The sequence below is a fragment of the Taurulus bubalis genome (genome assembly GCF_910589615.1).
Source record: "Taurulus bubalis genome assembly, chromosome: 7".
Taxonomy (NCBI): domain Eukaryota; kingdom Metazoa; phylum Chordata; class Actinopteri; order Perciformes; family Cottidae; genus Taurulus; species Taurulus bubalis.
This window is the reverse complement of record NC_136595.1, coordinates 9,581,977-9,654,065: the sequence shown is the minus strand read 5'-3', so window position 1 is coordinate 9,654,065 and position 72,089 is coordinate 9,581,977. Positions and strand designations below refer to the sequence as shown.

Below are 72,089 nucleotides of genomic sequence, written 5' to 3'. Positions count from 1 at the left end.
CTGATCTTCATTTGATTTCCTGTACATGATCAGCTGTGGTTAGAAGAATGAAGAGGGAATCGTTAAAGCCACTGGAAACCCAAAACTAATATAGCCTTCCAACTCTGTAATTTATGTACATAGTAGTAAGAATTTAAAAAGTATTAAAAATGTATTTGAATCCATAGTCAAAATATTTTATATTTTAAGTTTTTGTACATTTTCCTGATATTGAGTTTTGATTGGACAAGGTCATGCTTGTATATTTTATTGTGAACATGGCGCAATTAATTCCAGGAACCAATTATCAAAAATGACACATCCGTTGTCCCCAACTCGTCTCTCCATAGCCCTTTGCCGTTAACTAGCTAACGATATATTGGCTATGTTTGATCCATCCGTCCGTCCGTCCGTCCGTCCGTCCGTCCGTCCGTCCGTCCGTCCGTCCGTCCATCCATCCATCCATCCATCCATCCATCCATCCATCCATCCATCCATCCATCCATCCATCCATCCATCCATCCATCCATCCATCCATCCATCCATCCATCCATCCATCCATCCATCCATCCATCCATCCATCCATCCATCTATCTATCTATCTATCTATCTATCTATCTAACTAACAGCCACTACGTGACAAAACAATGCCAATCAAGGCGGTAAAAGTGGAAGGGTGGACTTTCACCCAGGAGACCAAAGTAAAACCAAAGTTCACCATTGAGTTATTTGAAATTACGTAGGCAATAAAGTTTTTACCGTCTTTGAACCCAAACAATGATTTTTTCTTGACAAAAAATAAAGTATTTGTGTTGCCTTAAACCTAAATTGTTGCTGAATACATTATGCTCCGGCCGCCTCGTAATGCAGTGTTGTTTTCTGTGAGATCAGTTAGACCTGCCACGACCAACACAACATTTGTTATTTTTTACAAACGCTTTTCAAACCGTTATGAATGTTTGTTTTCATGATTTTTGTGGATGCCTCCTTAGATACTTAGATATGCATTTTCAAAATTGCAAGAAGACATTTCCAGTGGCTTTAAGTGTTAGTTGTTAAGCGCAAAATCACCTGTGGTACACATTTGGACTGACACCGCTGAAAGAGAAAAGCGACACATTTCCTTTGTTGCTATTAGCCAAAAGCTACATTCAGCATTCACATCGTTCTCAACAGTCTCATTGAAGAGTTATTTTTTGCCATGTTGACGTGTCTCCATATGGCTGTACAGGTGTGAGGAGAGAATATGTGAGGAATCTATCACTACTGTACCGCAGCGACGCTAGTTATTTTTGTTTGTCCCATCCTCTTTGGTGGAACATGAGGGGCTCAGGGAGCGCGCTGAGCGGAAAATGTGCGAGCAGAGGATCAATGGAAAAGAGGCATAAAATGTGCGTGTGCTTAAAAGAAGACAAACTGCAAACAACAAATAAAACCCGCACACACCTACACATCACAGGGCACGCGCGCGCATGCAAACATTATAAATACACTGCATAAGCCCAGGTGGATTTGGTGCAAGCTGTTTTCACTGGCAGCAACCTCCCCCCCCCACCCCCCCCCCTGCATCCCCATCCCAGCCCTGTTCAGCAAAGCTGTCACAGCGGCAGCACTCATAATGAAGGGTAAAATATTTTATTCAGATTTATTAATTTGAAAATGAAGCATGCCTGTCGACAGAGGGACAGTTCTTCTCAATCTGTCAACGCGGAGCCACTCGGCGCTGACACCAGGATTCATTTGTCTTGTCGGCTCTGACAGTCGGATTCTCCCAGTGCTCTACGGAGAGGGATCGCCCAGGGATTTTTTGAGCTGGATAAAACACATTCCGACAAGGAACAGCCTCTTTATTAATGCAAATTAGGCCAGAAAAATTCCAGCAACAGCTACTTGGCTCCAGAGCCCTGGCTCCATTCTCTGTTATTTGTGGAGGGGGGTGTTGGTGGGGGGTTGTGTTAATAAAAGCAGCCTCGGAGTGTTTGTGAGAATAGGGCCTTCAGGAGGACCTGTCACACCGCAGCTGTGACACTATCCACACACATGGGACCTAGACCACATTTTTTGGAGCCTTTCCTGCACTTTCAGGTCTCCTCTCCAAGTATAAAATCCCACGTCACAGAAATGAGTATTTTGTACGCTCAAACGCTTGCTTTTGAAAGAAAAAACCAGAGCCAAGCAAATTAAAATCCTCATATATGGGTTAGAGCATTATATTCTCTCACAGCATGCACTCAAGCATTAATTAGCTATTCAATAGCTTATGTGAACCGCGTCCATATTAGTCCCACTGCCCTCTTTTCGATTCTTCTCTGCATTTGGATTTATGGATTTTCTTTTTCCTTCCCCCCTCTGTGTGTCTACTTAGACCAGAGGCCAGGAGACTCACGAACTGTGGCTGACTTGTGTTTGCCTGGATGAGTGCAGGCGAGTTGTTGTTTTATTTCGCCGAGAGTCCTTTGACATTTATCTCTCTTCACCTGCTCCGTGATGGTGATCCCAAGTGACAGGGTCTCTTCTCTCTCCTCCTTCTCCGTCTTTCTGTCCGTCCTTCCTCCCCCTCGCTCCCCTTCTCTCCCTCTCTGGTGCCATCCCCCTCTATGCTCGTCTTTCTTTTTTTTCTCCTCGCTGAACCTTCGGATGTGTGCATCCCTAACCCCGGCCACTGTTGGCACTGCACATGGCAAATTGAAGCCGGTGAGCTGCTGCGGGAACCCTTAAATAGGAAATGCTGTCAGTCGGAGGCATTTGATGGGGAGACGGCAGGAGATGGGACGGCGAGGGCGAAGACATGCATAATGGGAGTGCTCCACTACGAGGTTTAAAATGGGACGACCTTTCCGATCCTTGAATTAATTAAATGGACAAGGTAGGGAAGGAGCGCGTGCGGCCCCTGTATCGCTACTGTAACCCTCAGCTCAGTTAATTGCTTATCCCCTGGAACAAGCTGGAGGTTGTATTTCACTCAAGCAGACAGGAGGCATCACTTATTCAGAGTCCTCCCACTGTCAATACACTGTACCAGAGAAGGGCTTCTCTCCGGCCTCCTGCAGAGTGGGTTTACTCTTGCTGGAAGACAGACGTAGCCCATAACCACCACAGACTGTAGCTATTTTTTGTGAGGCAACATTGCTGCTGCAAAAAGAATTGAAATAAAATGTCAGCGAGCTGGCCGCTCCAATTTGTTTTTATCCTGCGCGTTGGCCAGCTCTTAAAGTCACCTTAATTGCAATTGGCTTCAATACTTGAACTCACCATCAGTTCATTAACCCGGCAATAAAAGAAGCCCTCATTCTGCCAGAACTGCACCCGGTCTGCCCATTTCAAAACCATCTCACTTCCATGGCCCCGTTTTTCCCCCCAGAGTAAACGCCGGTAGAAGCCACCCACTTTATCAATTGCCTTCATAATTTTAAAAGCCTTTTTTATGTTGTTGTTTTTCTCTCATATAGTAAATGGAGCCATAATTTAATATTTTAATGCATGTTAATGTGTTGTTTAACCTTCTAGCAACAATCAGGCGTCTCTAAAAGGTTAACCTTGAACTTGAGCCAGTGCAGACAGCAGCACAATAACGCGTCAATCTTTGAAAAACATCTCTGTCTAATGGATTAGTGGTTGATTGCACAGCCCCATCTCGAGGTAGATGCCGTATATATTGGATAGGCATTAAAACAAGCATTTCTCAATTTTCTCGCTGCCGGCCCTCAGGGTCAATGGATCGCTGGGGCAACAAAACGCTGAGTCAACGCTTGCCTCTTAATTTATCTTGGGGTTTGATTATAGCTTCATTTAAGTCCCCAGCAGCCCACCAACACAAACATTAAACAGGTTGGATTTAAAAGACAGAGGACGGGTTTCTTCGAAATTCAGTTAAGAGATATTTTCCCTTTTATAATAGCTCACTGGTTAAGAGTATAAGGTGAAAACACGACAGCCCTGCACTGACAGGAGGGGTAAACAATATTGTTAGAAATATGACAGGTGGCAAAAAAAAAAGTGAATGAGAGAAAGGGCATGCAGCCACTGGTGTGTGAAGGGTAACTAGACCGTCAGTAACCTTTATGTGATGGGTTGACACTGTATCTATCACATTAAGGATTGGTCAGGTGGAAAAGCACTGATCAGGCAAATGCGTGAGTCAGTCCACTGTATTTCTAATTATGCCATTTGAGACAGTTGAAGGCCTTAGAGCGCTTCAAAGGAAGGGCTCGTCAGATCGTCTATCGGAGCGTGAAAGCCCATCTCCTCAACTTCCGTAACTCTGCCAATCCGATGATCCCGCTCACTAATTGCAGCGGCCGGTGTGCGGAGGTGCGGTTTGGACTTTTCTCCTCTTTGTTTTCATTCTTCGCACGGCTACTTCCTCAGGGTATCGCCTCAGCCTTTTCAAAACGAGCTCCGTCGTCTTGACACTGCACAGGTAATGTAGGTCTAAAAGCCTTGAGAAAAGGTCTCACGTCATGAGAAGGAGTTTGTTTGTAGCATACCGAGGCCTTCAGTCTTTCACTCGTGTAGATGCACCGGGTCAGAACTGTTGGCTCGACCATGAAGTAAAGCTAATTCACACAAACCATTCCCTGATTAAGCTTTTCTTTTCTTTTTAGCAAATTATGATTTGCACTAGAAAAAATTGAATCAATTACTCTTTACGATTACATTGTTAGTCGTGCCACTTTCCGTTAATCACCACAGCTGAATAACGGTGCTGGGAATAGTATGACATTTGGGGAAATGAATTTATTTGCTTCGTTGCTGAGAGCTATGAGATGATCCATACCCACCTTGTGTCTGTTAGCTTAGCTTAGCACAAAGACTGGTTACAACTGGTCACAAAATCTGATTACCAGCGCATCTAACACGTATCTAACATGTATCTAATTTGTGTAATGCATATATAAAGCGTAAAAATGAAACATTGTGGTTTAACAAGGGGGTTAAGTGCCGGATAGATTCTTAGGGTCTCCACGTCACAGGAATATTTCCCAAAACTTTGCAATGTTGAACCAATACTAAGACTAGTAACTGTATGTAATCACTGAATTTGGAATTGTAATCCCTTGTACATCAGGAAATACAAACTAATCACATGGCAGTGATATAAGAAAGCAACTGTGTAAGCCATTGTAGCTCTGTTTGTCACAGGGGTGCTTTATCTGTCTACCTGCCGGTTGTGTCCCAAGTTTCCTCAGTTTATCCACCCATCCTCACATCTGTCTCTATCCTTGTTCTCTGAGATGCATGTGATGCCTGGGATACACTGCTGTGACAGTGGTTGAGCAATGGGCCTGTCTTGTTCTGGGGCCCCTGCTGAAGCACAGTTCCTCTTTGTTCTGTGATGTATTGATCCATTCAGACCTCCTCCCGAATGTACTCCGCTGGTGCTCGCTCTGCCCAAACCAGCTTGCGCCATGGATCTTCGTGTAATGCTCGCTCACGCACAGCAGCAAGAAACAGAGGCTCCACAAAACCCGGACTCTATGTTCTACTCAGCTGTCATGACTTAATGAGTAATTATAGTCCTGTACATTTCATTTTTTTTAAGATGTCCGATACAAAACCCTCAAACGTTTTTGCTGTCCGTCCTTAAGGGATTATTTGCCGTGGTCAAAGTCATCAGGTCATCCTGTATACTTGGACATAAAGAAGAAGTCCCCTCCTATGTTTTTATAAGAGCAGGCTTCTGCTGTCACTGCTGCGCATATATCTTGTGTTGTATATGTTTGAAAACAGAGTGGACATGGAGCTCCCGTGCATTTGTTACTCGGTCCAAACGCATTAGAATCAAAGAGAGGTTTATGTGTGGGAATCCGTTCCATTAGCGCTGCCTCCACACAGGCCAGAAGCCGTGCAGGATGAAAGGGAGGATTTATCTGCCCGAGCTCATCACATGGTATGACCCGGGGCCTGGAGTAGAAAGGTCTCTCACTCAGGTGTCATGGAAACCAGCCCACTACTGGGTGCCTGTCCCGTCGTCCTCCAGTCGTCCTCTGTGCTTTTCCTGTATGGCTATCTGGCCATCGCTCTGAGAAGGATTCCCGGCCTTGTTGAGTGTCTGAGTTTGTCCTCGAAGAGATTATTCCAGAAATGTGGGAACTTGTGCTTCCATTGATGCGTTACAGGACTGAAATCTCAAGTAGGATGTTCCTTAAGACACTACGAGCGTATTGTGCCACTGTGCACAGCTACATGACGACATATTTATTGTGATGGCTCTCTCAGTCTCCTCTCTCTTTCTTCTCTCTGTCAGGGAATCCACTGAATGTTTGTTGCTTCTGTAAAACCATAATCCATGTATGGAGGACCGAACATGGCCCTGATTAAACAAATAAAGTTAGAATGAATTAGGAAATACATAATGGAAGAAAAGCAGGTGAGCTGAATTGGCAACACTAAATTACATGTGTGTGTGAAAATGTTTATCTTTGTGTAGTACCCAACTATAGACTGTATAATAAGTGGAACTAGTCCCAGACGTCAGCCATTGGATTGTGAACATCTTGTCTTTTTACAACCAGAAGTGACACAAGAGTGTGACGCTAAGTACAGCCAAACGCTGAATAAGAATATTTTCTCGGCGACCAAAAAGGTCACAATTTACTTTCATGAACTAAAAACAATCACTCTGTGAAAGAGTTAAAGAAAAATCAGACAACTCCCAGAGCCAGGCCAAAGCACACACCCTGCTTTATCATCTCTTTTACCCTAAATGGGACCATATTTAAATAATGAACATCATGCTGTATTTAAGAAGACTTGAAACGAGTGATTGAGACCATACACTCAAGTGTACAATGTATACTGAGGGAATAAATCAAGTGAGAAGTAGAGTCATTTTCTCATAGACTTCTATACAATTAGACTTATTTTCAACACCAAAGCTGGACATTATGAATAACGCAAGTTTGTGTGGCGCTTCTGCATTTGATTCACTTTTCAGACCCGGAAGTTGCTGCCAAATAGCACCCCACCTGATCCCTGATCAGTACGACTATTGTATGTATGAATGAATGTATGTATGTGAGGGAGCAGCGTGAGTCTGGGCCTGTGAAGACAAGCACACTGTTCTTTTCAGTGGAAGTCCATTCATGAGTTTCACCAAAGTAATTCTGTTAGTTGATGAGAAGTTATTAGCTACGTAGCTAAACTGTTACTGTAACAAAACTGCACGTTATTCTTCTTCTGATTTTTTATACTGTTTGCAGTCAGCTTCAGCTTCAGGTGCATTACCACCCCCTATGGACTGGAGTGGGACTGGATCTGATTTGCATGCAAGCCAAGAAAACCAAGTCAGATGTAATCAGATTCATGACGTGCGCTAGCAGAGACGCATTTATGTGGCTACGTGTAAACAAAAGGTTGTTAAATCGCATCTGGATTTTGGCCAGATATAAAAAAGTTTAATTGACAAGTGTGTATGACGTGTCCTATAGACTGGCAACAAGTCTGCGGAGTACCAGACCCCTTGCACAGTGCATGCTGGGATAGGCTTCGAGCCCAGGCAATGGATATGTTGTTCAGAAAATAGAATAAATATATACAAATACATACTTCTATTTATAAATATAAAAAAAAAATATGTACTGTATAAAAACATGAAAACAATGACTCCCTCATTACCACAGCCCAGACTTGACTTTCCTTCAGGAGGATTCATTTTTCTCACGTTAACACAGATCAGTTAAAATCCTTTAGGATCAAATCCTAAAATGGAGGCAATAAATAATGTCCGGTTAAAGAATACATTCATAGATTTTCTTTTGTCAGTTAGTTTCCTGGAAGGTTTTGTCCACTGCACAGTGCCCTGGAAGAACCACAGTCCGAAGCTGCTGATCTGTCCTACACCTGGGCGCTATATTTGCCACTGCTGTTCGAGTCTGCCTTTGTTACTTTTAATAACTGTGACTGCATCACAGAATCCTACTAATGTGGACGGTACCCTGGACAGGGAAATTAGTGCATTCCGCAGTGCACTCCATAATATATCGCTTACGTCTCCGCTGCAAATTAAGCGCTTTACAGGACCTCTAGAAGCATTTCCTGTTTTATCACTAGTGAGTGGCTGATCATACATCAGCCTGGCAATGAATGGATGAAGATCACTGCCAGCTCCGTGATTTGTTTGCCTTGCCGTGTAGGAGGAAAGTACCAGCATATATTTAGATTTCTAAATGCCCCGCTAACGTAACTTAGCAGATGTTGAGGAGTCATATGGATGTTGGTGTAACAGAGACCCCCTCAGGTATTCTCATTATTCTACAACTGAGCAGATGGCAGGCAAACTTACCACACTTACCATTATCCATCATACATATTCTGCTCCCAATTTACATAGCCGGCACTTCACAGGAGCTCCTACAGGGAAGGTATCTAGCTCCAGGATTGCACTACGGCTCCACCTGAGGCCTAGGAAGACAGTCTGAGATGTCACTGCCACTACACCTCAAACTCAAATATGCTAATAGTTGTACAGAGGAATTCCGATGGGGGCATCCAAGTTGTATATTTGAATTGTGAGGGAGAAAAATCTGCAGCTCGATGATTTTTAAATAGATTAATATCAATCAGGGCATGTTTTTACAAAGAAGAAGTTTCAGACTGGATACATTTACAGACCTTTCAAACTCAAATTAGGAAACATCTTTTTAGCATTTACAGACCCTGAAAATACATTTTCTCAACCAACTTCTTGTTTAGTTTACTTTGCTTCATTACCTTGTGATGTTTTGGAGCACTACGAAGCCGTGTTTTTACGACTGGGTCCATGTTTTATTTGTTGTGATGCATGAGCGGAAACGGCATAGGTGTCCCGACCATAGAGCGCAACGCGTCACACTGTGAAAACCATGCACAACGGAGGGGAAATCAGTCAGTGCCACAATGTGCAGCCGAGGGCTGAAACGCTAACAAAATGCCTGAAGCTAGTTAAAATCATGACAAATGGTTGTTAGCTCTCCATGTCTACTAGGGGGGCAGTTAGCTGTTAGCAAGCTAATGTTAGCTATGTGTGAGTGTGTTACTGTGGCGAGCTTATGCACTTGCAAACATAATACTGCACAGCTTTCTGTATTCTATTGTAACACAAGTATCATACTGCCAAAATATTTGGCGTGACTGACAGAAATATAGTTGACATCTTGGCCAAATGCTTGCTGGACACGTAACGTTGTGTCGGGGTCCCACAGTTTTCCTCTTCCTCCTGCTGATGGCTCACGTCCTATTGCCAGTATTTTCAAATGTTTTGGTTCAGCAATTTCTAAAAACTTAGTTCTGGGTTCTTTACCCTGTTGGTAGTGCCCCCCACCACACAGCAGCTTTTAGGCATTTTTCTGTTGTATGTTAGCTGACAAAAGAGACAAGGAGGCACCTTCACGCACTACAAAATCAATAGAGAGCATTGAATAGTTTCCCCCTCTGGTCTGGGCTGGTTTTAATTGTGCTCTGTCTCTAGAGAGCAGTAGTTCTCTTTTTTGAGTCGCAATCCCCCCAAGAATAATCAGGAAATCCCCGGTTAGAAACTCATGTTCAGGCACATTTTGACTCTCACAAACAATCAATAGAATCTATGTTTAGGCTAATTATATCACTGGTTTTGGCAATGCAATAAATAAAAACATTCCCCAGTCTAAAATATGTTATTTAATTTTTGTGATATGTTCTTTTATTTGCTTTCTCCTCAACCATCTGGTGACTCGCTGAAATGATCTTGCGATCCCTTTGGGAGTCCCGACCCCCAGATTGAGAATCACTGCTATAGACTGTAGACAAGATGTGGATCACGGTGAATCACCTAGTGTTTTGTGGACTGCTGTTCTGGCTGTCGCCATCTTGTTTTTTTTTGCAGCCAGAAGTGACACGGGACACAACCGAAGAACTACCAAAAGCAGAATAAGACATTTTTGCGCAACCAAAATGTTACAATTAAATTAAGTGAAAACACATTGTGAAAGGGTTGAAGTCGTTGTCTATTTTCCTCTAAATGGACCACAATTTACTAGAAGAACATCATGCTGTATTCATGACAGCATGATGCCGATTGAGACTGTAAACTTGTGTTTACAACGTTTACTGAGGTAAAAAATCAACTGAGAGTCATTTTTTTCACTAGCTTCTTTATTTTTTTAACCAGAGAAGTCGCCACCTAATGGCCATTAGAAAGAATGCAGTTTTCATTCCTGAAAGTTCCCCACCAACGTTTTTACATTCTGTCGCTGATCTACAGGTGGCGGTTACTTGCCAAGAAATGTAGCAGTGCAACCACAAATGCAGGGAAGAAGGAAACTGCTACAAAGTAAACACAGATGTAAACAATGAGTTTTTGAAACAAACTCTACAATTACAAAACACTTCACAATTCCCATAATGTTTTAAAGAAAAGCATAAGCAAACGCAAAAGCAAACATTTGAACATGTTCCAGGGGAAATGCGTTTGTCATTTCATTTCTGACCAAAGCGTTGACTTAGATGGGTGTCGTTTACGGAGTGAATTTAATTTAATTGATATAATCTTTACATTTTTTATATTAAAAGGAGGTTGCAGGTAGCAGTCATCAACCCATCTAACGCCGCCTTTCAGCTGCTCACACTGAGACACTGTGGCACTCTTATAAGCCTTTACATACCTTCCTCCCTATTTGAATCACACATGTATACACACACACAGGCTGGTGATTTGCACAGCACTGTTCATACTTTAGCTCCACACTGGAGCTTTTTTTTGTTGTGTTTTTGTAAAAAAAATGTTTTTTCTTGCCCCTCCTCCTCTCTTCCCTCTGAATGGCTCTCAGTGGCGGAGGGGAGCAGCGGCAGTGAGGCAGCACTGGGCCTGAAGGGCACTTTTCAGCCTGGCCAGACACACTCGGGCCTTGCTGCTTGGCTGCGCAACATGGGTCACCGCCTTACATTAGGAGGACCCTGCCAAAGTCAGCCAAGCAGAGCCCTGCAACATACCTGAAAACGAAGGAGCAGAGTCGAGGCTCCCGCTGCCCAGTGCTGCGACAAACACACGCGTGTTTGAGTGTAAGAATGAGCTGTGACATCTAAAAAAAAAAGAAAAATGAAATATGAATTTCTCAAACATAAGGTGTCTCATCGTCAGGATGGATTTTTTTCTTCTTTTTTTCTGCTCACAGACATAAATCTCCAATCACATTAACTCTCTTATAATTATCACAAATGAAAAGCGCTAGCCAATAGTTTTGATTGGTGTGCCTCGCATCTTGGCACAGCCCGGGAAGAAAACCGTCTCCCGTGGAGCCCTTGGGTGCTCCCGCTGAGGTCATGAGGGGAGACTAAAGCAGACCTTATGTGTCAGCCGCTGTTATTTATTTGGAGTTCAGGCTCTATTCATCACCCTGCTGCCACTCCGAACCGTCTCTCTCCTCTCTGGAGGGAAGGCAGCCCCCACAACCCTCCCACCCCAAGCTTCTCCCCTGCATCCCACCTCCACAGTCCAATGATCGACGTTTCACGAGAGGCACCTCAAGGTGGGGCTAAACGGTCTTATATTCCCAATCATGTCGCGTAGGCGGAGTCTGACTCCCATGCTCTCTGGCTGCCCAGCCTGTACTGTACAGGAAGAGGGGGATGTGAGTGAGTGAAATCAATCCACACTTATTTCTCACAGCCACGCTTTTGTGTGTGTGTGTGTGTGTGTGTGTGTGTGTGTGTGTGTGTGTGTGTGTGTGTGTGTGAGGGGGGTAATTTGGCAGGAAGAGTGTTGTGTATGAGTGAGGGGGGGGTCTGGTTTTGGATCAGTGCGCCACATTACAAGAAAACGTGCCCTAGTTCGTGTCAGTAGTAGAAATCAGCAGTCTCTCTCTCTCTCTCTCTCTCTCTCTCTCTCTCTCTCTCTTTCTCTCTCTCGCGCGCGCGCTCTCTCTCCCTCGCGCGCGCGTTCTCTCTCTCTCTCACTCTCTCTCTCTTTTCTTTACGCACGCCGTACACTCCAGTGAAGGCAACGGCAGTTCAGATCAGATTTCACATTCAGCTCCGACCAGCTGAGGGGAGAGACAGCCAGAGAGCGCAGAGGAGGACTCGTGTCTCCGCTTTCCTCTCCGATACCTCCGCCAGAAAAAGAAGAAGAAGAAGAGAAGAAAAAAAAAGAAGCCCCAGCGAGGAAACGACCGGGCGCGCGGCGCAAATATTAAAAACACCACCGGGATTTTGTATTTTTTTTCCTCCCTCTTTTTCTTCTTATATGTATTTTTGCAGGATTTCAGCAGCGCCACAGATAATTAGATAGAAGGAAGAAGAAGAAGGAGAAGGAGAAGGAGAGGAAGAAGAGATGGACGAGCAGACGAGGTTGATGCACTCTCACTCGGGGGTAGGCATGGCAGGGCACCCCGGCCTGCCGCAGCACATGCAGGAGGGCACCGGAGGGACGGACGGCGACGGGAGGAAGCAGGACATTGGAGACATTTTACAGCAAATCATGACCATCACGGACCAGAGTCTGGACGAAGCTCAAGCCAGGTAAAGAGTACTCCACTGCCGGGGGCGGCGGCGGAAACACTACGCGTTACAAAAATAAATTAAAAAAAGGACAATTTAAAGAAAAATGTGACTTTATTAAATGTACACATTGCGGTGAAGATGGGACTTTTACTTTTTTTTAATTAATTGTATTTTGTATTAAATGTGAGGGCTTTTTGCACAGCCGTGTGCATTGAAGAGCCCGATATAAAACAACGGGTGGCAAATTGACTTCGCGCTTTTAAAAAAATAAATCACTTGCCGAAGGAGAAAATAAAAAAGTGCATGAATGTGGTGTCATTACTGGGACACGCCAACGTGTCGCCCACGGAGAGTATTTGTGTTTTTTTATTCATTTTTTTGTATTATTTTTAAAAGCACTTTACGCCTTAAACAGAGTTCTGGTGCATTCACGAGAGCCAAAAATAGATTACGGCTGATTAATTAATATTTTGAAAATGTAATTACTGCGTAGCAGTGCGAAGTGGCTTACAGCTCGTTTACAGCGCGGCGAGAGAAAGCAACGCAACTTTCTCACAATGCACCCATCTTATGGCATCCACTTTAAATTAAGTAAGGATCAAAGTTGTGCATTTCAAATGTTTTCGTCTATTGATAAAGTTGATCATAAAAAAAAATATATATATATACATTGTATAATTGTAATAATTTCAGGACAACAGACAAAGCTAAATACAATGTTTATTTGTGTGCATATGCAGTTATAGTTGTTTTATTTGAGCCTGTATTTGTGCTGTAGTATTTATCTAAAAGGTTAAAAAATAATTAAATCAGAACTATCCAATAATGCCGAGGTTGAAGAGGTTTTTAGATGTAATGTATGTTTCTGTGGTTTAGAGTCTGAAGCCACTTCTCTGTTTCAGGAAACACGCTCTCAACTGCCACAGAATGAAGCCAGCTCTTTTCAATGTCTTGTGTGAAATCAAAGAGAAAACAGGTACGTTCATGTTCATTCTGCACCACAAGCAGGCGAGCTCCACACTGTGCACTGTTGTTGTCCACACACTGTCTGCAAGAAGTGCTCCCGGTCCCTTCGACCAGCGGTGAAAGAATACAGTATCTGTTCACTGATGGAGCGATGTAGTTAAAGCATGAGGAAGAAGAAGAAAAACACCCCAGAGAGGCACCAGCTCTTGTGAGGGCTATTTTATCATCACCGTGTAATGTGCTATTCAGACTCAGATTCACAAAAGGAGAACCCTGATGTTGGACATTCAGTCACAACACAATTCGGCATATAAATTTCACTGACACGCACAACATGCGTTTCCTCCTCTTTCACAATAGGATCTGTGGACAATTACCTTGGAGCAGTCCTTATCAATTATGGTGTCAAAATATGAATGAGGGTTTAAAAAAAAAAAAAGTACGCTATTGTGAAATAATAGAGAGTATTGAGCAAAAATTGTCACAAGCGCGTTGATGTCTCACCCTTGTGAGTTAACTGTCAAGTCTGGTGAAAACGTCTCTTTCTGTTCTGCGTTGTGTCGCTCTATTAAAGCAGTGGAGAGAGAAAGTGTCAGCGGAATAATTGCTAGGAGACAAATAACGCAACATAGGGAGGCGTAAGTCATGTTTCAAACCCCCCCCCACCCCCCACGTGACATTTTAGAAATTGTACACAGATGGAATTTGGTGCAGCTCAGACCTTGTATCCCCCCCGACGCTCTATAAGACCCCTCAAAAAGTTCCACCGCTGAGATGCTAAGTAGCCACAGTGTGCCGGTTTGCTGCGGGAGGCGGCGGTGCACGATTCTGTGTGTTTTCACACTCATTAGTGCATGACATCAAGTGGAATGGCTGGAGGATGAGGAGGGGGCTCCTTTCCATTGTCTCCAAAGTTGCACTTGCTCACACTTGACCTTTTGCGCGGCGGTGGCTGCCGCTTGTTTACATGCCGTTTTATCGCGTGTGATCACACTCTAGCCTGGCGCTTTCACGGATGTTTTCATTGAGGGTTTCTTCTTTTTTTTCCATTGAAGCTCACCTCGCTGCCTAACCCGCAAGCCCCGGCAGTTTATCTTGAGTCGACCACTGCCTCGGGAGAGAGCAGGGGGGGGGAAGGCCTTTTGAAGCCTGCTAGCTCGCTCCTCTGCTTTTTTTGTTGTTGTCTTGGTAGGTTTCTTTTTGGAGAGGGGGGGAGTGACACAGTTATGCATAGTGTTTTACTCCCTGGCGCTTCTCGGGAGTTCATCCAAAGTTCGGCTCTGCAGAGAGTACAAAGTAGCCTGGACCTCTCTTCCTGCCTGCTCAATCCATTCTCTTCCCTTTCAGCTGGCAACCTATAAATATGAGGTGCAGCTTGCTGGGAGCTCTGGTGCTCGTCTCGTTTGTGTCGTCTTCCTTTTCATCCGGTCGGCTTTGTTCTAAGTGTTAGAGCTTTGCGGTTAATGCGGTTCAAACCGTTTCTCTAATTCTGGTGTAATTTCAAGATTGTTTTAAACATTTATTTTTTATATCACTTCAAATGTTCTGGTATTTCTTAATAAGCCCTCTGCTAATCCTGCTGGAGGTCGATCTGCTGTTATGGTGCCAGGGTATTAAAAAAAAAGAAGTAATTGTGCTCCAAACACGACTTAACCTTCGTCACTGTCGGTTTTGGTGTAAATAAAAGATCCGTTTCCACGCACACGGCAGTCTTGTCGAAAACCATCATTTCCCTCGCACACTGGGGAGGAAGAAAGACAGAATAAGAAACAAAGCCTTGATAGGAATGTTGTGTTTTACACTCGCTTCATTAGGTCCACTCATCAAATATAGAGCGTGGGCTTGATAATGAATTCCATTCTAATTTATTCATATCGCACCGAATCATTACAGAAGTCATCTCAGGGCGATTTTTCAATTTAATATATGAATAATTGACTCTCCTGGTTGAGTGTTGGTCCAAACGGTCCAGATCTGGACGTTTGTGGTGTTACTTTGCTGTCTTGGTAAAACAGACTCTTCTAAAATGTTTAGAGGAGGTCGCAGCTTGTTGCTCCCCCTAGTGGCTTGTCTTCTTCAGTAATTACATTTAAACATTTGTTAAAGTCGCCGACGGGGGTTAAACTAATGTTTGTGACCTATTTCTCTTCTTATCGGCACTTCAGTTTAAGTTTATTTGTAATTTAGTAGAAATGAAACCTTAGCTGTGATGGCCGGATGCTGTTTTACCGTTCCAATGTCGGGAACTTAGTAGTATCATTGCATTTGTAGTTTTTTAAGCTGGCACTAGCGAAGGAAGTCCTTTGGCTTTCTTTCTCTCGCGCTGATCGACGGGAGGCTGGAAATGAAAGAATAAAGGATGCCACTTCATTCGTGTTTTTGTGCGTCACCGTCATTATTTACGTGTCTTAGTGAGGAACCTGATGGGAACTTTCCTGCCTCCTCCTCCTTTATGCTTTCCCCATTCCCACTTTTAACTTCTTCAGAGTGCGCATGAGAGAGAGAGCTTCAGCTTCTCCTCGAGGCTACCAGTAGGAACTTCTTGGTCCCGGGTACCACGTGAGCATGAGCGCATGAGCCGGTGTGTATGCACAGAGCCGCTGTTTGATTGTGAGAGAGAGTGTGTGTGTGTGTGTGTGTGTGTGTATATATTTTTCCCCGGAGCGAGCGGCTGACAGCACCTGCAGGACACAATGCCAGTGTTGATCTAGGGCCTGAACCTCTGACCTGCTCTGTGTATTTTTACCGGGCTGAAGTGAGGGATGGCCAACAGAATTACTGTGCAGTGTAAACAAGCACAATGGTGCAGCAACAGCAGAGAGGAAGGGACAAGGAAAACTCACACTTTATTTAATCCAGCGCCTGTTTTTTCTTCTTCTTCTTCTTCTTCTTCTTTTTTTGGACAGACATCGGCTTCGTCTTTACCCGGTTTCATTCCAGGCATATTTGGGTTGTCTTTTTTACTTCAAAGTTTTCAGACACAGTGCGTGATTGTGTGTGTGTGTGTGTGTGAGAGTGTGTGTGTGTGTGTTGCGTAGTACATTCCTAAGAAGAGTCGAAGCATAAAATACACAAAGCATATTCATTATTGTGTAAGCGTGTCCAAGATGTGGAGCAAAGGTAAAAAAAAAAAAAACGGACATGTCTCGTCTATGAGGTTCTTTCAGAGATTTTCCAAAAATATATCCAAACAATTTGACTCCGCTGCTATCGGCCCATGAAACCTTATCCTTCCACTAACCGGAAGCAAGTTCAGTAAAGAGGGGCACCAAAAATCAAATATGACACGACTCAATCCAAGTTTTTCTCTCTCTCTTTCTCTCTATGTAATCTATCCATCGGTCTGCACAGATGTTTTGAAGGTGGACCGTTCTCTCTTGGTCTTCACCATCAGTTTTTTCCCCTTAATATGATTGATGAAAAGGCCTCTTTAGATAAGCAAACGCTTGACAAACTGATTTCGAAAATGAGCCGCCTTGACCCCCCCCCCCCCCTGTAAACACTTCACCAACATCATAAATCTGAAGCGGTGTCAAACAAAATCGCTCCTCGACTGAGCTGCTCGGTGAATGCGCGGCTCTGACTCGCCGTTTAACTCCCAACCTCAACAAAAGGCCGGCTTTCTCGCGGCGCCCCGTGTTTGTGTAGTGTAAGGTTTCCAGCCTAAGGGGATCCTCCATTTATAAAAATGACTCGCAGAGTGATGTAATGTTATTTTTTGAAGGGTGAAAATGGGGTGTTTTACAGAGGTCGGCCGAGTAGTGCTTGACAGGGTGAAATGAGCCAGGAGGTCTGATTATGGAAGGTGCATGGGAGCCCTCACTGCTTTGACCCATTCAGACGCTTGGCATCTGCCTGTTTGTATTACGGAGGCTGAACGTCCCCGTGTAAACACTTCAAAAGGTGATCAGGTGGCTTTTCTGGTGGCGTCGTGCCGAAACTAGTGAAAATAGTCCTTTTAGGTGATTGGTCTGTGAATGCAAAATTAATCGGCAACGATTTTGGCAAGTAATTTAACCGTTTTGAGTTGTGATTTAAATAAAAGGTTCTGGTTTTTAGCAGCTTTTTCTCTGCTTTAGATCATTTTGGACTGTTACTCGGACCAAAAACTGGGGCAGCAAAAAAAAAAAAGGACTTTTGCTCACGATTAATCTGCCCATTATTTTCTCGAATAATCGATTCAACAAGCACATTATCCGAGATTCCAAGGTAGGTAGATTTTGGCAGGTTTTGCTTTTTAAAAGGACGTAAACGGTTAGTCAAAAAAAAAAAAAATGCAGATTTATCTTCTGCTCATCGACTAATCAATGAAGGTACCAATCGTTGCCGCTCTAGATGAGACAAGACGTTGGAAGACTCTGGAAGTTTGTGATTGACGTTCACATTTTACACAACAAGCAACTCATCAACTAATTGAACCCCCCCTCCCCCATCAACAACAACTTCATTCAAATTGAAAATAAGCGTAAAAAAAAGGACAGCAACTAACAATTATTTTCATTGCCCATCAATCCGTCTATTATTCTGCGATGTGACGACACCTCATTTCGAAGCAAACATCAATCTTAAGCATTATCTGCACTGGGAGCGCAAACCAGCAGACAGCAAAAGTGAACGTTAGCTTGTCTGCATGTCGACGTCTGCTCTGATGGCGAGCGTTGTGTCGCGGGGGCCCCGTCTCCTCCATGCTGACACAGCAGCATTCAGGGAGGGGGGCGGGGGGATGCTAAGCTCGCCGCCACAGCTGTTTCCACAATCTCTCTGCTTAATCATCCACTGAGAGAGAGAGGAAGATCTGAAGTCTAATTCTGCTCCGAGGATGGAGATACAGGGAAAAATGAGTATTGATCCACCGGCACATGCAGACCTTTGCCTGTATTTCGACGCAGAGCCCTAATCACAGAATCATCAGTGAGTGACAGCGTCGTAAATGGTGCGTTAATACCATTACAGTATAGAACAATGTGCTTACATTATACATTATGCTAATTGTCAGTCGCCTAATTGATACGTGTTAATCATATTAAGGAGCTTAATTAAAGGAATCTTACTGCGCTGCCATTTGTTAATTAACGCTGACATCACACGTACACGGGGAGAGGGATGTGATTTCTTGCCAGGAGAAGTTCCTCCACTCTGATAAGCCTCCTCTCTCACGCTTTTAACTGATATATTTGTGTTGATATACATTCTTATATTTTTTTATGCTACCCTCTGAGTTTAGAGAAAGAAAAGTTACGTTGAGACCATTTGGCTATTCTGCTTGTTCTTCTCCACACTCTCAGTCCCGGCAGGTTTTTATTTGTATTTTTTTTAAATACAGGCCATCTTAAAACGTTACGAATTTAATCAAGTCTGCAAATTCGCTCCGCGCGTTAAATTGAACATGCAATGGCACATTTAGATGTGGTTGCCATACCAACTCCCCCCCCAAGGAGTTCATTTTCCGTAATGTAGTGTTCGGAATCTCATTTCCTCCACTTTTCTCTGCCTCCCCCCTCCCAAGCTGCTTGCAGACGCCTCCTCCAGGCGTCCACTGTACGTTCGCCACGAAAAGCTGCCACGGCTTTTTAGACGCTGAGAGGGAGAGAAAGAGAGAGAAAAAAGAGAGAGAGAGGCCTCTCTCCACGTAGTGGAAATGACACAAATTAATATACACTACTTAAACCAGACCAAGATTAATGGTTCCCTTTCGCTGCAGCTTAGTCCCACTGTCAGTTGCCGGGTGCTCGTTGGACAAAATCAACACTAATCAACATTTATTCCACTTTTGCCCTGGGCTCTCAGGAGTCTGGCAGGAGTGCGTGCCCCGCCCCCCCACCCCCCTCTTTCCCTCCCAGTAATCCACCCCTCCCTTTCGTCCGTCTCGCTACGCTTTTCACCTCTCATCCAGCTCCTCCATACATCACCCTCCTCACACCGCTCGGCTCCTCAGAGGAGAGTGCGCCCCCTCCTATCAGGCCGCATTAGAGTCATGATAGATTTTCTCTTTTCATTTGCATCTGATATTTAACACGGCAAAGCAGTTGCTCTGTCACTTTACAGTACGCGCCTGTGCGTGCGTGTGTGTGTGTGTGTGTGTGTGTGTGTGTGTGTGTGTGTGAGAGAGGCTTTCTTCTTTGTTTGGGTCGTGTGTGTTTGAAACATTTCAGTATTTATGCAGCACTTAAAATACGGGGAAATTGCAACTACGGTTAAGACGAAGTTATCGCGTTTTTGCGATATGTTTCTATCCTGAAAGAAGACAGTGTTCCATCCCCAGTCCAAATCAGCGAGGTTGAAAAAAAACTAAAAGCGTTGTGTGAGTGGCAGCAGAGGCTTCCACAGATCTGCTGACTCGTCTCCGAGTCCCCCCCCCCCCCCCCCCCCCACCCCTCTCGCCCCTCGCCCCCCCCCCCCCACAGAGCGTCCCGCCGAGAGTCACGATTGGCCGAAATGTAACAGTGTGTTGAGTAAATATCAGAGCTTTTATTCTTCTTCTTAGTAGGATTGTGATGGCTGCGATGGCAGATCTCCTAATTCACATTTTTGTGCTGACACACAAAAACTTTCATTTAATCAGAATGCACATTTCCATACGCTTCATCACGCTGAGCGCAGTAGCTCATCACAATATCCAGATTCCCGGGTAAATACCACTGATATTAATTCATCTGATCATGTCACTTTGATGTGAAATTTGAACGAAAATGATATTCAATCTGTAATCATTTGTTAAAAAATCCACAGCGTGTGAATGCAACAGGTGGTGCCTTGTACTCCAGCGGGAGTTGTTCGTCAAATGCTGACAGAAAAAAAAAGAAAATGAGGAGAAAATTTGCAGAAACTACCTCACACAAGCATTTTAGATTTAACATCAAAGCGACCAAATTGCGGCGGAACGTGAGACCGCTGACTTTGTGGAACCGCCAGCTTGGGGACGAGGTGGCAGCGGCGGATGCACCGTGAATCAAGTCCATTCTCCACCATTCAAATGGAGTTTGAGTTTGTTTTGATATTCACTCCTTCTCCTCCGATAGTAGGAAAACCCGTTCCTCCAGCTATTGTCTCACCTCTGCTAGATGTGCTGGATCTATTCCCAGCATGCTTTGGGCCAAGGCCAGATAAGCACCCAGGTGTGGTGACCGGTCCGCCACGGCAGTTCACATTTTATTAACGTCCGGTTAATCGGAGGTGGGGTTCCCTCCCGCAGCACCCTCAGATTTAGAGATTGCGCCGTTGCCTCATTCCACTCCGAGGATGAAATTGTGCAAACAGCTGATGCCGCCTCGCCTGCTTTGCCAAGACGTTCGGCGCAGTGTTGTCCATCTTGCAGCACCGCGCGGCCAGAGGCGGCGTCATGGCACCGACTGGCCTCATTGAAGTGACACAGAGTGCTTTGTCAGCTCTGTGTCTCAGGTGCCAAACCTGCGCTTCCCAAAATAAACTGTCATGCAAAATGGCAGGATAGAAAAATGTCGGAGCACGTCGGAAGAGGGGGTGGGGCTTTGTGCCCCCCTCATCCTGAAAGGAAACAAATGTTCCGTCGCAGAAAGGCATTGTGGTTCTTGGACGCCTTCCCGGTGCCGACGCCAGCGACATGGCGGGGAAACTTAAAAATCGTCTGCGACGTCAGCGGTGGGTCGGAGCGGGATCGCAGACGCTGAACTTGGGAGTTTTCTCCTGCACTCGGCAGAAGCCTTTTTATTTGTCTTTTATGTGCTTTTACTTCACCGCTGGACCCGTTGGCTCTTGACATGTCTTTACTATTTGCAGACATCCTCCTCCAGAAATAGCTCCTGCTTACTGTAGTTAGCTCCTCTTCCTGTTTTATAAATGGTCTGTCACTTTCTCTCCACGGTGCCACGTTACAGCGGGGGAGCTAACGCTGGATGTGCACTTGGCTGAAGTCACATTCGGGCGGCTGATGTCGGGGGGGGGGGGGGGGGGGGGTTAGAGAGGGCATGCATGTGGAAAGTCACACGCGGAGACGCCTTGGCGACCTCCGAACTGTAACCACCGGCCGCATCTGCCCCGCCGGATTCCCCCCAACCGTGCGTGTGATTCCTGTTGGATTTCTCAGCCTGGGGGCCTCTGTGGCTGCCGTGACATTTTTATGACTCGTGGACTGAAGCAAAGGTGGGAGTCACGAAGGCTTGAAATGGAAGTTCAGTCCTCACCTCCATTAATGAGGAACCAGCAGCTAATCATGCAGACAGGGAAGAATTCTGTAGCCGTGCAGCGAGAGACGGATAATGATGTTCCACTGAACACGGGCGTCGGGATGGGAACGCTGTTTGAGGCAGGATTGTCTAGGAGGTGGTTGAAATGGGGCCATTACTGTTTTTTCTGGGGGGGGGGGGCTGAGTGTTACAAACTCTGAAATGATACGAGAATATACGACTAGTTTCGTTTTTGAGTACACTAAACCAATAAGAAGAGCAAACGGACATTATGGTTTTGAGAGGGACTTATTTTTCTCCCAGATTAGGTCACAGTTTTAAACGCGTGACTAACGTTGTGAATTGAAAGCAAAAAACAAAACCACAATATAATTACTTTGTTATGTTTTGGCAGAAAAACTACTTCGGTTGAGTAAAACATTCTGGTTTGGGCTTGTAAGAAGTATGTTTTTTTCCAAGCTCTCTAACATTGCAATGCAATGCAGGCCGAATGGGTAACGGACATTACTGTGTTTTGGTCTGGCTAATGTGAGTCCACGTCCTTTTATTTAAAAGACAATTACGGCTTGCATTTTCGAGACGTAGCTCGCGACAGTATCTCCCCCTCGGTGAAAATAAACAACTACAGCTTGCCAACAAACTGTTAGCAGGATGACGGCAAATGCAGCATCACTGGCAGGCCCATTAAAATGGAATCCACACGTATACAACAGATTTGGCAATTTTAAAGGATCAAAATTCCCGACATAGCAAAAGAGGCTGACGTTGATATTGTGTGACTACAAGGTTAGCAGTGTAAACACTCAAGTCAGAGTAACGTTTTTTGTTTCTTCTTCTGTTCTTCCCATTATGCCGTCGGCCTAACCCACAAACTCTTCAGATTATCTAAAAATATGAAGTCTGCCAACAGCATTGATCCTGCCCTTGAACAAATATTAAATTGGGAACAAATACTGCTTACAGTTCTTCACATTTCTCTTGTATGATTGTTATTCTATTTGTAAAATGTTTAATTATACACATTAGTGTTTTTTGGTCGGACCAGACGAGCAATTCAAAAGCGTCACCAATGTGATGGGCACCTCTGACTATTTCTTGTCATTCCAAACGCTAAACGATTATGAGTCAATCAGAAAATAATAATTGGGAGATTAATTGATAGTCAAAGTAGTCATTAGTTGCCATTCTAAAAGCCAGCTGGCCGCCCTGTCACCGCCGCCGCCGCTGATGAATGCACATTGCTCCCGCCTCGGCTGTAAAAGGATCGTGTTGATAAGTTAATATTCCGACAACAGGGATGAGATGAAGAGGTTTTAGGAGTTTGGAGGATAGCGTAACCTTGATAAAACGCTCATCTCAGTGACATTGATTCTCACCATCCATCTTCGTCTGATGTGAAGTATGCAAATGGTGGCATCGGCTGGGAGTGGAGTACAGTGCTGTTAAATGGGCCATTTCAAATGTTCTTTGTACTATGCTGACTTCCCCAAAAAAAAAAATCCCTGTCAGCCAGCGCGGCTCGTGCGGATGTCTTTCCAGAGACACTTTTTCCACCTTCATCCTATATCTTCTTCCATTTATTCCACGTCTCTTACCCCCATTGCCCCCCACCTTTTTCTTTTCTTTTTTTACTTACCGACCCCTCCACATCTTTTACCTCCCCCTCTCTTTGCCTGCTATACAAATTAGGTATACTGACAGTGTCAGAATGGCTACTCATGAAATATTAACAGCTTGTAGAGAATTTTACTTCGCTACATTTCTCTTCATTTTCAACTATGTCAGCACGCTGCTGTGGAACGTTTATTTGTGTGAGTTCAGGCAGGCTATTACCCGACCAACTCCTTTTTTTATTCATGTTTCACACGATATCCATCAACCTCTCTTTCCACATGCATGTATTCTATCTCACCTCAAATGGAAGCGAGACAATATTCCAGTGCGTTTATTTCTACCTCCCACATCCTGGGGTAACATGAGCAGGATACAATATCCTGAATGTAACGAGGTGTTTATCGCCTAATGGAAGTGGTAATTATCCCCTTATGAGTGAGATAAGACCCACATATGGGTAGTTGTTAAAAAAGTTAACAAGAGGTCCAACAAGAGGTTGTTTAGGATCAGTATTCCTTAAGATGAATCTGCGTCTGAGAGGCTTCATTTTCTTTCTGTATTTGTCTCTTCAAGATGGTTTATTATGCTTCCTATAACCGCTGGTCCCCAAATGCATTCAACTGAGTGGGCGGGGATGGCCTCTCTCTCTCTCTCTCTCTGCCTTTTTGTTGGATGGCCCCTTTAAAAGATGGAGCTGTCAATCATCTGCTGGCTTCACGAGTCCTGAGAGGCAGCGTCGGTTCTCGGTGAGGGACCGGAACAATGACTTTTGTTGTGACACGTGCATTTCTGTTGAGCATTCTGTGGACAGCGGGTTGCCCTGTAATTAAGTTCATCCCTTCGTTCTGAATGGAGCTAAGAAAGGAGGCGCACAGATGGTTGTCCAAATAACGGAAATTATGGAATACAGATCAAATGATCCTATCTTTTTTAAAGGATCATTTGAGTTTATTGCATCTTAGGTCTTGTTTTCATGGGTTCGCTGGTAATGTTATACTAACGATTGTAGTTTTTTTTTTTCATAGGATGTAATTTATTGATTTAATTATGCACTAGCCTCAAAAAAGCAAAATAACAACAACAACAAGGTTACTCAAAAATACACATATTAATCAGAGCACTCTCATTAGAACCTAGCACTTGTGGAGCACTTTTGAACATATGAATGATTCTTAAGAAAACAATCAGCCGTAATACTTATTAGCAAGTAGGCTAAGAAACTGAACTAAGCGCCGTGTTCTGTCTGTCGGGCTATCGATCTCCTCCGCTCCGTTTCAGCACTACGGACAGCGCCGTACGACGACACCCAATCCCCCGGCCTCCAAACACGACAAACAGGGCTGTGGCCCCGAAAAACAACAGCTAAGCGATAGCCACGTGTATCTTGGCTAAGTTTTGAGGAAAAACACAGGGGACAACTGCAGAGTCAAAAAGCTATGTCTGCAATGGAAGAAACGGTAAAAAGCTAAATACCTGACAACTGACAAAATGTCTCCCAGTATATATTGTAATATCACCCAACCCTATCCTCAGACAGTCCCAAAAGAACAGGCAAAACAATATATTTCTTCTGCAACTGCTTTGTTGCTGTAAAAAAAGAAAATGGAAGGAAATGAGTTGATGAGGTGTATCCTCCTCTCTTATCATATGTAGCTGGGACTTGCTCTCCCCTTGACTAATGATGATGTGTGGCACAGGTAGCTGTCAGCGAGCCATGATTAATTAAAAGGGAAACTAGGCCAATTAGTCATATTGTTCTAACCGTGGTCAGTGAGCAAGGATTCCTCCGCTGTACCTCGACAGCCACGACGCGCTGGCTTCTGCGGCTACCGGGGAGGAGTCTTATCGGGTCCGGGGTGTTTAATCTGCGGCGCCCTGCCGCTCAGACTGCCTCAAACACGGACCTGATAACAATTATAGAATAGGGCTCATGAAATATAAGCGTGCCGAGCTTGAGGTCCACATAACGGAGGGATCCGGGGCGCGCTGGCGTCTGCCGGGTTTGAGGTCTCGTAGGAGTCCTCTTGCCCGCCGCGAACACGCAGACAAAGCTTCATTCCCTTTTTTTGTGAGTTTTGGCGGTCCAACTGTGCAACAGTGATTAGCATTACTGAGGAGCCGCCTTGCTCTCACTGCACAGGGCCCGAGGCTTCGCAGCTGCCTGCTGCGGGTCTCGGTGCAGGCCCAGTGAACAGCGCGGAAGTCTCGCCTGCCGCTTTGACGGCCGCGCCGCTCCCAGCGTGCCGCCTGGCCCCTGTCAGCGGCCCCTGTCATATCTGTCTCGGGCCTGTCCCGACAGCAGAACCCGGACACCCCCTGCGTCACAAAGGCGGGCTCGTCCTGGGAGAGACAGGTGTCAGCAACCCCGGCCCCTCCCCCCGGGGCAGACGGAGTCTCACACTTGAAGCCGAGCAACCCACGAAAAAAGGGACGGTCATCTCTCTCCGCCGCGCCATTCGCGGCCGCCATATTGCCGGAGACCCCGAGCCCCATCAGAGCCCCATAAGAGCCCCATCAGAGCGCCAAAGAGCGTTCACGTGTCAGATGCGGAGCATCCGCAAGAGAAGACCGTCCCAGTCCAACAGCATTACAGACGGGGGCTGCCTCCTGACTGACTGACACGCTGACTGACAGCTTTATTGTGTCCTTTGAGGAACGGGGGATGAAAGGCTCTCTCGCGAAAGAGGCCTTCCAAACAGACCATACTCAGCCGTGCTCGGGAGGAATTACTCGTCCCTTTGTATGCATTGTTGTTCTTTTGTGTTGAGTCCACGTCTTTTAGCTGACAACACTCTTTTTTTCTAATTGTACAAAAGCGACCATGGAGGAATCTGACATGTTGCGCTCTAACGACACAAAGCTGCAGCACGAAGGGAATCAGGGATTTCATGAGGAACTCTTATTAGCTTAACTTGTTCAAGATAAAAGAAGTTTAATGATAGTAGGGTTGATTATTATTTTCTTTCCCATATGGGTGGGGGACACTAGCACTAAGCCAAGCTACCATCACAGAAACAAAAAAAAGCACCAAAATACGTGCCTATCTTGTACAGCTATTCTATTGAGCAATCGCACTGCTAACAAAGTACAGCTACATTTAAAAATACATTGCATTTCCTAAAGCGTGGAAAGCTTTAAAACACGCCTTTGATACTTTTTGTTGAACAGCGTGTGTGTCGCTTACAATGATCAACCGCAGGATCAATTTAAATGTAGAAAAAAAAACAGACAGAGATTCAATTACAAGCATTTAAAATGATGCTTTCCCTCGTGCTGCTGGCACGTGCGTTAAACCAATCTAACAACGTATTGACAGTCACACCAAAAATATTTCGCTATACTAATATATATATTTATATTTCAGAAGCCATTTTTTGCTGCTGCTCTACCAGCCGAAGCACAACATTTTTTTATTTAAATAAATTACAGCTAATGACTAATAACATTCTCTCTCTCTCTCTCTCTCTCTCTCTCTCTCTCTCTCTCTCTCTCTCTCTCTCTCTCTCTCTCTTTGTTTGTGTCTCCATACTCTGTGGCTAGCATCTCTCTTATTTTTCTCTCAGCGTGTTATTTTTGTATTCATCCAAATTGATCCACGGTGAAGCCAGACAAAGTTTGCTGTATATTTAATGTCTTTTAGCAGCCACATTAAGAGTGCAGTTTGAGTTGAGGCGGTGGTGGTGTGTGTGTGTGTGTGTGGTGGGGGGGGGGGCTGTGACATTAATATTTAATTGCAGCCGTGTATCTAAATGCTGCAGGAGCGCCAAGTGATGGATATTTTTAATGATATGAAGAGTGAAGCCCAGAAAGATCAATGCACACACACACACACACACACACACACACACACACACACACACACACATACATGCATACACACACACACACACACACACACACAGACACACACACACACACACACACACACACACAAAGCCAGACGCACACACACACAGTGTCTGTCAAAGTGAATATATGGGCCTAGCGAGGATGATTGTGCTCCCACACTAATATTGTTTTGGTCCACAAGCCGTCTGGTCTGATCTTATGGGCTGAAGGTCTCCGGCCCAAACAACTCTGTCCCCTTTGCTGGTGCTGTCAGAACTGACAGTCCTCATGTTTATTTCATTTTGCGTCTGGGCTGTCTCGTTTCCCTACCCTCCAATGTCATTAACGCTCGGAGCCAGGACCCTGCAGTGGCGCGCCTAATGAATTCCTCTGCGGCTCCTCGCTCCCCACCTAGTTACCCCAGCTCAAGGTGTCAAATTAAAACAGCCTGGGAAAAGACGGCGAGGAGCCGGCGCTCGTTTGTGTGCGTGCGCACCTTTCATTGCGCGTATGTCCCTCTGTTGCATTATTTAGTTTGTTTGGGGGCAGCGATTTGTTTTAAGTGGCTCGGATTGAGAGAGTTGTTGTTGTGTCTCCCCCCCCCATGACCAGCGGGAAACAAACAAGCAAAAAATAAACTTCTTAATCGTCCAATTAGAAAAAAAAAACCAGTTGACGGCGAACGACAGACAAAAAGCGGTGGAAATGAGCCCGATCCTCAGATGTCAGCGTGCCGCTCTAACCTCCCTTTTGAAGGTTTGGGACGGCTCAGTGAGGGATTGCCCGCTTTCAACATTTGGGATCTCTGCGATAATTTGGGGGAACGGAATCGACAGCAGCGCGGACGCCTGGGTGACTGCTAATTGTGCGTATTTAGTTGTCATTGTGATAAGCGTAACGAGGCCAGACGTGTTATTGAGCTGTGAGGCTGCAGCCGGAGTGGGTTGGTAGGGTGGAGGGGTGGGGGAGCAGGTCTCTTGCATTCACCCCCACATTGACGGAGCCTCTGAACCTGAGCGTTTTCACAGTAAAGCAAAGTGTATGCATGCTTCTGGTGAGGCGGCAGGCTACTTTGTGCTTATACAGGGAGAGTATTTGTGATGCGTTCAGTCCATATGTCAGCGGAGACCCTTCAGAAGTGACCACGGAGCTGCTGCTATGGAGCAGGCCTCGCTGTGTGGCTTCTCTCTCTCTCTCTTGCTTTCTCTGAGAGCACCGGAAGATGGAAAATGCTGTCAATCAATTCATCACATCAACACGGGTGGCTGTGCAGCGAGGAGAGCTGGGGGGAGGCGGGGTGGTGATGGCAGCATGCAGGAGGAGCGCGGCGGCACACCATTACAGCTCCCTGCCGCAACCGCTTCCCCTCATCCTCATGTCGCTGACGCTGCAGTGCCTTTAATGGACTGACTTGACTGTACAACGCGTCGGTCGCGCGGCAAACAGAGGACTCCTGCGGAGCAGCCGCGGTGATCTGTTGTTCTGAAGGGCCTCCTCCTCATCCTCCTCATTCTCCTGCTCCTCCTCCTCCAGCTCCTCTGTATGCTCCAGAGTCCCTGCCGCGTTTTGCGACAACTCGCCCCGGCTTGTTAAGACCAAAAGAATGCCGCTGCGTTAATTAAAGATGTGTAAATGTGCTCAGGGTGGGCCGCATCCTCACATTAGGAGAGATTTGCGGAATCGCCCGCGTAATCTATTTTAATTAAGGATTAATTAAAAAAATAATGGGGATTTTATTTTGCCTGGCAGACTGGATTTGGACACGATTCTGGCGTCTGCCAGCGAGCTCATCAGAGGAATATTGAGCACCTCAGCCCGGCTCCTTCAGGAGCACGCGGGGAGGCTCTCAAGGTCTCCTGGAGACAAAAGCTCGGCCCTCTCCTCTTTGGTAGAGAAAGAAAACAGGCATTTGCGTGGGAGGGAGTGGCCAACGCTTTGGCTTAATTTTTTTTTCTCCCTCCTCCCTCTCCCCCTTCCTCTCATCTTCATCCTCACCCATCCTCTCCTCTCTTTTTCGGCTGGCAGAGCAGCAGAGTGGCTCTGAGACACGGAACACTAGTTGTGCTGGCAATTATGTTAATGGGATGCTATTAGGCCATGATTCCGTATGAGCGATCGGGGAGAAGAAGAGCCCCGGCGGCAGAAAATGATAACGGAGCGTGCGCCTCGTTGATACCGCTCCAGCAGGATAATTTGCATAATGAACCCTCCCCACTAACGAGGGGTGTGGCCTCGACACTGAGCTACTTAGAAGGCTCAGGAGTCGCAGCGTGAGGCGAGCCGACACCGAGAGCACAATGTGACAAAAGAGATTCATGGACTTCGCAAGTCGTTTCCGAAAAAAGAAAGAAGAAGAAAAAAAGAAAGAAGCCACTTTGGCGAGAGTGTGACCGCGGCATGCAAATGTCCTCGGCTGGCGTCTCCCGGGCCTCGGCTCGCCGTTTCCTCCCTGAGACGATACATGACGATGCAGTTCCTTCCGTCGCGCGCTCCTATCTTGAAAAGTGAACGGGGGTCTAATTTAGTCCAATCAAAAGTAGTTTCCCTCACTCCCGTGACGTGTGTGTGTCTCGTGCAGCGCGTCGTCACACATTGTGAAACGCCTCCAATATTCACCACTATGTAAATTCTTTCATTTTCGACTTTTAAACCTTTCTGCTCAGAGTCGACACTTTGCATTACACACACACACACACGCACGCACGCACACACTGACATAGTGTGGCGCTGCGTGAATCACTAAGCTATAAGAAGGAAACTACCTTGGGGGCACCAATGCCCCGTGGATTCCCTCAGCAGCTGAAATAAAAAACAAGCTGAGCAGGGATCGCTCCATTTGCTCGACATGCTGCATTCCACCGTAGCCTTTTTTATTGCAGTGACGCTATTGATCCCGATACGAACAATTTGTTATTAATTGGGTTTGCGGGCGTGTTGTGTATGCGTCTCGATGCATTATTTGTGTCCTCCTCAGACACGGCCACAGGATTTGATCAGGATGATCTGGAAGGCCCAAGGGAGGACATTAAACACCCAGAATGCCCCTCAGGCTGCTCTCCCCTCCTCTCTCTCTCTCTCTCTCTCTCTCTCTCTCTCTCTCTCTCTCTCTCTCTCTCTCCTTCTCTCTTTCCCAACCTTTCATTCCCCCTTAATGAGAACTCCTCCTAATTATTCCAGTGGCTGGAGCGTGGGGACACAGCCGGAGTTAGATCCCTTGCGCTCAGACGTGACTGCGATGCTGATGAAGGCGGGGGATCAATAATTTAGGCTCTAGCCTTAATGGTGGAGTGAGGAGAAAGCGATACATCCGAGTCAGAGATTACATTTATAAAAAAAAGAAGAAGAAAAAAAGAAAAGAGAACAGGCACAGCTCCGAGCTGCAGCCGGAGTTAACTAGAAACCCCCCCCGAATGTGTTCGCTGTAAACAGCTGACACATTTATGTTTTACTGGAATCCTTATCGCTCTTCCTTTTAAAGCTAAGTCTGCGTCTAAGTGCTTGTTTACCTAGCTTTGTGTATTCAATTATTGCAGTCTGCAGAGTCACTCTGGAAATGTCTCGCTCGCCAAATGATTTGCATTTGAAGTACATGGGGATATAATTGATTTAGAGGCATGAATATTGATGGTATCTTATCAGCTCGGTGCCCATCCCTCAAACCGCCCGGCGGAGGAATAATGGTCCTCTGAGCATTTTTCTGGTCATCTTGCCTTAGCGGATGCACGCATAATCTTTAAGTGTACAGAGCCTCGGCTCCATGAAGCCCTTCCATCTCCCTCTGGGGAGGCATCCATGCATCTTTTAAGGACTCTTCACATCAAGGAGGCCTGGGCCAGAGTACCCTGCAGTCTTTCGCTCAATTATTAAAGCCGGGATTTTGACGCTCAGTTTTTTAACTTAGCCTTGGAAGGGAGGAGGATGAGGAGGGAAAGGGGGCCACATGCAAGAGGACAGTAGCCCGAGCCTCACATCCTTCCCCTGAAAGGAAGAGAGAGAGAGAGATGGTGACAATTTTCTCAGGCAATTTAGTAGAATATTTTTGTGTTTTTCTCTGTCGACTCGGAGGAGGGTTTGAAACATTCATATGGATTTCATACTGGAGACGTTGCCTCTTCAAACAGAATGATTCACTGCGGGTTGCATTAGAGTTTTTCCAGCACTGCGTGATAGAAAGAAGAAGACAAAAAAAAGGGGCTGCATCCAATTATAACAAGGGTGGTTGGTGGGGGACAGATTTGCTCACCATGTTCCCTCTGATTGATGTGCGAGGGCTGCGGTCGCAGCGCTAACCAAGTCCAAACGGCTTGGATTGAAACGTCACTTATTGACTCGGCTCCGGCAAAACAATAACAACCACAGCGGACGCTGGCGTGCCGGTTGCCAAGTGGGGAGAAGTGAGTGATGAGTGAATCTCACGTTATGCTCGTCATCGCTCGCAGTGTGAGAGGATTTAGTTGTTGCGCACAGACTAAAGGATCCCACTCGGCCTCGATAGGATGTCATTGTTTATTATTTCATTTGACGTGCCGAGGAAGTCACAAGCGGTTTGGCTGGTGGCAACGGGACGCTCCGTCTGAACCCGATCCATTGTCGCTGTGAATGTCAGCCGCCTTTAACTCTGATTAAATATTGATGCCCGTGTAAACACTCGTGCCGTATTGAGTACTTTATTCCGAGTCACAGTCTCCCTCCGCGCGGTGCAGAGAGCGACTTGCTCGCTTGAGAAATAGGTCCGTTGTTTCTACGCCGCACGCTGTTGATTTATGGTGACAAAGTAAAGTGTTCTGACACCGAGCTGAAATTAAGGCCCCCACTAGTTTCCAACCAAGGTGTCGTGAATTTGAATGAATCCCTCAGCAAGCAAACGCATTTTTTTCGTGACATGAAGCGGCTGTGAACGGCGACGGCTGTCGCAGTAATTTAATATTGTCTTCCACGGGCATAAATATTCCTGGTTGGGAAAAGGCTGAGGATTAGTACAGCCTAATTGATAATTGACAAGATTTATTCGGCGTCCGCAATCAATCAACTCACCGGAGCGGTTTTGCTACGTGAAAGCCATTCGTATCTTTGGTTGTTTTGATTTGCTCCAGCGCGGGCCAAAGGGTGCTGCGCGTGCTCGTGAGCGGAGACATGGGAGGATGTGTACGTTCGTTTGTGTTTCAGAAAACTAACAGTCGGATCAACGGCAAACATGGATATGTTTACAAATACCATCAATTCAAACTGTGAATTGTTTACAATTATTATCAAGCAGACAGAACCAACAGGCTTGTGTTGTATGGCAAGATTATCTCGCATGTTGAATTTACATGATCCTGAATCAACTGTTTTTATATATATATTTTGTGTTTATAAGTCCACACACACTTGTGTATATATATACACTCACACATACAGTTTATTCAGGATAACGTACATTCCACACACAACATAATAATGCCATGCGGGTCACCACTCAGTTACCCTGTTTGACCTTTTAGTTTTCATTCACTTATTTAATATAATTTTCGTTTTTTTTAGGTTTTTTTCAGTCTGTGTTTAATATATCGTCAGTGAAACCTGACTCAGATGTTTCAAATTAAAGGCCTTTCAGTGGCTCAGGGACATAGGTGCAGATTTATGTTTCCTGCTGGTTGGTGCTCAAAACAGTTGAACGCACCACTAATATAGGAAAAGTCGTCAAACACTCTCTCAGTCTCAGCACTATGTAGCGACACCCGAGACACACACACACACACACGATATGCACGATGAAACACATGGAAAAGTAATACTCATTGCCACCGCAATTACATAAAACAAAGTGCACAGTCCAACTGTACAATCAGACACCACCCTAGCTGTGGTTGCCTCCACCCATAAGGAAAGCAACATAACAGCCAATAGGCTACAAGGACCTGCCTATTAGTAAGCCAAAGAACTTAAAATAGGCTATCTAACATTACACACGGACATAAAGCATACACGCATTGGCTTTACTTCTGTATTATTTACGAGGAATGTGTCGCTTGTTTTTACAACGTGAGCTTTGGAGTTTGCGTTAAAATCTATGAAAATGTGGCTCCAACTGTACTTTCCCAGCATGCATTAAAAACAGGACATGCTGACTTTCATTGATTGTAGTTAGTGATAAAAAGACGGCAATGTTCAAGCTAAATAATCTCTTATTGCTGTTCAGCTACCATCAACCTAACACTTTCTGCTCAGAGGCTTCACATTTAAAGACTGAGCTTTTGTGTTCGTAAAAGAAAATACGGTTGCTTCTACATTGCTGTTTTTTTGTGGCTTCGTTCGCTGACAGTTAAGCTAATATAATAAAACTACACTTCACATTAAAAGACGTCCAGCAGCATGATCCTTCCCTTTTGCGGGTATCGTTTCATGTGAAACATTTGCAAGAAGTACACGCAAAGTGTGTCTCCAATTCATCCCCCAAAATCCCAATGTTACTTTGTTTTAGTTTTTTTTAGCCATTCCTGTATGAGCAACTTTTATTTGTTGGTGTAATTATGTCAGACGTGGGTCTATATTTGAATCCCTTACATTTATTTGGGAACTTACTGCACTCAACCATCAGGCAAATTGAGAGACAATCTGGGGACGCGATCCTCCTGGATTGCTTCCGCAGATTAGCTTGAGGCACAGCGGAGCTCTCTACCACCTGCGTCTTTCATCCCACGCTGCAATAGTTGCCACATACTGAGATAATACTACTGCGAGGGGAGACATTTTCTTCCCTTCTCCCTCTCTGTTTTTCTCTCTGTCTTTTCTGTGAATAATAGATCTCTTGCCAGCAGAGTTTCTTTTCTCTCTCTCCTGATATCTCAGAGGCAACTCAATGGCTATGTGAAATAGAAACATTACAGACTCTTACTGTGAGACCGTATGAGTGCGAATGTGCATACAGTACACCGCGAGCCGTGTCTGAAATGCCATGCTCCCTCCCGGGAGGGGGGAAGCTATCCACATATAAGAAATGAATGGGGTAATGTGCTGGGAGGTAATGGGTTTATGCAACATACTGGAACAGGGAAGCTCGTTAGGAGACTGGAGCCTTAACCCCAGTGCTGCTTGCCTTTACTCCCTTTGTCATAGCAAGACTGGTGGAAGCCGGGGAATTTACTGCTGGAGGAGGGGAGGAATTCAATACGAGGAGTCTTTGCACTGAGGCACAGGTGACTTACTTTATGCGTGGAGCGGCCCGTCTCCAAGCAGCAGACCAGCTATGTTGCTTCCCCTGGCAAGGAAGTGCAATCAATAGGAAAGCACTCAGTATTAATACTATGTAAGTGACCTATATGTCATGTTGCATGTGGAGAAAAGTCGAAGGCCGTAGTGATACTAAAGTAATTCCAAAAAACAAGGGGCTTGGTATTGAACCTTGATACTTTTGTGTGGTACCGTTGAGGTGCAAGAGCTCTTCCTCAGGGAGTCCTGGTCGGGTTTTACTATTATATACTACTTCATTTGAGGCAAAGGTATCATACAAAAATGCTTGTATTCAGAAGTTCTTTCAAATGTAGAAGCAGAGTATTGCACAGTGGATTTGTTGCGCAATATTATCGAACTGTTAAGGCAGTTGAGGGTATAATAAACTATTGGCTTATGGCTGCTGATGGCGGTACATATTTTTTTTTTACATTAAATGTCTATCTTAGTTGAACTGTCCACAAGTTGGTGTTTGTATGGATTTTATAACCCATGGCTCAAGCGGGAATGGAAGTGGGTAATAAGAGGATGTGGGGGCGGATATTGGAATAGTTTCAGTGTCAGTTCAGGCAAAGCTGATTCCTACTATTATTCTGTGGTATGTGCCATATGTTTTAGTTTTTTCAAAACCATGATTTCCCTGTCATTCGATTTCTAAGATGTCACGTGTATAAGTACATTCCAGCAGTAGTATTGCAAAATGCCAATATAAAGTATAACGGTCCCTTATGATTCGCCGCGGCCGTAAACCTCACAACCCATTCACCCGCGTGCAGGAATAACATCCCGTTTGATGAGGATTGTGTTTCACAGCGAGTGTCGCATTCTGTTGGGTAGCTGCGCACAACACGGACAGGAAATCCAACGGATGGGCTTCGTGCCATCTCCCGTGCTATCATCACACATCACTGGACAGCACACCAGCCGACTGAAGGGTGCTGCGGTCTCTGCACACACACCGCTCAACGACGGCGTCAGCATTATAGCGCGGTGAATAACATGCTTCGATCACGTTTGGTTTGTGTGATTGAGACGTGGTCAGGGGTGGGGTGTGTGTGCGTGTGTGTGTGTGTGTGTGTGTGTGTGTGTGTGTCTCCGTGGCGGTATGGGATTTGTTTGGCAGGCAGGCAAGCGTCACCAGGTTTCTGGCCTGCATGGAGTTTTCCGGTCTATTTCCAGCGCTGCTCTGCTCATTCTAGGTGACTGTGTGTGTGTGTGTGTGTGGGGGGGGGGACTGTGTGTCATTAAAGGCCCGTCCTCTGCCTCTACCCAAGTGTGAAATGCTGCGCCTTGAGGACGCTGGTCTGCTTTTGTTTGTTCGACCGGTTTGACGCAACTCGGGAATCCCGGGCAGCGGGTCAAGAGCTGCTCTTAGAGGTCAGGGACACGCTGCTCCGGTGGATTTTTTTCTTCCTGGTGTTTTTCCTTCTTTTACACAGCGAGTGAGTATTCTTATCCTGTCTCATGCATATGTCACATATGCCCACTTAAAAACATCCAGTGTGTCGGATGTAGGGTGCTCTAGTAGCAGAAATGGAATACAGTTCCCTGAGCTCACCATGTTGCACAGCCATGTTTCTCCAGTGGATAAGCCGAGCACTGTTCGCGTCTTTCTGTTACGTGAAGTTCTCAGACGCGCTTGTGAACTGTGGTAACGTAGATGATGATGATGGTCCTGACAGAAATCACGGCATTGCGCTCGGTGGCCGGCGGCACCGCAGTCTTGGGGTGTTCAGTTGGTTGCAATCTGCAACGTCACCACTAGATGTCACTAAAGCCTACACACTGCTCCTTTAAGTCCCGAACTAAATATATATGAATAGGATTCCTTCCGACTGTACAGGCTCATTGGAAGACTACATTGTATAGTGTACAGTTTTCTCATTTACTGTCAGGAAAGAGAAACGAGCCTTTTGGGACACATCACCATAACAATAAAGTTGGTCAATTATCCCCTTGTTGACAGTTTCCCAAACGTTTTATAGTTGATTCAAAGATATAAAACTTTATCGGATACCAAAAACAAAAAAAAGATAAGGGACAGAGCACTGTGTTGTTTTCTTGGCCCTGGTTTATACTATCTATGTTATAGGTCCTTCATGACATTTAAAACTTTATTGGACAGGACTTAGAAATCTGGGAGCAGTATATAAAATTAGGAATTTATTAGACTTTGTGGCCTTTTGTGTCGGTTGCGTTTGAAATGTTATAGCATGGAGAGACGGATGAGCTCGGCCTGCGTGGTTTTAATGCTGCAGTCGGTCGGGTAATGATGGGCCGTAAAGAGCAGGTAGCAGATGCTGAAGTAAAAAGAACATGATATATCAATATTTAGCATAACAGATGTGACTTGGCATTTTATAATGCCATAATTCCCAGCTGACCCTGTAAGTCAGTAACGGCTGAGAGATTAGTAAATACAACAACACAATGGTTGAAAACAGGCTCTTTGACGTTTATTATTTCAGCTTTAGCAGATACAAAGGGTTTTTATTTTCCTTCCAGGGTCATCTTCTGATCGCTGCGATGAGGGGTGCATTTCCTGCACAGAGTGATATGTTCTGGATGCGGTTCAGGGAAGGCTATAAAAGCCGGAGACTCTTTTTTTTTCTTTCTTCCCGAGGCAGGTGCGCTTCCTCAGCCACGAGAGCAGAATTTAAAAGGAGCGAGGAGGTAGGCTCTGCGGGGAAACCAAAGTAGGAAGTCAATAAGGCCTGAATCTTTTATGAAGGCAGAGGTATTCAGATCACAGCTCTGTCGACAGAAAGAGCAGCCTGCTGCTTATATGAGGAGACAGAGAGTAGTAGAGGGTCTAAATCTCTCCCTGATTTACCTCAATCCTCATTAATGCAGGAGCTGCTGCTCGTTACGCCTCGTTCCTCACAGAGGAAGAGGCGAATGTTGTGTGAATGTACAGTCTCGCACTGTGATGGAATATGAGAGACAGTGTCATTATAATAAGCGTTAAGCGTTTCTCCTTTTTCGGTTGGTTGAGAACAAACACGATTTAAAGGGGACATATTGTTCTCATTTTCAGGTTCATACTTGTATTTTGGGTTTGCACAAGAACAATGTTTACGTGCTTTAGTTTTCAGAAAAACACATAATTCTTATCTTACTGACCGTCTGAGTACACCTGTATTCACCCTCTGTCTGGAAACGCTTCATTTTAGCACCTGTCTCTTTCAGCCCGCCTCCCACTGAAGCCCAGTCTGCTCCGATTGGTCACGTTTCCGTCTTCTGCACCTGCGCTGTCGCCCACTTCACGGCATCAGCTACGTGGAGATTAGCTGCAGTTCTACCGGCGACTGTATAGTCGTGACATCACAACTTCACACAAATCCTGACAGCCCGTTTAAAGGCACAGTTTTTTAATACGAGTTGTGTGCTTCTCTGCATGGATTACACTTCCACAGTATTTATATGGCGCCTACCCCTGCTTTATATTCAAGAAAGACATGGAAATCTGACTTCCTTACAATATGGGAACTTTAAAGGAGTATTCTGGTTTATTGCAACTTGGCTACTATTTTTTTTAGTTTTGCATCATTTATATTGGTTATGATAATACTTACTCTGTAATGTCTGTAACTAACAGTTACTTTCTTGGTTAAATAAATGTTCAAATTGCTTGTTTGTCTAAAAATAAAAAGATATTCAGTTTACTATCAAGACTAAAGAAAAAGAAAAGCAGTGGGTCCTCAAAATTAAGAAGCTTGATAAAATGAAAAATGACAAACGATTAATTCATGACACAAATTGTGACATATCTGTCTCATGCAGAGCCTTTAAGCCTCTTTCAGCTCGTTGTTTTGGTGTTACGACAACTTTACTGTTTTGGTTCAGACTCACCGCTCTCATCATCAACCCTGTTTAGGTAAACGTAGTGATGGATTTAGCCGCTAAAGCATCAGGACCTGGAGCAGACCAAAAGTAGAGCTAAAAGGAAAGTAAATATTGGACACAATACTCTAAATGAATGCTTATGTTGCTCTTTATCAGACGGATGTGGAACGAGGCAACCGCATGCAACTTGTAGCACTGCCCCAAAAAAGTTAAACGACGATTAAAACTATTTAGAACAAAAAGACGAGGCATTCTTGGCCTAAGCTGTAACCCTGAAATATGAATATATTTCTTAATATTAATGCCAGCCTTTTTCAACACAGGCACAGGCCCAGTTCACCCTCCATCATCTCCGTCTGCTGTCCTCACTTCACTCAGACTTTCACTGAGTGTGTGAGCGTCTGAGAGGCTCTTGTTTACTCGGAGGAACGTCTGGGGAAGTTTGAGTTTGTTATTGATCAAGGAGACAGAGTGTGTCTGAGAACGGATGTTTTGCGGGGCGTCCGCTGAAGAATAGCCGCGTTGTGTTGTTGAGAACTGAAAATAGCCCCATCAGCGCCTAATTAAATTAATGCATACTTACTGCCGCTAAGATCTAATTAAGCATGCTGGCGGAATGCACAAAGACACCAAATGACATCGGATGAATAGGGAAAATATTAATTTGAATGCGAAACAAATATCCAGCGGCGCTCTAATAGGTTCCTAGGAAATGTAACACTGACGCTGCCCTGCTCCTCCGCGCTATCGCCCGAGCGCACATGAAGGAGCAGGTGCAGCACTGCAGAAAGGTCGAGGTTGCTCTTTGTGAATGTTGGCCAGCTCACACCGGGGCTGGGACATGTCCACAATAACAGTCCTTTTTTTATGTCCTTTTTTCCTCTCCCAGAGATGCTCCGCTGGATCTCATTGCAATTAAAACCAAGTGTCCATCAGAGGCTATCTCGGCTCTGTGTGGCCCATATGTTTGGGTGCTGATAGAGCGTGGATTACTCTGTTTGGGACACAGATAACAGGCTGTTTATAACCTTGGCAGAGTCTGGGGCCTAATCTGGCAGGAGCATATTTCCCCTTGCTCCCCGATAAAGGCCTGTTAGCAGCTTTATCACACAGGCAGATAGAAGTCGAGCCAGAGCGAGACGAGCGCAGCACTGAGCCCAATCTGGCACCACGCACACGGTTCTGCTGCTTTATTTTTAGAAGCCTTGTCACCCCATCGCGCACACACACACACACACATTCACAGAAACACCATCCCCTATACTCCTTGTCAGAAAGAGCAATTAATTTCTACATCTGCCTTCTCGGGCAACAAAAGGACCCAACAAACACTTTTTTTTTTTTAAAGGACAATGTTGTCATTCATCACTGTAGCATTTTGGAGTTGCGTTGCGCCTGTGCGTGAGAAAAAAAGAAACAACAGCAGGGAGATGGAGGCCATTCTCTCATGTCATTATGTTTGCTTGTATAGTGTGTTGCATATAATGTAGAAACCTCAGGACAATTAGCCTGAGCCTTTTTGGGAACACAATGTAACCCGAGCAGCTCCTGTGTTTGTGTGTGGAGCCGGTCTGTTTTTTTCATAATCTACAGAATGAAAAGGGCATTTCGATTTATTTGACTAAATAAAAAAAGTAGTTTTTTTTTATAGCCGTTTCCCTGCTCGTACCGCGGAGTTGCTCTGGGATACACGCGAGGGCTCTACTCTGCTATTTTCTGTATCCCCATCTTGATGGCTCTGCGTATAGGCACAATTAGAGAGAGAGAGTGCTCCTTTCACAGCCAGAGAAAATTGTCGTCCTCTGCAAATTGCTTTTGCCGCAGCTTAAAGAAGATCTCTTGTTACCCTCTCATTCCATCTCTCTCTCTCGCCCGCCCCCTGCCCCCCTCTCTCTCAGGGAAAATTGCTTTCTCGCAATCAACAGATTGCTTGCTGCACTTAGGGGTAAATACAGGTAGACTAGAGACATTAGCATAACATTATTCAGACAAGTGTCAACCTCGAGGCAGTTAGCGCTGCATCTGAGCTCAGTGTGAGGGGGAATGAAGTGCTGCGGAGTTGTTGGAGTCGCCGCCGCTGAGATTTTCCGAGCGGAGCAGGAATTGGCCAAAAGTGCAAGAGTAAGACAAGATGATGTACTTCTACATTTCTGCCGCTTAAAAAAAAGAAAGAAACATAAGTCATCTTCAAGGAAGCATGGGGAGGAAAAGAAGTGACGGCTCCAAGGTGACTTCGCGTGTACAGTTCACTCCCCCTTTCAGGTGGGTGGAGGAGTCAGATCCCGGCCTCTCTGGAGGGCCTGCAGCATGTAGGTCAGACCGACCTCATCATCCCGCTGCACTAGCAGGCAGGACGGGCTGGATGGGAGCCGGCTTCACCGGCGCCGCTGGTGATGTATGGGTCTGGTGGCACCAGACTGAAACCGGGTTGTTGCGTCCGTCGTTTTTATTTTTTTTAAAGATTTCTCACTCGCGCCAGTTAGCTCAAATTAACCTCACTAGCATGAGTCTAATTAAGTTTCCTCATTGAAGCTCAGCCCCACTCCCCCCGTCCTCCTCCCCTCCACATATCATTTTGATACCCCTCTGTCCTGAGGGATGGGCTGTGGAGAGCAGCAGCAGGCGCACGCTCTCTCTCTCTCACACCGGGGGAGAGACTCACTCTCTCCTCCACTGCTCCGCCCTTTTCTCTCTCGTCTTTCTTGATTGACAACAGGGGTTCCTTCTGACCTACATCTGCATCTGCTCCCTGACCCAAATAGGACCCACGTAATGAGCCGCTCGGGCCATTTTTCTCTCGAGCAGGAACTTGTCTGTGCCTCTCATCCTGGCCACTAAGGAGGGGGGGTTAACCGTCCCCGGGGGGCTTTGTGTCTGGAGCTGCAGGGGGCTGCACAAAGACACCCTTCCCATCCTCACGCCTGCCCTTCTAGGTCACCTGATTACTCCTCGCGGTGATTACATATCGGTACGTTAATGTGCCGTATCGCCGGGGCAGGGAGGCTGAAATCTTCAGCCAGATTTCAGGCTTGTTCGTCTGGCGGCTCTCCTGAAGTGTCTCCTTTTAAATATGGCAATAAAGGCAAAAATCCATTCAGAGTCCCATCGCCGCGCGGAGCATCGGGGGTCGTAATGCAATCTGACTGTGCGACGAGTCCGTTATTGTTTCCTCACAAACACCGGGAAGAGTCGGCACCGCTGGCAGCAGCTTGTACACAAATATATATATATATAGAGAGAGAGAGAGAGAGAGAGAGAGAGAGAGAGAGAGAGAGAGATCCCCTGGGATCCCACTGTGGATTCCACAAGCGAGCGTGAAAGCCGTTCGGCTCGTGTTAGTGCGGCAGCCATCACAGCGAAACCTGTCTGATGAACACAATCATCACACCGGAAATATGAGCAGCTTCTTGATAAAGATGCTTTGTCAAAAAAACAACTAAAAAACAGAGAAGAGTTCTGTTTCTTCGACACATTAAAGTGCATTTAGAGAACAAATGGCCTTTGTCTGTTCTTTTACAACCTTGTAAGATCTTATATGTGAGCTTTGACAATGCTTCTTCGCTGTGTTGGACACGATCCCGACATTGTAGCACTTCTGCGCGCACACACACACACACACACAAACACACACACACACATATGTAGACGCGGTGAGGTGATTGAATTTTCCTCCAGCAGAAATATATAAATTTAGACTCGCAGGAACAACTCTGGAACTTGTTTCCTGGTTTCATTTCCTGTCTCTTCGCTGTGCGATTTTCTCTTATCAGCAAGTGTGATATTATGTGAATAATCTCATTTTCCTGCAGCTTTCATAATTTCACAATTCCCCCATATTCGTGATTTTGATGAGCCGCCAAAAGTGTGAACAGTTGTGTGATATGAAAAAAAAAACAACAGCAAAAAAACAACAACCTCCCTTTTGGAGGGGGAAAGGGAATGAGACACATTTGCCCAGAAATGGCCTCTCTTTTCATTCGTTTCACTTCCGCTTTAGTCCACCTCATTTCAGATAATATTGCTCCCATCTGTGCTGAACAATCAGAGAGGGAAGCTTTTCCAACGGCTGCATTAGATGGCCTTTCATTTTCCTCGGGCCTGCAATCATAACGACATAATGTGGTGCACGAGCCTCTGCAGCCTTCTTCTCTCCATTTCCTGCTGTGGATTCAAACTCAAGCAGCTTCCCCAATATTTATATATATATATATATATGGTTTCTATGGTATTTAGACACACACATGACACCAAATCCCATCGTTTCTCCGGCTAAATCACACCGGTCCCAGAGGCGTTGTGTGATGTTTTAATGAGAGCCCCCGGTTCCCGACGCTCAACGCCGCCTTCTCCTCTGCATTTTCCTTAAACTGCCAAGTAAGAGCGCCATTAATAATTCAGCTCATTAAAGTGTGTAATTAATCTGGAGCTGTGTAACAGGGAGAGACTGGGGCGCGGGGAGGAAGCTCTCCGGGGGGGACACAAGAGAAACATTGGGCTAAGAGGAACAGCACACCCGCTGTGATGGAACCCGTTCCCCGGCGCACAACCAGTCTCCTGCATCATTTATCTGGCAGGAAAAAAGAAAAGAAAAAAGCTACAGAGAGGCTACACACGAGACATCTTCAGGCAACTCAGCCCAATCAACAATGCAGCGCGGGTACACACAGGGCACTGGGGCCGTGTGTGTGTGTTTGTGTGTGTCCTTGTGAGTGTGGGGAATCTGATCTGGTGTCTGTTTACTGGAGATATTGAAGGTCAGTTTCTTGGTTTCTTGGAAGGCTGTTTTAGTCGCCACAGATTTCCTTAAAATGCATCCAAATATGTGTTCACGAATCACTCTATTTATGAACCTAATCTTATCATTGTACACACACACACACACACACACACACACACACACACACATACACACACATACACACACACACATGTATAAACAAGTTATATGAATTATATACATATGTCTGTATGATTTATCTTATTTATATTCCACCGATTTATGAATTCAAGATGAAGGTATTTACGCAACAGCAAGGAAAAGCTGAGGATGTCTCGTACAAAAGACGTTCAGATTAGTTTTATGTTCGGTAATCCACGGCAGGCTTTTAAGGGTTATAATTTGTTTAAAATAAAACACAGCTCAGGTTAAACAAGGTCACGCTGACGTTTTGTTGGCTGCAGCAGGAAACATAACAGGACACAAACCACCATATCATCGTGTAAAGGTGGAACCCTTTCTAAGCAATTATTTGTAGATTTGTAGAACTCGTATTTTCAGTTAGATAAATGCCAAATTTGCTCATATTTTAATGTCTAATAACACTTATGCCAGATTTAGAGCCGCCTGATGAATCGGCGAGGACGATATATGCAGCTCATTGTAGATGTATCGGTATCATAGTCCAATAACTAAATCTTTAAATGTTGCTGTCCTGAAATGCTGAAGATATATTTGAGGTAATTTAGAAACTGTGTCTTCGTTACATACAAGAGAGACATTATTTTTGACTAAGGACATGTCAAACGAGATTAAAAGATTTAAAGGATCCTATCAATGTTCGCTAATGTTATGTGTTCATGCAAAATATAATGAATATGTATTGGTATCAGCCATTCTAAAAGTTATCAGCCGGTGTAATGGCCGTTATCAGTGGTTATCACTACCGCTCCCATTAGTGGTGTAACGGACCACTGTTGATCCGTGATCCGTATGGATCCCCCTCGCGGTTCAGCACAGACCGCGGATTAATTACACAGTTTAACGTTAACCATCACATTGTGATATAAAGTTTTACTGACGATGGCTGTCCACCAATATTCTGTAAAATATGCGATCAGGACATCAGCATTTCTGCTTCTCTAGTCGCCGGTCTCTGATAATGTTACATTGTTAACAACTACTCGTGTTTAAATTGACAGGAGAGCTGGTAACGACGGCAGCTTCGCTAACGGCTAACCGAAGGTCCTGTTCGGTTACATTATGATGCGTTCAGGCTCTGTTCAGTAAAAATGAGTATTGGGAGAAGGTAAATTATTACGTTAGCATGATGTGTTCACATGTAATCTCCTAAACTGTAGTATTGAATAATTCCAGTTGTTGGAAGGAGATGATTTCACAACAATATAGATGGATACTTATGGCCTGTTATCAATACTACTCGCTTATACGGTAATGCATCATTACAAATACTAATGACAAGAATTGTTTTCATCCATAAAAATACCATTTGATGGTTTACAATGCTTCAGAGCGGTTGAATTATTTTTGGGATGGTGGCTAAAAAAGAAGAAGAAAAAAGTCTGCAAAACAACTTTAGGTTAAGCTAACAAAACGACATGGTTAGGTTTAGGAAAAGATACTGATTGGGGTTAAAATAAGTATGCTTGCTACGTAACCTATATTTACGCAAGTTATGTAAGAAAAGTACAGTAAAATAAGCCTACGTTGACTTTTGGTTTCATTTAGGACATGAACAGCTGTCCTCTGGGTGAAAGTCCTGTGTTTGATTGTGGGTATCGTTTCCGGTCTGCTGGAAAGCGGCACGAAAGGGATACGTTTACGGCAGGATATCGGTGTGATTTGAACAGCAGTCTATGCAGATTACGCTTCACTAAATGCAACAAAAATAGACTTGAAGGGTATAAAGCGCAGGGGGTCTCTTCAGACGCACGACTCAGGAGCCAGGGTGGATTGATAGATTTATTAAAATGGAAGCGTACCTGTTCCGTGAGACGCGCGAATGACGGATGACAAAAACCCTTGTGCAAACGCTTTCAGCGGGGATTGGCCATAACTTGCCGACGGACTCTGTGTTTCTGTGCTTTGAGCTGAGCTAGACCTGAGTTATATTCACTCCAAACAGACGGGTGACGCTGTACTGCCCTCATTGTTCCCCCGTTTGGTTTGCTGAAGGCGATGTAATCCGGCCTCGGTGGGTTTTATGTGAAGGGAGGACTGCACCAGACTCCGACTTTGCTCGTCAGCAACCAGCTGACAAAAGTACCTGTTAAACATTTCAAGAAACTTTGAAAGTGTTACATTTGAGTGGTGGGGAGGGTGAAATGATACACAGTTTACATGTAGTAGAGGATCACTTGTAGAAACATAGTTGGTCTACTCATTGGGTTACGAGGTTTTCATCCACACAACGTATTTATGCAGTATTGATTTCAAGGCGTCGGAATCTGCTTTAAAAGTTTTCAAACGAGACCTCGTCCTAACAACACATTTTCAGTCTTTGGACGTTCGTTACGCGACCATCTACAGAGAGCTCCTATCTGAACACTCTGAACCTCACAAAGTCCAAGCAGCGGCGGCCAGATGAGCCCTGTGTTGTTCGCCCTCCCGACGTTTCAGGTAGACCGACCTCAGTCAACAGTGGCATTCACGCTCAGCATGCCGGCTGCCACTCTCAGAGCCCTCAGCTGCTCCAGATGTGGCTTAATTTACTGCGACTTGGCTAATCACCGTGATTAAGGATTAATTACTGTTAATCACTTTTACATAAACTGGTTGGCAGTAGGGGAGCTGTGCTGAGTGAAAAATGCCACACAAGTGTGTGTCGTCGGATAGACGGAAAAGGGACAGAACTGGAGGCCGCCAGGCTTCCCGATCGGGGGCGTTTCCTCTGGGTTTACGCTGTAGCTTTTTTACTCATGAGCACACCAGTCCAATGACGTTAACCTCTAATAACTCTCTGCATCGGCTGACGCTGGTCAAATAGCACAGGGGCCAATTTGTACTGGAGGTACGCGCGGGTTGGTTTCAGCCCCGTCATTCCTAAATAGGAGTCGCCCTGAACATATTTCTTTGCTGACAGAAGAGACGTTGTCAATATTCAGCGCAGCAGTTGTCTCCCGGTCAGCCGAGGCTAAGCAGACACCGCTGGGCTGTGCGACTGTCCTGCGACGGGAGATAAGAATGTGAAGGAGCATAACCACTGCGAGTTCCATTAACACGGACTGACAAGGGAATCACAGGGACATCAGGGGGTCCGGGATGAGGCTGACAACAAAGACTGCACTGTGCTCGTACCCACCCCTCCTCCTTGCCCCCTTGCACAAGCTGAGGGTGGCAGTGTGGTCACCTTCGCTTCCTTGGCCTGGTTTCGCACTGTGACATGCTCGTCTGCTCTCCTGAAGGAATGGCTTTAATAAGGTGGAGCGGATCAAGGCGACTGATAATGACATGGCAGGCCCAGTCAACAATGCGCCCGAGGCCACGGATGGCCCCGGCCTGGTGCATGCTGCCGGACGCTCGCCATCTCATTGTGAGACACACGGGGCACACGGTCTGGATGCTCTTTCACTGCTACCCGTCCTTTATGTGGTGTGAGAAGTTGCACAGTGGAGTGAGCACCGAGCTCCTGTTGGCTGCATCGTTTTGCGTTTAATCACGCGCGGGGCAACAGAAATCTCTCACTTGATTGTCGATAAACTTTGACAATCAGTTTACTTGGGGCGTTGTCGAAATGGCAAATTCGGTCAACGACACCTCCAAGGTGACAAATGCGACAACAATTTAGAATCAAGTACCGGAGTACTTTTAAAAAGCCAATCAGACGGCAAAAGTCTATTTCTGTCTTTTAATAAACTGCACCAAATATATTTACACCGACACAAATAGAGTGTTATTTGTGTTGAACGAACCCCTAGCCATACGGCAGACTATATATAATATATATAATACTATATGTAAAATACTGTAAAACAAAAAACAAAGCGGTAAGACTAGTCAGCCCGAGCCCTGAGCTAACCCTAACCACCTTGACCCCTAACCTTTAAGTACATAACAAACACTAATTAAACACTAAGCCAAACCTAACCAAAAAGTGTTGTTTGGTCTTGTTTCAATTCCCAACGTCAACCATGAGTTTACAACTGCGAGAGAATACAGTTTAGTTGTATGGGAACGTAATTGGAGACAGGATTGCAGTGGATGGAAGCTGGGGATGTGTGGTCGAAAGCCTTGGAAAAAGCTAGTAAGTAGACCTTGAGTTTAGATAATTTTATCAAAGTACTGTTACAGAGATCAACAATGAACTCCCATGCTCAAGAAAAGAATATTTCTGCAACACAAAAGTAAGTTTTCTTTTGCGGTCTTAGTTTTTCTTGGGAGAGAATTTCCCTCTAGAAATTGGAGAAAGGAATTGGTCAAATTTCTCGCAGCTCATAGACGTATGCAACCTGTGTGGAGAGTATAGCAAGAAGGCAACGTATTGATTTTAAAGGGTCACTTGCCAAAAATGGCTTTGAAGACGTTGACGGAACAAGGCATGAAGGCTGAGCCTGAGGCCAATGGTGTCACTTCATCCTTCACGCAGTGAGATTACATAAAGCCGACCATTCTTCTATAGAAAAAAAGTTGCTTTGAAACAAGTGTCAGACGGAAGTGAGTGATTTGAAATAAAAAGGCATTTTTCATGTAAATTTCAATTGGAAGTGTGTGTCCACTGTAGCGGAGGCTGTGCGTGCATTAAGACTGGCCCTAAGGCCTTGGTGGACCTAATTCTAATTACCTTCATTAGTGGTATCTGCAGATGACAGCGTGTGCGCGTGTGTGTGTGTGTGTGTGGGTCGTATTTCTTAACAAAAGACTATGCTGCGTCTTTCTCCTCTGAACTGGTGGTTACAAAGCGGAGGGGCCACATAGCGGATGAGATGGCAGCGCGGAGCTTTAATGTGAAGGCTGTCAGCTCCACTCCCCTTGGTTTTCACCCTCTGAAGAGCACAAGGCCTTATCGCTTTAATTGACTCTTTATCTTTTTGTTAATTTCCCCTTTAGTGCAATAGCTCCCGTTGTACCGTTTTGATATGTCATTTTACATTGGCTTTTGCATGACTTACAGGAAGTGGCTGTATAGATTATCATATTTCATAAAAATGTTTTAAAAAATGGCAGATTTCTTTTTAACAACACTGTTAAGGAGCTCAGTTGCTTCTTAATTGTCTTCATTGTCCATTAACCTCTTTGATATTGTCGGTGAACTTTTTCCCCTTCAATGAATTACATGACTTTGTGTCTCCACTTTAAAAGAAAATGTGGTAAAATAATTGTGTTCTTTGCACATCCCAAAGCTATTTTTGTGCATGTCTAATAAGTTGTGTATAATTTGATAGTGCTGGCAGGAGTTTAAAGACTTGCGCCATTACAAAGGCAAACAGAGGGGACTTAAGGAGAGCAGGATTTAACAGTTTGATGCCTGTCGTCTTCCTCCTGGTATATGTTGGTTCTCTTTCCATTCCAGTACACTTGCGACTGTATAATGAATTATGCCGATGTCGAATTAGCATGTAGCTGTCGCTTCGGCGCTGGTGCCTGCCTTGTGACAGGACCACCGTAGCACAGGCTGGCGTCGAGAGAGGGGGCTTCTACTGTGATTTATTAACTGCCGAAGCCACAATGAAGTGTGCCCACTGAAGCACCAATGCAAACAAATAGGGCCGGGGCTGTCACAGTAAATTCAAGCAGACAGGACGACCGAAGCCTGACCAGGAAGGGTTAATTATGCAAAAGCATTTGGCTTTCATCAGACCCGCTGGACTGTCTTGGAGGATGGGCTGAATATTCGAGGCAAGATTACATCATGACTCTGTTTGGAAGAGGTACGACCACGTGCCGAAGGTCGCTGTTGACACTCGCGATCAGACCCGTTTATTTTAATAGTGTGCTGATTTTATTTGATAACTCCACAAATGTATCACTCCGCAGGGATTTTAAAAACTCTTCTGCAATTGTGTTTAATACATGGGAAGCGATAAAAACATTCATTATTCAAATCTGGTGTTGACACAGATAGGTTGTGCACTTGACTTTTTAAGTGTCAGCACTGCATATGCCACCGTTTTATTTGTGCAAATTCCCAAACTTATGTAAAGCTAGCTACATGTTTGTACAATTGAAGAAGAACAAAATACTTGTACCACAACTGATGCTAATGCTAATATTACCTAAATATCAAATAATATTTGATAATAATATGGCGCAAACTCTTTCAATGAGTCCATAATCCTTCCTCACATTACTTTGGCGGTGTCATGATTATCTGGTCGGCACGGCTCGCTAATGTTCACCATAGTGCGTGAGCAAAAACGATAGCCTAGCTAGCCTGTAGGCTACATGACGTTTGATGTCAAACAGAGCATGAATGAATAGCCCTGCTGGGTACTAGCCTTTTGTTTTTAGCCATGATGGTGGTTGCTGCTAATGCTAACAACCTGCTTCCTCCCACCAAAAAAACTAAACCCTTTTCGCTGCTGCAAACACAGGAAGCATCACTTCCTGTGCACCAGAGGCTTTTTATTTCACAGGAAAGAGCAGCCTGACACAGCAACATTTTTAATAAGCCACAATTGGCTGATTGCTCAGCAACATAACAGCAAAACTGATATGAAACCATCAAAGGGTTGTCACTTTAAAGTCTCGTGCCCTTTGCCTTTTCTACTCAAAGGGCTCTTAGAAAATGTCACGGCAGGCGTTGTTGATCTGCCTGGACACGCTGTCACCTGACTGGCATCGCGTGTCACTGTTGGCCGACGCTCCCCGTCCTGCTGCCGGTGATGTAACACTGCAGATCACATTTCAGCGTGTGGGTGCAGAACGGAGGGCCTCACAAAAGGTGTCTGCCAGTTCGAACTGAGGTGCCCAATCTCTGTCAGAGGGCTTTACGTTTGGCCGTCCATCTCGCTAACTGTGACAGAACAGCCCAACATCATTAATTAAACATCAGGCTCTGCCCCCCAATCATCCGATCGCCACGACAGGCTGCCATGCCAACAGTCCCTGTCGACATGCCTTCGAAATCTAGAAGGGGATTACATATGGTAATGGTTTTTGACAGCCTGCCATTTGCCTCCGTTAATCTGATAGGATAAGATATCTGGACTGCAGAGCATGGTGTGCCGTAACTCTTTTGAGTCGGATATTGTTATGCCACGGGAAGAAAAAAAAAGAGGAAAAAAACTGAATAATTTTGAAGATGCAAGCAGTGTCCTGGAAGAAATCTTAATCCCCTGACAAGCTTTTGATATCCTCCCAAATATTGTTACTGACTCAAAAATGTATTTTTAGACCTGGATCTTGCTTGTACTTGCTGTCAATTTTATTATTTCTCACACTAACTTCTGTCACGAGATGATGTGACTATCTGCAACGGACCGGAGTCCTTCCCCCAGTGACGACGTTTTACCACGGAGGCTAGTTATGACGCCGGCCCAGGGCTGGCAACCCACTTTTTATTTTGCCACGCTTCATCCCCCTAAGAGAGTTTGTTCTACGGTCTTTGTTCAATTAAGACTCGCTCCGATGCATCCCTGTTGCAAGTAGTTCAATTAATATTTTAATACCCACGCCCATCTTCATATGAGGCCGTGGGCCAATCTTCTCGGATGACTAATATATGGGGAGAGTGTTACACATGTGCTTGCTAAAAACAAGCAACGGGGAGGGAAGAGGGGGGTGGGGGGGTTTAGGCAAGCGTCCCCCTCCTCCTCCTCCAAATGGGGACGTAAATCATCCCAGAGCATGATATTCCGAGCTCATCCTCAAAGACCAAAAGCTTTCCCCCCTCAGTGAGGAAATTAAATAAATATATTCCCAGATAAACAACCAGACATCCATCTCTCCAAAAGCCAATTGCCCCAGGCTTTATCAAATTTAAATACATTATATTTATCGATTTGTAAAAAAACGGATGTTGTGGGGTTAAGTAAATATCGCTTTACTTTTCCTGTCTTGTTCAGTCGGTGATATTTCACCCGGCGACCAGCGCACCGCCAGATCTTGACCCAATCCCATTTCCGTCAACACTTATGCCGCAATCCTGCGTTCTGTGCGTTATTTTAGCGAATCCATCAGCAACCGCAACCAAAATGTGAGAATCCCACTTTTTTTTTATTAACAGAGAATAAAGTGAAGCAATAAAAGCCCGGTGCTCGCCTGCTTGCGAGAATTGCTTGTCAACAACAGGAGGGAGGAATATGGCATCGTCTGACAACAAGCCTTCTTTGAAACGCCTCCAAGAGGGAAATGGCATCCATTAGAGACGTACAGAAAATGTGTGTTCACTCAGGGGGGAGGGGGAGGGCACGCATACACACAGACAATTGTTTATCCCCAGGAGAACCTTCAATGTTTGTCTGCGGGTGGCTAAGTAAGTTCACCAGTACTATTGGACAGGGAGTGCCCAGCAGACCCAAGGCTCAGAAAAAACATTAGGATGAATCAATTAGGCCGCCATTAGCCAATAAAGTGGCCCTCACTGAGTCGTGTAATTATGACCCACAGCAAAGCCAATTTTATGGAGGCACATTATCCCTTTCTTTTCTTTCGTAATTTTATTTGTTTGAGATAATCCCTCCATGGTTTTAATTATGTGCTCTCGGTTCAGGGATGGAATAAATAGATCTTTGTTTGCTTCCGTCAGCAGGTCTGCAGGTTTTCCTCGACGTTGGGGAAAAAACACGTCCCATCGCAAGGCAAGAGATTGTTGCCATTATGTCTGTCGCCGTTGCAAGGATCAAACTGATTAGTCGCTTAAATTAAAAAACAAACGCGGTCGCATCCTCCCCCCGCGGGATCCACATTAACCCCACTCGGAGCGGGTGCCCATCAGATCGTATGATAAGAGGCGGCTAGGGCTGATATTATAGGCAGCAGCTACTTAGCTTGTTCAGCAGCTCAGAGGACACTGTGTAAGTGTGACAATGTGCTGTCAATGAGGGATGACAGTACACAGCCAACATGGCGTAATGCATTGTTCCTTCCTGGGTCCCTCCTGACAGATGCTCTCCAAGACAGCTGGATCAGCAGCAAGAATGGAGCTGGGATCTGGGCTGCGAGCGAGGAGAGGATGTGATACGCGGCTGATTAGCGCGGGTGTACACGTGTCAACAAGCGAGGCCTGGGGATCGCGTCGGCAGTTTGTGTTAATTGTCAGCTTAAGACACGTTTACCTATTTATTTCGAGGCGTATTGCTCGGCTTCGGGTACCCAGCCCTGTTGAACGTAGTCGTTTTGCTTTCCACAACCCTTTTTTTTTTGGGGGGTTCCATCTTTCTACAAAAACAAAAAGTTGGACCCAGTAGTGTTTTTTTCTTTGCCTTCCGAGAGGTTTCTCCTCAGAAATGACCTTATTCTGCAACAGGCGCTCTTATAAGACTGATGTTGGAGGTGCTTGTAGCCAAGTGAAATAAATACTTCGTGAATTTTAAGTTGGAACTTGGCAGACGTGAATCGAAGTTTCTTTTTCTTCTTTTTTTTTGGGACAAAGAATTTCCATTTTCAGTGTTCCTTTTTCCATTTTCGTTCGCCAGTCATGAGTTTTTATGAGTTTGGGAAGAAATCTAGAGCTTCCTTGCAGACATTTGTTTTTCTTTCTACCTATGCAGGTCGCAGGGTCAGGTGAAAAGCACAACAGGCCGAGTTTAGAGATCAAGGCTCAAGTCTTCTGAATCTCGGCACTGGAGTTCAGTTTAAGTTTAGTCCACCCTGGAATACTAAATGTAGCATCTTATTGTGGTCTTTTCTTCAATTTCTTTCTTGCTAGCCGCTGTTTTCCTCCTGAAAATGATTCCAGAAAGTGCAGCTCCTTTTTTTGCTCCGTGGGATTTTGTGGCGAGCTCTCATTTTAACACCCACTTTAGTCTGGTATTTATGAGGTGGTAACTATAGAGGAAAAAACTGCCTCTCCATACTGGTGAGTGCTCAGGAGCCGGGGTCGGGCGAGGGGGCCTCTGCTGATGTACGTTAACTAGATCGGACAGGCGGGTTTAAAGTTTCTGATGGGGCGCGTTTGATCGGGTCACGGCGCAGCTTGCAGTCGCGGCCGCGCGGAGGTGAGGCGGCTGTGAAGCCATCCGAGATTTCCCCCTCCGAGCCCGTCCATACATTACGGGAGTGATGAAGGAGTCTGGGTAACGAGACAGGATGTTTGTACAGTCCTGCCGTCCCGAGGGACACCCCCCACAACCCCCACACTCAATCTACCTCCCGCTGAGCCGGTGGCTTGAACCCCTGACCTCTCCCACTCGCCAACAGTTGCCATATTTGCATTTCCAGCCCACTTAAAAGGCAAGGAGGGGGCGACTACAGCAGGCCTCATTCTCATCCCAGTGACCCCCTGCCCAGGCCTACCAACCCCGGACAGCAGTCTGGGGTTAATGCACCAAGCACTCCCATTGTCTCTGAACTAATGAAGTGCTCCCTGCCTGTCCCTTCTCATTCAATGACAACAAGGCAAATGACAAATGGTAGCGTTTTAAATGGCTATCGACATGCATGGGGGGGTTTAAGTCACAGAGTGAAGTCCCGGCTCGCGTCGGCCCTGTGGCCGGCCGCCGTCGAGGCGCTTTCGATATCTACACCGGGATCAATTTGGAATGGTCGCAGCACAGCGCTCCGCACAGGGGAAGGTGTTTTATATTGAAATGGATGGTGCTCAGATGGAGGAGGAAGTGTCAGAGGCTGGGAGGGTTTTCACCTCAGAAAATGGAAGGGAAGGTGGGACTTGAGTCTTTCAAAGAATGGCAAGGGAGACCTCTGGTGGAAGGCCGAGGTATCCACCCAGGCTGCTGCTGATGAATCTCAAGATTACCGTTTATTGCACTGTGTTACAAGGATGAGGAACATGTTGTTCATCAGGGCCACCGTACTCATCAAAGCAAATATATGTGTATATTTAATATACACGAAGTAACAAGTGTACTGTTCAATGTGTCCACTTTTCCACTAATGAAATTAAACATGGGAATTAGAGATTTTCTTTTCCAATTGAAGACAAAAGATACACAAGAATATAGAACAAACAAGGAGCAACCACTCTGGCAGCTATAGAGGAGTACCATGAAAAACAGATGCGAAAAATAATGACTGTGATGATAATAGTAATAATTATAAAGGGGATGGAGGAAGAAAAACAGGGAAAACACAAAGAAAGAAAAATAAATGGATTATGGGATGGATCCAGCAGCACTGAGAATGGAGGAGTGAGGGAAAGACGTAACCATAACCCTCATAACTAAATACTGTAACTCATTGCATTTAAAGCTGCCACCTGATTTTATTTTCATTAGATATTTCCTGATTAATCAATGAATCCCTTGTATTAAATGTCCTCAGGTCCAAGGGACATCTTTCAAACGTCTTGCTTTGTCCAAACCACAAAGATATTGAATTAAACGATAACCAGAGAAAAGCATAACATCCTCACAATTGGTTGGCATTTTTGCAGAAAAAAAAAAGACTTTAAATTGACTGTTTTTTTGGGGAGGGGCTCAAATCATTGATTAATTAAATCAGCCATCCGGTTAATATTGCAGGGTGAATGACACATTTTTGGTGGGGGATTTTAGAGATTGATCCGTGGAAGATGAAGCGGATGAGACCAGAGCATTCTCATGGAGACTTTGTGTTTTCAGGGTTTATTACGGAGCCTAATGCTCCGTAATAGTACTGGAGAATTATAGATGTGTGTATAGCAGAGAGAGGTTTTCCTGATTCATTTTTCATGTACAAATCTTGTCCTCAACAAGGGATCCGTTTCCTCGTACCACACAATGTCTTTGCTACGACACACACTGCATCGCTCACACCGAGCTGCTGGACGTGGTGGTCCGGCTCTCTCCGGCTGACAGCTTGTTACAGCGCATCACGCCACTGTAGGTGTGACCTTTTTGCGGCTGACCTCTGACCTTCTGCTCTCACTGCAGTGCTGAGTATCCGCGGCGCCCAGGAGGAGGAGCCCCCAGATCCCCAGCTCATGCGCCTGGACAACATGCTGCTGGCCGAGGGCGTGTCCGGTCCGGAGAAAGGTGGAGGGGCGGCGGCGGCGGCGGCTGCAGCGGCGGCCTCGGGAGCGGCAGGGGGAGACAATACCACGGAGCACTCGGACTACAGGGCGAAGCTGACCCAGATCAGACAGATCTACCACACAGAGCTGGAGAAGTACGAGCAGGTGAGCACAGCGGACCTGAACCGACGAGACTGGCTGAGGCATACTAATAATCCTGAAATAATAATACTGATCAGGCTTTTTTTCCCTCACCAATTGCATATTTTTTTCTCCAGTCAAAGCATTTCCCATGTCACGAATAAATAGTAGTATATGATAGTAATAGTAACATAGTAACAGGGACTACATTAAAACAATAAACTCATACTTGATCCATAATGTTTGACCCTCCTTAAGTAAATCCAGCTGTATGAGGATATAAAACAGATTTTTTTTTTGCTTTGAATATTTTCTTGACGAATCAACCATATTTCCAGGGTTACCTTCCAGTTCTTGACGAAGCTCCTCCAAAACCACAAAATAGAAACTAAGACTAGAAACTTGGTCTTAATTACAAGATAGACAATAAAACTATTTGAATTGTCTCACAAAATACAACGCTACAACAGTGTTGACGGGGTGCTCTTCGCCCACAAGAACCAGTTGATAAAAATAAATAATTGAAAGTCTGTGGACGTCCCCTTAAATAAATCAGTGGATTTTCCTGTATCACTTCGTGGTTCCTGGCTAAATGCTTATGCCGAGCATTTTCAGCTGAAACTGTTTCTCTCAACGTTGATTGGGGAAAAATAATTGGGGACTGTTTTGATTATTGTTTAATAAATTTTTCAAGTAAAAGAAAACAGAGAAAGTTGTAGCTCCTCTTTCGTGAGGATTTGCCGCTATTCTTCATCTAATTTGATCGTATAGTGAGTATTTTAAAGTTTTTGAGGCAAAACAAGACATGTGTTGTCACTTTGGCTTTTTGGGAAATTGCGATGGTCATTTTTCACTTTTACACATTTTGGCATTTGTTTTGCCAATACTTTTCTTCTACAACCAAAAGATGCAGTCAGAGCACTTACAATACAAAGTCCATTAATGGCTACTTTGACATACATTTCACAGACTATTTACATCTTCGCTGAGGCAGAATCGGCCTTAAATCAACGTTTCCTCAACATGAATCCCTCTCAGTCAGAATTCCCTTCAGATTGTGTTCTCAGCCCAGAATAGTCCAGAATATGCACTATGTTGTGCGTCTCTGTGTGTTTTCCAAGTATAGTCTTGAACGTCTGCTGGGGGGGGTGATTTCCTCTCATCGCCTTCGTAAGCGACGCATTCATGACAATGGCGTCCCTTTCAGATGCATGCGAGTAAGACAGATGAACACGCAGATAGACAGAGACAAAGCCTGACACGGCTAAATCCAGAGAGAGATCGACGGGGAGGAGAGGAAATAAAGAAGAGGAGACAGTAAGAGACGCAGAGTCGGAGTGTAATATCGTGGCAGATTCACGCCTGGTGTCACACGGGCTGGATGAATGAAAAACGTTGTGGCGTGTTCGTCTCTCAGGGTGGCTGCGCTGTGAAAGTGCGTCTGAGAAGAAGAACAGCTGTCATTGGCTCCTCTCAACACTCTGCCATCACCACTTCTGTTAAATATGAAATATATCAGTGCTCGTATTCCCCTTTGGCTCTGCGAGAAAGCTTGCCCCAGAACTACATTTTCTTTTCTTTTTTTTATTTAATCTGTGACTTTTAAATACTGTACGACATTGTGTGTGCGCGTGTGTGTGCGTGTGCAGATGTGGGTTTCTGCAGTGGTGAATTTGAATATGGCCCCATTGGCAAAATTAAAGTCTTACAGTTTTTTTTATATTTATCCCTGTGTGTGTGTGTGTGCGTGTGTGTGTGTGTGTGTTTGTGTGCGTGGGCGTGTGTGTCCTCCCCACAGGCGTGTAACGAATTCACCACCCACGTGATGAACCTGTTGCGGGAGCAGTCGCGCACGCGGCCGATTTCGCCCAAAGAGATCGAGCGCATGGTGAACATCATCCACCGCAAGTTCAGCTCCATCCAGATGCAGCTAAAGCAGAGCACCTGCGAGGCCGTCATGATCCTGCGCTCCCGCTTCCTCGATGCCAGGTGTGTGTGTGTTTTCTGTCACTGCAATCAGGGCGCGTGCGCATTTCCATGCACAGGCCGCGCTCACAACCTCCTCGGCTTTAAAAAACGTTGCAAATCATCATGTGCCTCCTCTGCTCGGCCTGATATCCATTTGAATGGCCGATGTAGGAGGCCTATCATGCTATAAACATGCTGTAACACATGCCGTAATTGCTGCTTACACACACACACACACATTCAAGGCTGCATCTCTGGATGCCATTTGGACCAGCATACCCAGCACCGCTGGCCAATAAGAGTTCACCGCGTGCTCCATAGCGCTAACGATTTCCCTTTTTTAATGTAATCGCTTGTTCCTTTTGATGCGCGCTTTGGATTTGCATACATTTCTCCGAGGATAAATGTCACTCAACAGTCTGAGTTGGAGGCATAACATTTAAATGAGGCATGCGCTCCCTTACAAAGCTCCCTATCTATTCTCTTGCAAATGATTGTGGCGGTGCGGAGGGGAAGGGGACGGGAGAGGGAGAGAAGAGCTTTCACTGGTTGAGAGGCACCGCCATGCTCGGCGCCGCTGATTAATCTACTGGCTGCTGGAGCTCACGCTGTGCACATTTGCATATTCTCAAGCAGGCTTTGGAGTGCGGGACAGAGATTTTAGCACAAATCTCCTCACCGGTGGATACATGCATAGAGATTTTACAGGGTTCCCCTGCAGCTTATGCAAAGCCTTCTTCAGATGTGGCACATGCAGACATGACCTGATAGGTGCAGGAGATGGAGGGTCAGTCAACTCGTGGGCATCGGCATGTGATATCTGTCTGATTTAAAAAGGTGTGTGTGTGGGGGGGTTATGGAAGCTTTGAAAAAATATTTGCTAGTATTTTATGTGTGATCTGTGCAGCCTTGTATTTGGAGCATGCTGGGATATAAAGATTTCACTTTGGATTAACTGTGTGTTTACCATTAGACGCGGTTAGTCTGTACCTTTTGAAGTCAAAGACAATGCTCGTGCGATACTCGCTGTAAAGCTGCTCTAATTAACGTGTTTACATTAACCATGGAACAAATCACAGCATTGTTCCGGATATTTCCCCTTCCCTCTTCAAACAATGTCATGTGACTGCCGGATGTGTTTGCCACAACAACTTCATATTCATATGCTTGTTGCACTGCCCCCAAGTGGCCAAAGAAAAGGCTGCAGGTTTAAAGAAAATGAAGGAATATTCTTTTTTTCCTTTTTTTGTACAAACCCCAACCACAAACCACACAGAGAACAAGAACTGGAAATGCCATAAACCTATCTCTAAATCTAAATTGGTCATTGTTATTAAATTTAGAACTGTCTGACCAAACATGTGATACGTTTAAGTATTGGGGTTTGATATGCAATCTTTACTTATTTATATGTATTTATATATATATATGATTATCTAATTGGCACAATCTTTTTATATGTTACTTTCAGCAATAGATTTGAGTAGAATCTAATGGCCCTCTATGAGCCGTTACTGCTACTGCCACTTCGTTTCAGTTGTTCATGAAGAGCTGTAGCGAAGCGGTTCTTGGCCAAACTGTTCTCTCGAGTCCTGACAAAGTGTCTGAGAGTCAACTGCCGCTAAATTGATACGTTTCTAGCGTGGCAGCAGTTTTCCCAAAGCACAGCCTGAAAGAGCCCCCATTATTTGAAGACCAGTCGATTATCAAGTCAACATTTTAGTAAGGTATTTTTAACCACTCGTTTAGCGATTCCTGGTGGTACTTTTTATGTATTGTCGTGAGGTCAATGAAAGGCGTGAAGAAGACTTCATAAGGACTTAGGGAAAGACAACTGCTTTGAGAATGCGACTGCATTTAAACTATGCTACGTAATCATGTGACGGAGGTTATTGATGTGGGTCTGCCGTGATGCTGCCGCAAGGAACTGTGGGACAGTGTAATCTCTTTTCCTCTCGTGAAGAATGGTCTGGGGTCATTTCACTAAATCAGGAACCGTCCTAAGCAACAGCTTAGCGATCGTTGTAAACTCCACTCCTGTTTTAACTTGCTTCTACGGTTTTTGCAGACGGAAAAGACGAAACTTCAACAAGCAGGCGACAGAGATCCTGAACGAGTATTTCTACTCGCACCTCAGTAACCCCTACCCAAGCGAGGAGGCTAAAGAAGAGCTGGCCAAGAAGTGTGCCATCACAGTTGCCCAGGTACACCACAGATCAGTGCACATCACACCACACCATCACCTGTAGGAAAGCCACTGTACAGAGGACTGAGACAAACCAGATTGCTAATCCGAAGCGGCTGTGAGCGTCTTGGCAAGTAACCTAATAATACGTTTTCTGACTGTCATGGGTACAGACAGCTCCTCTAATCTTTCAGCGGTACCTTTCAGGGAGACAACAAAGGACTCAAAGTATAAATATATGCCATGTCATAAGTTTGTCGTCTTGTAATTCAAACCAGACAAAGCTATTTTTGACCAATGACTCTTTTGTTTCTATTGAAGTAACGCAGGCTAGAGACAACACTGCTGTCAAAGTTCTCATCTCATCATATAGTGGAACAAGTTTTCTTATAACACAAAAAATATATACAGTCAGTAAAAGTCAGTAAAAGTACTTCTGTTTTAAAACACATTTCTTTGTTTCATGGATTCTAAAATGAATGTCATTTTGGCTACTCATCCAAACATTTGACAAAACTATTAATTGATTAATTAAAAAAACAGACCAATAGGTTAATGAATTGTGAGTGCAATGACGGGTTACTATTAATCTGGCAGTAACTTCAAAGTCTGCTTTATTGTCAATTTCTTGACCAAACTTACAAAGAATTGAAAAAAAACGTTTCTCTCTTGTCCAACAAATAAAGTGAATACAGATAATAAAGTGCCAATAGATTAAAAAAAACATTGAGACAACATATATGTGAAGAAAAACTAGCATCCTGAACTTGCCAAACATAAAAAAAAAACTCTTGAGATGTTTGTGCCGTAGCTGCTGACGGGCAAAAAGAAGAGTCCAATATTTAGGCCCCTTGTTTGTTTGTTTTCCATTTTTGCATTCTAGCGCTCAAGTTGTTTCAATCCCGTGAGAATTGATAATAAGGGAAGCAACGCCAAGGTAAACAGCAGTTTGTGTTTTGAATCCATCATTTGGGAATGGATTGTTTTCTCAATTGGTTTCATTAATTTATACCAAATGATTTGAGGATGCATCTGGGCCTGATTGTGGAAGCTGCTCGGCGGCTGAATGATTTGTAGACTTTCCGTTTCTTGGCCATAATAAAGGAGATGTTTACCTACTCTGTGTATTGGAAACTTTGCAGGATTGATTTGGTTTTCATTTTAATGTTGTTTATCATTAGCGCCGGGATTACCCCCCTGGCGTCATCTGGGAGTCCATTAGCAGTAATGGGTGTTAGCGGATGTTGACTGATTGGTGCGTGCGTGAGTTCTGATGATAGCTGCAGTCATGGTGACATAATGAGACTGTTATTGGCAATCATTCCATTCTGGCACTAATGTGGATTCGCAGCACCACTCTATGTAGCCCCTACCTCTCCGCAGTGTTACATGCCATTACGGCTAAGCTAAAAAAGACCACCCTAATATCTCTGAATGCTTCCCCCTCCCAAATGTGGTGAGGCTCTGTGTGTTGAGATTTCTTGAGCATTAAACTACTTTCTCTTGTTTGTCTGCTCAGGTTTCCAACTGGTTTGGGAATAAAAGAATCAGATACAAGAAAAACATTGGTAAGTTCCAAGAAGAAGCCAACATGTACGCTGCGAGAACTGCCGTGAATGCGGCTAATGCATCCTCACATGGAAGCCAAGCAAATTCACCCTCAACTCCAAACTCTGCAGGTGAGACAGGAAGTCCCTGGCTCTGATCAGCTATTAGACATGTACCTCCTCTCTGTGCATTACTACAACTAAACAACTATTGCAGTATATCAGTCTGAGGCTATTTCAATGCTGGTGCTGGTGATTTGTAAGGCATGAACGAATTAGGACTAACAAAAAGGCCGTTCTCGTACAAGGGACTATGCCTATCACTTGTTAATGCACCGTTATTATATTGAATAGGTCACCTTAACAAGTACAACCACACTTCTAGAGTAAAGCTATGTCAGAGATAAGCCAACCTGAGCCCCATGCCAAGTCTCCTTATGCTTACTGTCCTTTTGTCTTCATCTCAATTAATCCTATTCTTCATGTGTGACTATTTAACTCTGTTTCCATCATGTTCTGCTGTACTCACATTCTAAGGATAGTTCTGGGAATTTTTCTGTCCTTTTCTTATTGTCAACAAATCACATTAAAAGACAAAACAACAATAATTGACTCGACTAACAAGTCATCTTCTTTCTCTGTACCATAGAGCTCCATTGTTGTCCAAAAACATGTGAAAACCATCAATGAGCCATACTGTTAAACCGAATTACCAAGAACATGGCCACTGTTTTTTTTTTACATCACAATACAGACAATCTCACATAAATTCTATGTAAATAGTCATTCATACCAAATCCGTGTAAATAGTACCCCAAATATTCATTATCTTTTGCTTCTGTTTGGGTAACATTGCAAAAAACTACAGCCCCATTTAGGGAATTCACATAACGTTTTTAAAACTGACACAATATAACTAAGATCCAGGATTTGTTTATGTGTAGTAAAGTTCTTCATTAAATTAATACATTTTGGTCTTTTTATGAAACTTGTTGACAGTAAAAAAAAAAAGAATATTGCTAGCCTCATCTTTTAAAGCTACATTCCATTCTTTTGAGGAAGTTGTGTATTTACAGTCTCACCAGGAGTCAGAACAGGAAACATGTTTAACCTAGCATGGAACAAGTATGGGAAGCAGAGGAAAACATCTAGCTTCGATCCATGAAAAGTGAACAAATGTACTCTTAGACCACTCCAAAACTGATTTGTTATCATGGTGTGCCAAGTGGTCACAAAATAAATTCAAAGGTCTCACAAGTTTTGTTTGAAGGTTCCTCGCTAGGCTAATCACACCCTGAGCCGACCACTGAATACTTAAAGGTGCTAAATTACAAATTCAGAGCATATCTATGATTGAGGGATTGCCTCCACACAGCTCTCAACATGGCGACAGCTAAACTGGTGGCAAGCAGCTAACGATGCCAGGAGCAACAATAGCACAAACAGACAGACCAGCTACGTAAACAAAGCACAGAGAAGCTTGCATTACAACACACAGAGTACCACTCTGTTGCGTTTTGTTATTCTTATTTTCCTGTAATTGTTGAGTGATCTCTGGTATAAGAAGTTCCTTTTTTATCTTACAAATTAATCTGTTTTGTTGACATTTAGTCTTTCAAAAACAACATTTTTCACTTAACAAGTTGTTGGTCTTAACCGCACCATACATTACATTTATTTAACGACAATAACATTAAAGGTTGCCCATTTCCTTTTTGGGGTGATGATGATTTCACAAAATATGGCGACAAATATTTGAAGTTTTGTTGTAAAATCTCAAAAGAAATACATTGGCACAGCCCAAACAATTTACTACTTTGCATGAAACACAAATTGAACAACAAATGTGTTCCAACTCAGAACTTCATAACAGAAACTACAAATATAAGTTATTATAAAACACTGTCTTACCTGCAGCTATGCCTACACAGGTAATCTTCGTAATCTTTAGTGCCATTTAGTTATCTTTCCTCAAGCTGTGTGTCCAGTCACCATGGACGGTCTCACAGCTTCAGGGCGTCAGAGAGAGCCCGGGTTATGATGGCCCTGTTACCAGCTGGTTCCTTTATAGCTGATAGATCCAGTTGTGTCCCGACGGACGGCGTGAAGCGTGAATGCCAAGGTTAGCAAAACTAGCACGGCTCTCACGCCACCGCCGCTTCTCCTTCGTTCCCAGAGCCAACAAACGTCTCACGGCCATCCTGTTGCGACTGCTCTCTGGACACGACCTGGTCCAAACGCGCGTTATCGTCCCCCAAACATGTTTTTTTTTCTTTCCCCAAAGCTGCTTAGAGATAGCTGTTTAGCCAGCTGCTAGCTAAACGAAGCCGCCTACTGACACAAGGGCGATGTAGCGTAACGTCAGTCACGTAACATATTTCTATTTTTGAGTAGCTTCATATATAACATTCTAAAATGTCTTAACACAAAACAATTAATAATTAAAGTAATTATAATTTGTATTTATTCATACATTTCATAGTTCATAGCTGTCGATCTGGGTGAGCACACATTCTGCCACAGCAATACCATTTATTTACTTAGAAAGTTGTTGTTTGCCGCTACACTGATGCTCTGAATTTTGAATTAAGCACATTTAACTCTGAAATGAAATCATATTAATACTTTGAACTTGCGTTAGTCAATAAAGAGCCTTTGGACTGCTTTTGGACTGTAGTTAGCTTCCCCATGAATAACCAACATAGAAATAATCCCTTCATTTGGCGGCCAAAACCTGTACCACCACCCCTTGTGTCAGACTACAGCTATCTCTTCTGCCCTCATGTGTCCTTTGGTTTCCTCTAAAATGGCCGCATTCCTCTCATCTAATAATCTGGCTGCTAGCTAACCTCTGCATGGTGCCCCTCCAGGCTGCCACCTGGACCGGCCGACTTGCTTACGCTGCTTGCTCTCTGTCTCTCTGTGATGCGACTGCTCCCTCTCTCCTTTCAGGTTCTGGCGGCTCTTTTAACATGTCAAACTCCGGGGACTTGTTCATGAGCGTGCAGTCTCTCAATGGGGACTCGTACCAGGGGGCTCAGGTGGGAGCCAACGTGCAGTCACAGGTAGGGCCGCGAGCTGCACAGCAGACGATACCGGGGCAGACCCAGCTCACACCCCCTGTAGACATTTTGACCCAGGTGTAACGATTATCATGACTTAGAAGTAGTCGTATTCAAGTCATATCAGAACCCCAATTAAGTCCACTGAGCTAGTTCTAAAGTGACATTTCATCTAATCAAGCTAATTTGAGGCTAGCAATGGTGGTAAATGGTGGTAGCCATCTTGAAACAGGGTGTGAACACTCTCAAGTCGGAATACTAGCGGGTTTTCTTGTTTACTTCTTATTATTTCATTTTGTCTGAAAATGTCTTGCTAACATGAATTTTCAGAGCCTTGCAGGCATGAAAGCACTCATTTTGGGTTTGTTGCTCTCACATGATTGCCCCACAGATTGATTCTACTTAATTTCCACGGCATGTTTTTTTTACCCACGATCATGCACAGTCACATTACAGTACTTCTACGTCCCCAAAAGGGGAACTAACCCAACAGTTAAAAAAACAAACACTTAAACAAAAACCTAAATGGAACAGAGCCATCATAACACCCGTTGGCTTTCCTGCCATGGCCAGTTAAAATGTCCGTTGTGAGAAAACAAAGGGCTGTACAGGCTTGTACTGGCTCCACCACAGAGCGCCTTCACAGTCTCTTGGGCAGGCTATTCCTCACAATGTGTTGACCATGTGAATAGTTTTTATTCTAACAAGCAGAAAGCTTACGTTTTGTTCTTCCTCGATTTCCTTTTTTTTTGTTTGATTGGACGCTGTCGTCTCCAAGGATATACTCGCAGCAGTGTACCCTTGTCATCCCCCTCGCCGTCTTGTTATCCCTCTCTCTTTGCTCTTGAGCTTCCCTTGTGTTGACTCTGACCTTGCTTTGTTTGTTGTCTCTGAATGTTTCAGGTGGATACCCTTCGCCATGTTATCAGTCAGACAGGCGGATACAGTGAAGGACTCACAGCCAACCAGATGTACAGTCCGCAGGGCATCAATGTAAGGATTCTCTTTTTTCTCCTCCTTCTCCTTCTTCTTCCTCTCCCTCCCAATTATTTCAAAGCCATGGGGCTCAGAATGCCACTTAGTGGGACTTGTCTCTGCTCCATGGTCACCTAGTTGATTGCCTGTATAGCCCACGCCACGGGCAGCGCACTGCCCGGCCAACGCAGGCATGTGGCCTGGCCACACACACGCAGAGCCGCCGTCTGAGCCTGTCACGTCGGATCAGGTCTGCCGCGGCACCTGCAGCCACGTACAGTCAGCCCGCGAGCCAACTGCACAAACAGGTGACACCTTCTGCACTGGACTTCAAATCCCCTCTGACCACCTGACCTGTGATTAGCAGCCCTGGGGCCGGAAGCTCCCATTAAAGACAACGCCGCCGTACCACAAAGAAAAGAAGAAAAAGAAATACCTCACGCCACTGGAAACAACTCCTCGTGTGCCATAGGGGTGCGTTCCCCCTCGTGTTTGTCTTATGTTGTGTGCAGAGTTGGGGGTGGTGGGGGGGGGGGGGGTTGGGGGCGCGCCCGCTGGCGGCGGCAAACAGTGGGGAAATTCACAGCGACAAGCCGTGTCGTAAAGGGGAAAATCGATAAGACAGACACAAGGAGAGCAGAGTGTGGACTTGGGACAGCAATCCAAGCGCATTGCTCAGATCATGTTCCTGCCACACTAATGGCCCTGACAGCGAGCCGCGCTGCGAGGACGAGGACGGTCACAGCCGCGGCTCGGCTCCTCCGCTGTCGCCGTCGTGCCTCAGTGGCCATATGATAATCAGATGAAATGTCTCCCCCGTACAAAAACATGTATGTGTATTCAAATGGGCTTCCCGGCTGCCTCGGAGCGCACCCCCGCAGCCCGCTGTGCCGGCCCTGAGAGGCCGCTAACGTATGCAGGCCCCGTTCTCTCCCAGTCCTTTGACCTCGCAGATACGGTTCTCCTTGGACGCCTGCTTGCTCTACCACATCTTACACTGCCACAGTATGCTGTGTTATTCACTTTCGTTGCCTGTAAAGAAGCCTCGCAATGCATAATGGAAGAGCGGGATATCTGTCCGCCCGGCTGTTTGCCCTGTGATTTATGGAGCTAAGGCTAGTAAGTTACGAGTTCTGGGTCTCACTGCAATATGCGCTCCGCAGTTTTGTTTGACAATGATATTTTTCCAAGTGGCAGTAATTTCCGTCAAAGTTGTCAATCTTGTAGGAGAGAGCTAAATGTCATCTCAACCTTGTCTGGCCTGTTTAGGGCTTTAATTCAGAGGAGCCCCAAATGGATAACACAGTAAAGATGCTACTATTTCAATTTTTGTTCCTTTTTTTAAACTAAAGAAATAAATCAGAAAAATGCCACTGCAACCGCCATAGAAGTCTCACTTTTTGTTTTTTGTTAATGAGATAGACATGCTGTATCCAGGAAAATAGTTTTCCGGACATCTGAAGACGGAAGATTTCATGAGTGAAGAGCAAATGATGAGAGAGTTTAAGAAACTATCTTATCTGAAATCTTACAAAATGACTGGGTAATGACTGAGATGATACATAATGCGTGCTGTGGATGATTACAGCCGTGATTACAGTTTTGAAAGTCAGACTTTCTTCGATCTGACCCCTCCACTTTGTGATTACACACTACCGTCTGCCATCTTAAATAACAGGCTTTTTTTCTCTTTTTTTTTTTAAATGAAAGGCTGTCGAGGACCATTTCCAGTTATTCTGATGGCTTTAAACGTACTATTAATATCCTAAATGCTCTCTAACAGGCCTGTCTCTGGTAGGGGAAAGGCCCTCCATTGCTCTTATTGTATGTTAATTCCTGCTGTCAGCGTCACAATTAGTGCACATGACGTTGATTGTACATGTTTTGTTTCGGGGGGTCTTTTCATAAAATCCACATATATTATTCATATTATTTCAAACGAAAGTGACAGGAATTTATGTCGAGACAAAACCTCGCACAGCTTCTCGTTTTTTCGTTGTTTTTTTTTTCATTATATGAATTTGAGTGTGCCGTGAATGACGGGACGGAGACTGTAATTCACTCCCTTTCTGCTTGGTTGAAAACGTGGTTTTTATATTTCTTTTATGTCAGTCGTGTTCTGAATTATTAGCTGTAATTCCAGCCAGGTTAGCTGCTCCTCCGATCCGGGAGGCAATTTGGCTTAAGGCTGCGTATATCCCAGCATTCCGCGCTGCGCCCGTACACTACCTCGCCCTCGGGACCTCGTACCTCACTGTGTTTTCACCCGGCTGCATTGAGTAATGAATGTGAAAGTAATGCTTTTTTCCTTTTTCTTTTTTTTCCGTTTCTCTCCTTAGGCAAACGGCGGCGGCTGGCAGGATGCTCCGACCCCCTCGTCAGTGACTTCACCCACAGAAGGACCCGGAAGCGTTCACTCTGACACCTCCAACTGATCCTCCACCCTCTCACTCCTCCTGCTTCCTCCATCACTGCAACCTCCCCCAGCCCTCCCTAGCCATCTCCCAAAACTTAAGCTCAATCCCCATCAGGACTGGACGTGACGTACTGTTTGTAGTCACGCGGCGGGACACAGCTGGGGTCTGGGATGACATTTACGGACAAAATATTTCACTTTTCCTATCCGGCCACGGCACCGTTAGCAGCCTGCGTCGGGGACTCCCTTCCACAGTTCACAGTTTGTACAGTTTCCACTCGATGTCCATGTTGCCTCTTTGTATCTCTCTTATTATTCTTATTCTTATTGTGTTCACGCCGTTCGCAGCGCAACGCCCCACGTCTTGTAAATTGAAATGCTTCCACACTACCTCGATTCGAAATAACAACGAGAATATTTCTTCGGTTTTACAAATTTTTATAATCATTGGAGTTTTGCTGTACACTCTCACCACCACGCCCTGTCATGGCTCATGTCTCAGTTCACACGTTTCTGTTTGTCTACAGTGCCAAAGTTCAACCCTGGAGGTGAATTTTGATATTGTTACATTTTAATGTCCTTCCATTTTTCACTTCATACTTTGTAAAGCATTATTATTATGTTAGTCCAGTCATATTAGTCAGGTAATAACTCAAATTATATAGTTTGTATTCAGAACTTCTACAGCAGACAGTGACATATGAGGCATTTTATATTTTATCGCCAGAGAAGCAGGATTTCTGCTCATCTGCAGTACAAAACTGCAAAGAATTCACAATCTTCTCACAAGCACTTAACAGACGGAGCGCGACTCGTGGAGATATTCGACGTTCTGTCGTGCTTGTTGGCTGCAGCCACTGTATTCATAGAAAAATTGACCTGTAAACACTATAATCGACGGCAGCAGGAGCAGCAATTACGGCACGTCAGCGTGCATTAAAGCACAATACCACCTACTGATTGAACTCAAAGGGTAACGTTTATAAACGACGAAGAGAAAACCATACAGAGGACATTTTTAAGATATAGGAGTGGCATATGAAAGAGAGAGAGAGTGCACATAGAGTATATGATCAGACATCATCCGTGTGTATCAGTGAGAGCAATGTAGCCAAATACTGCTGGTAACCAAATCCAAGACAAAAATAATTGCATTTCAGATTTTTAAAGGTGCCACGGTGTTGGGATTGAACACGTCGCATGTCCTTTCTTGGAATTCACTTTTCATTTGTGTAATTCCATTTGTGCGATAATGCTGAGAGGGGCATTCTGAGTCGTTTGTTGCGTTTGCGCAAATTAAAAATGAGCTAAAACATATCATTTTCCGTGGTCCAAATGTCAGGCGCTCCAGCTTGTGGCACAAATGGAACTCCATATGCAGTCAGTGCTGGAATAAACTTGAGGCCACTTGTCCCGTAACCCCAGTTCTGTGATAACAAAGAACATTTGAGAGAGAACTGCAGCGTTTGTATTTTCAGTGTTCAAGAGTCCATTCACTTTTTGTTTTGATTTTAAAATGACGCTAAAAAACGCCACACCCATCAACACAAACCAATCCAAAATGTGAAATAAAATGTGTGACCTTTGTTGTATGTACAGTATAGTATGTGGTCGGACATGTATACGAGATATCATTTGCATACTTTGATACCAAAAAAATGCAGACTTTTTATCCTCGACATTGGGATCAGCTTTGAGCTTTTCTTTTTTTCCTCTTTTCGTAGGATTTGATTATCCGCGGTACTAGCAAGCATGTCATCACGTTCTAGTACTCTGTATTCAAAGCTCCCCAAAAAATGCAGTTGGAATACAGAAGTGTTTATATACATTAAAACAGAAACTAACACCCTGATGGCACACAAATCCAGATAATGTTTGGATATATTTTTATGTCTCCATTTCGTGAAAAACTTTTTTGTTTTCTTTTGAAATAATGTTGGCTATGCTGCAGGATTGTTTCTTTGTTAATGCTCCCATTATACGTGAATTAGCTCAAGAATGCTCTATATACAGTATGTAGATATGCACCTTTCTTTTTTGTTTTTTTTTGCATCTTTTTTATTTGGACAGCCATTTTAGTGCAGCCTGACAGAGTTTCTGTTGGATTCAAGGCAACATCCTCGATATTATTTTGTACTAAAGACCACCGACACGAGCCGGCCTCCAGCACGGCTACTGTCCAAACGAAGGGGACGGGAAAAGTTTGCGTTCACATCGCTCTCTGGCATTGTTTTCTTTTTTTTAGCATAAACGGACCCCTTGCGGGAAACAAAACTCAATCCTAACCAGTCGTACAGCCTGAAACCACAGGGTTTTTCTTTGTTTTTTTTACAGCTGTCAGTGTGTTTGTATTTATTACACATGTATGAAATCATGGATGTTCCAGAGCTACTGCGTGGAAATCAACCACGGGGTGATCGCACCAAACAAAACTCACTTGGATCATCCGGAGCGGCTCCTCCTCGACTCACTCAGAATAATAGAGAGGGGGTTGAAGTGATACACAGAAACAGAAACCTGCCTCAGTCGTGTCTCCTGAAGTCATTGGAGTGAATTGACAGCACCGGCCATGCAAGGCAAACCTACGGATTGTTTTTGCACCCCTCGAAGAAGAAAAAAATAATAATAACTTAACTCTACTTTTCACATTGCCTGTCAAATATTATCGAAGCTTCATGTAATGATGCTTTTTGAGTTGTTTTTTTTATATAAAAAGGAAAAGAAACATGAAAAGAAAAACGAACAATTTGTAAAACATGAAATGTTTTATTTGTTGCATGTCCTTTTTGTTCTTCAATAAAATAAAGTACTGCAGTGTTTTGAATGTTAACTTCTTTTTTATAAGGATTTCAGAGTGAAACCGTGGAGCCTTTTTTCTTGACAGGTTTTAACTTTTAAGATCTCTGCGTATGTAAAAAGGTATCAAATGGGAAACTATTGTCTTTTTAATTCCAATTCAAAACCTGTTTTTTTCTGTGGAGAAAAATAGCTGAAAGGTGAAAGGTGTGTTTTATGGTCTCTTAATTTGTACTGGCGATGCGTATCCCAAATAAATACTTTCTTTTGTTGCATAAATAAATTGAAGTTTTTTTGTCATTTTTCTCCTGTGATGCTTTTGTCAAGTTCCCCCTACGAAGCTGAATCTCATCTCAAACTTGCACGCGTGGTTTCTTCCCCCAGGCGTTGGTAACGGGGTCAGGGTCAGGAGTCACTGTAGGATACAAGTTTGCACGTTGCAGACTTGTCAGTCCAACACCTCTGGATAACATTGCACGCCCTACTTGCAAGTATGCCACCGCACGCAGGCATTTTATCACCACTAACATGGCGGCGGAGCTCGGGCGAGCTGCCGAGGGTGTGAAGGGGACATTTTCACAGTTTTCCAAGTGAGTGAAAGCTGTGTGCTCCCGGCAGACAAACACCCCCCACCCACTCCTCCAAACACCCAGCTCTCCCTCCGAGGCATGGCTAATGTGCGTTCCCTGAAAGAGGCGGAATCCACACTTATCTCTCTCCTCCAGATAAACCAGACAGGATGTCTGATTCTGCTCCTCCAATTCATCCATCCTTGGGAAATGCAACAAAAAAAGAAAAAAAAAGGGGGTTGAAACATGAACTTGTGGATTAGGGAGAGGTTCCCAGGAGCATCCGAAATCAGAGAGTGTGACAGAGACTGTGGGAGTGACATATGCAAACATGATCAAGTGTAATTACATGGAGGAGCCTCCTTGTTTCTATCAAAGGGCCACTGTTTGAGGCATGAAAGGCGAGAGGTGCTGGACGCGTTTAATTTATTCATGTGCTCCTTAGGAAAGCAGAAAGACGGCATTGTGAGTCTGATTCAGTCATTACGTGGTGAAAAGGTGCAAATCCCATTCGGAGTGAAATCGCTGTAGGTTCTTTTGAATTTCTGAACAAACAGGCTGGATACAGTGCTCCACCGGGACGAATGCTACGTAGGTTTTTAAGGAGACTACGCTGATCATTATCCATTTTTTACAGAAAATCCAATCAGAAACGGAATCAGGACTATCTGAGCTGTTTTATCCATTAACAAAGACCTTGGCTGGAGTAGACGAAGAGCAATACATTCAATGTAGCCTACAAAAAAAAATCAACATCACTATCTTTTTGTGACATTTTGTTAAAAGGTCACTCACTCTGAAATTGAACTGGCTTATATCCATTTTTGAAAGGAATGTGAATCAGATGGCAGGTGTTATTATTTTTGATCCACTGCGACAGGAGCAAGCCATTCCACAAAATCACAGATTTGCAATTCAAAAGATGCCTTGATGTCTTGGGGGAAAAACTACTTCAACTTTCAGCCAAATTGACTCCAACCAACGTCTGGGTGGCATAAACTGGTATTTCAACAGTGTTTTTGAGACCGTTTCTATTTGCTTGTAGAAACCGCATTGAAATATTGATATTTTAATTCAGTTGGAACGACAGCAGCTCAGATGCCTAAAAAGCTAAATCAGTCAAAGTATCATTCAAAAATAGATTTGAGGCAGCTTTGTCGACATAAAGAAAATCAAATGCTGATCCTTTTGAAATTAACAAACTTTATATTTCCTTGACGGCTGCATTCCATTTAGCTGCCTTCTGGTATTGCGCATGCTGGCTCCTTAATGTAGCCTCAGCTTTTCAATAAACATTGAGCAAAGAATTGCCTTTAACTGATGAGTGGTGCTGAGGACATTTCTCACATCCTAACTACAAGCCTGTAGCCTGTATATTTATTACGAGGAAGGAAGCTCAAGTGGAACCTTCATGTTCATACGCCTTTGCTCGCCGTCTGCAGTCACAGGAATCACACGTTTGACACTCCAGGATTCACTCATTTGAATAGCTGTTCAGGTTTATTTGTTAACAGCGCCACAAAAAAACACAATATGAATTCAAACGGAAAGACGCCTTGAGGCGGCTCCTACATTACAACCCA

General features: G+C 44.7%; 1 protein-coding gene across 3 annotated transcripts; it reads left to right on the top strand.

Annotated features, from left to right (window-relative positions):
* Nucleotides 1-11,979: 11,979 nt before the first annotated feature.
* LOC306739427 (pre-B-cell leukemia transcription factor 1-like) lies at nucleotides 11,980-67,160 on the top strand (the record flags this gene model as incomplete). 3 transcript variants are annotated; one of them, XM_079221444.1, is made up of 9 exons in its annotated part: nucleotides 11,980-12,450; nucleotides 13,335-13,408; nucleotides 54,768-55,012; nucleotides 56,787-56,977; nucleotides 59,025-59,160; nucleotides 60,661-60,820; nucleotides 63,641-63,753; nucleotides 64,654-64,743; nucleotides 67,065-67,160. In XM_079221444.1, the coding sequence occupies exons 1-9, from the start codon at nucleotides 12,263-12,265 to the stop codon at nucleotides 67,158-67,160; spliced, it is 1,293 nt and encodes a 430-aa protein (XP_079077570.1). In that variant the 5' UTR covers nucleotides 11,980-12,262. The 3 variants fall into 3 exon arrangements, with proteins under 3 accessions (XP_079077570.1, XP_079077571.1, XP_079077569.1); XM_079221445.1 differs by having other exon boundaries at nucleotides 64,654-64,749; XM_079221443.1 differs by having other exon boundaries at nucleotides 59,025-59,175.
* Between the last annotated feature and the right edge of the window lie 4,929 nt (nucleotides 67,161-72,089).